General features: G+C 37.3%; 2 protein-coding genes across 2 annotated transcripts; both read right to left on the reverse strand.

The window, feature by feature from the left end:
- Positions 1-468: 468 nt before the first annotated feature.
- LOC140145724 (uncharacterized) lies at positions 469-16639 on the reverse strand. Its single transcript, XM_072167409.1, has 4 exons — positions 16495-16639; positions 12900-13084; positions 12202-12347; positions 469-4107 (listed from the first exon to the last, which is right to left on the reverse strand). Exons 2-4 carry the CDS (start codon positions 13049-13051, stop codon positions 4046-4048), a joined length of 360 nt encoding a protein of 119 aa, XP_072023510.1. The 5' UTR covers positions 13052-13084; positions 16495-16639; the 3' UTR covers positions 469-4045.
- An 18276-nt stretch (positions 16640-34915) lies between these two features.
- Positions 34916-39892, reverse strand: LOC140172563 (uncharacterized). Its single transcript, XM_072195709.1, has 3 exons — positions 39727-39892; positions 38626-38786; positions 34916-35135 (listed from the first exon to the last, which is right to left on the reverse strand). Exons 1-3 carry the CDS (start codon positions 39888-39890, stop codon positions 35062-35064), a joined length of 399 nt encoding a protein of 132 aa, XP_072051810.1. The 5' UTR covers positions 39891-39892; the 3' UTR covers positions 34916-35061.
- Positions 39893-72089: the final 32197 nt, after the last annotated feature.

The raw sequence follows: 72089 nt of genomic DNA on the forward strand, positions 1-72089 counted from the left end.
TTTCGCTCTGAGTTTTAAAATATTGGACTCGACTACGTCGACTCGTCCAATATTTTAAAACTCATAGCTCGATCAATAATTATCAAATTTGCCAATTGGAACACTAGTAGGCCTACCAGTCTATTGCATTATACCCGTAGTTGGGTAAGTTTTCTGAATTTCTGGTAATTTGCATTAAATACACGGCTCCATGTCATTTGCTAAAATGTCCAAACGTGGCCAAAACGGTGGAAAAGACAAAAAAAAGTTACGCAAAATTATGGCAACTTGGACAAAATTGACACACAACGTTGCCAGATTGTATACAACTTTGTGCAAGACTCGGAATACTTGTCTTTGCGCAACTTTGTGCACAGTTATGCAAGTTTGCGCAACTTTGGTGGTCAGTTTCGCCATGCATGGCCATGTTTGACAAATTTTGGACATGTTGGGCCCAGGAAACAAGCAAATTAAGTAAGCTGTAAACACTTTTGATCTGCAAGCGACATCAATTTTATTGCAATATATACCAGCCATCATTATTTAACAGAACACTATAGAGATCTCAAGATATGTGTTATACACACTACTGTACGATATTTTTAATGAATACATAATTTCGGCTTAAAATGACCAGAACAACTTACTGATATTTTTCTTACTAAATAATTATTTAATAAGTTTTGGCAAGGAAAGGAAAATTAATATTTAAACATGCGAACACACAGGTCTACATGTGATCAAACCAAGTATAGGCCTACATAATTATGATGACCGTACCCAAGTACGGTAGGCCTAATTAATGTTTATAAACACGTGCTATAAAATAGAACAAGGATTTGGTCATATTAAAGGTGCGTGATCAGATTGTGATCCGATTGTACCACATTGTATTTCCTACCTCACATTGAGGCCATTCACCCAAACATTATTATTCCAAGTTGTTTTGAGTTGAATGTAAATGCTCCAGGTTTTTTTAAATTTTTTTTATAAATGTCCCAGGGTGGTAACCACCATAATTTCACCTACTCCCTATTTCAGAAAAATACAGAACTAATTTTTTTTGTTTATAAAAATATTATCCTGTTTTGCCAAATGAAACATAGCTAAATCCTAATCATTTAGTTAGTCCTAACTGGCAATAAAAGTCTAATTGTAATATTTTTGCAATTTGAGGGAAAGTCTAAGCATTCAAAATCTTGAGTATAGGGTAAGAGTTAGGTCATAAATTATTATATGTTATTTTTGCTTATTGGTCATGAAAAGGATTGGAAAATGTGTTTTCCAAAAATTAGAACGCATAACTTGAAATTAGTCTTTGTTCAAGTCTTTGGGCTTGATTGTCACAGAATACAAAATAGGTCAAAAACGCCCTAAAAATGCAAAGTTATTTTAAAAATTGAGCAAATATTAAAATTTGACTTTTATTGCCAGTTAGGGCTACCTAAAGGATCAGGATTTAGCTATGTTTCATTTGGCAAAACAGGATGTTTTTAATCCAAAAAAAAATTAGTTCTGTATTTTTCTGAATGGGGTATAATACCAAAATCTGCATTTTGATGAGATTAGGGGCCGTCCAATATTTACGTCAGGGAGCATGGGAGTTTTAAGGGGGTCCGAATTTTGTGGGGGTCTTGAAAGGGGAATTTGAATTTTTTACTTGAACCATGCATGGCATGAGAGGGGAATGTTAAGTTATAAACGGCGATAACGGGAAAACAAGGGGGATCCGACAATTTTGAGCGGACGCCAGGGAGGAACATAAAAATTTGTTGTCGATTTTTAAAAACTCCCACCCCCGCGTAAATATTGAACGGTCCCCTAGAAGTTGTCAATCCGGTCAAGCACCTTCAAGGCCTATACGTTCGAAATACAGCTTGGGAAGTGGGAAATTTTAAATCAGCCCATCAAAATTGGGTAACATCACCTAGAGTTTCCACTAAAAATGCTCTGGCAACGTCGTTTAAATAGTCTATAACCACTTTAGATTTATCGCATAGGCATTTTGGTTTGGCAGTGAATGCCTTATTAAATATCTTGATCATTTTAAAATTTAAGTCCCAAACATCATCGTGTCCATAGTTATTTACTATAATATACACACCACCTTATAGATGTTAACGTTCCGGGGGTACTCACTTGTTAAGGCATTCGGGATGTGCCGCCCAAATGGGTTACTTTTTCACCAAAAATCCTCAGATAAGGGTCCAATTTTGTTTAAAAAATCCTTAGAAGAGGGTCCCATTTACAAAATTGTGAAAAAAAATCTGCCGTTTGTGAGGTAGAAAAACCCTTAGAAATGGGTCCCGATTTGCAAATATTTCGTCAAATTAGTCGTTTTTTGAGGGAGAAAAATCCTTAGATATGGGTAGAGGTTTCGGACCTCTGGCTGCACACCCCGTCAAAAATTAATTTGAGTACCCCCGGGGGTTAACGTGTTTCGATCACTGTTGCAAAATATTATTCAAAATTGCACTACAGAACAGCAAGGGCTAATTGCATTCAATCAATCAATTCGGTTTTGCAATGAATGCCAAAGCTGTCTTGAATATCATTATTATTTTTAAACTTGTAACTTTATTTAAAGTCTTAAGGAATCAGATATTAACGTCTGCACAGTATTTTTTGTGGGAGCTGAGAATGCATCAAACATATCGAATTGCATTATGAATACGAGGAATGTCTTTCTAATATCAAATAATTTTGATTTTTTTTTGAAATTGGCAATATAATACAATTTATAACAAATTATTACAATTTGATATTTTTTAATTTTTGATATTTGATAATAAAAACAGTCCTCGAAGTAAATGATATGTACTTAAAGTGTATGTAGCTGGGGGGGGGCGACGATCAGTTGAAAATTTTGACCTTTCATATTGAAGATATACATTTTTCCCCAAAAGACCTATTTTTGTGTGTTTTGGAAAACAAAATTCCATATCTTCAATACGGTGTCAAAATTTTCAATTGATCGGCGACTTTTCATCCCAGCTACAAACACTTTAAGTAGGCCTACATATCAAACGCGAATTTTAAAAAATCTGAATTATTTGATATCAGAAGGACATTCTTCGTATTAAAAATGCAATTCGATATGTCTGATGTGCTCTAATGTCCCACAAAAATACTGTCCAAACGTTGCTACCAGAGCCCTTAAACATCAACGTGTCAATAGTTAATTATAAACCAGGATTACCAGCTATTACCACCACCTTTATCATGTTTATCATATATATATATATATATGTTAACGTGTTTAGATCACTGTTGCATGTTCTTATATTCAATATTGAAACAACTCATAAAACAGAAATAATGACATGCACGTGATTCAATCAAACTTATTCTGACTTAACCAAAGCAACACATTTTCTTTTCATGAACATGGTGAACGATTTTGTATCTGCAATATAGCTACATGTCTTATTTATACAGTTGTTTGTTTATGGGGAAGGACACTCAACTCTAGAAATGACGAGGATATAGGCCTAATCATGATAATACGAAACATTTTCGATGAGAGATTTTGCATCCAAAGCGGTGAGTCATTTGGTGAGAATTTTAGAAGAGCCCTGAAAGGCTGAAACCGGATATACTCGTGGCTTATTATTAAATCATGTTAATGACACAGTTTTTTTATGAAGAAACGCAGGAATTAAATTCTTTAGATGGATTAAATAAAAATGTGTTACTTTATAATAAATTTTGTTTGATTGGATCATGTTTTTAAGTATTATAAGTTAAGTAATTTAAATTATAAAGTAAAGTACAGGTTGACCATCCCATTTTTAAAGAAAAGTATAATAAAGTATATGTTTTAAACATATCCTTGTATTTGCATGATCTGTCACCCTAAAAACAGAAGATCTTGCTGCTTTTGTTGTTATCCTAAGTAGAGAACCTGTTTGTTGAGTGAACATTGAGATCACCAAATACAGAGACAAAATCTTAAATAATACACTATTTCCTTTTATTACTTTATTAGGCTTATTAATTCGTCGGTATCGTAATTATATTGATAATATAATGATTACCGCGGTCAGTGCTTATATCAGTTTGAATTCTATCCAATAACGACGTACACGTCCATACCGGCAAATTCACCCCGGGAAATTCGGCCATCACCTGTACAAGACAACAAACGAGCGAAAATCATGACAATATAACACTCCATATTACTGTATAACTTATACCCTGAATCAAATTCAGCGGCGGGCTTTTATTTCTTAATCACTGTCTACCAATCATCATTTCATTACATGTTGAATATTACACACACTCCCGTCCCCACTCCCACACAACAAACAAAATAACATCCATTTCACTGGCAGTTTTCCACAACACAAACACAAATATATCTACCACCATAACACAGCGACATCTACATGCATTGCATTCAACAATCATGTAGGCATACTACGACAACACAAGGTTCTGAATAGTCCGTCCAAAACAACGCTCGCCAATCCGCCCAACCGAGCACATAAGGCATGGCCGGATTTACCATGCAGGACTAGATTGATCCGGGCCCGAATTTGGGAGGAGAACAAATAAAAACTAGAATTTCGCGGTTCTTGGGTTACGCGGTTCTCGTTTGTTGCGATAATCATATTCACAGAATATATGGGTCGCACTACATGACATTTGACGTAGAATGGCCTAGCTTGATTTTTATCATGTTTCTGTTCTCATCAGGTTCATTTCCACCAACTTTGAGTCCAAGCAGAGCAATTTTAAAATTGGACCCCTGATGACCTTAGACCTAAAATGACGTTTGCTCTTGAAGGATGGTGCGCCGTTGTCAGTTACGTCTCCGACTACTCCATCTGGTAGGCTACTCCAAACGTGAACTGCAGTGTGGATGAAGGTCCTGCCAGTAGATATGGTTCTAGAAACTGGTACTTTGAGAGCATGGCAAGGCATGAACAAGCTGGAGCGGCGCGGGTAGCTCTTCTGACTACAATTGGCTTTGGTATGAGTGCCTTCAGATCTGGTTGGCACAAGCTGGTGTGCATTTTGTAGAGAACTGTTGCTGCAGCAACTTGACGTCTTTGATGGAGAGATGTGATGTTCAGCTCTGTAATCGCTTCCTCTTCGCTCACACCTATGGTTCGAAGGGCCTCCCTCTGGATAGAGTCTAATAATCCTAGAGTGGTGGCGCTGGCACTCATCCAACACAGTGAGGCGTATTCCATCACACTGCGAACTTGGGCATTGTAAACGGTTGCCCTGCCTCTCACATCAAGTTTGTTTGCAACACTCCTCAGAGCGCCCAGCTTCAGTACTGCTCTGGATGAGACGTTGGAGATGTGTTTTGTCCAGGTCAGCTTGCTGTCAACTGTGACTCCCAGTATCCCCAGCTCCTCCATCTCAGCCAGTTTGGTGGTACCAAACAGATGATCTAGCTTGGTTGGATTCCGCTTTCTTGATATTGACATTGCCTTACATTTTGATGGCTCGAAGGTCGCCTTCCATCTGTCTGCCCAGATCCTCATTTTCTCCAGGTCTCTGTTTAGGCTAACAGTAAGGCTTCAGGGTTGTCTCTAGATGTAATCTCGCAAAACAAGCTGGAATCATCTGCGTAGAGGTATAGCTGGTTTTTACACTCATCACCCAGGTCATCAATGAAAACAGAGAATAAAAGTGGGCCCAATATTGACCCATTGGGAACTGATGCATTGATGGAGGAAGTATTTGATGACTGGCCAGATAGGACAACTGTGATGGAACGATCTGTCAGGTAGCTCCTAATCCAGGTGAGCAGCTTGCCGGATACTCCTTTTGCCATGAGTTTCGAGCAAAGGCCATTATGTCAGACCTTGTCAGCCTCTTGTCAAATGCTCCTGTGATGTTCAGGGCAATCAGACGCACTTCGTTGCCTCTGTCCAGGGAGTTGGACCACCAGTGCGTCAGAATGTTGAGGATGTCAGCTGTGCTGTGGTGTGGCCTAAATCCAAACTGTCTATCTGAAATCAGATGGTTTCCAAGCAGGTACTTCTGAAGTTGGTTCTGTACAACAGCCTCCATGACCTTGCTGGTGATGCAGAGCAGAGAGATGGGGCGGTACATAGATGGATTAGACTTCGAATCTCTCTTGTGAATAGGGATGACAGATGTAGTCTTCCATTGGCTTGGGAAAACTCCCTTGGAGAAGCAAAGCTCAAACAGCAGGCTGGGTGGTCTTGCAAGTTCGGCGCTGCATTCCTCCAGGACTCTTGCAGGGATTTCGTCCTTGAAGGCTATCTTTCCCATTGAGCACGTTGCTGAATGCTGAACTTCAGGAGCAGATTCTTCTGCGCTGGCAAGCTGACATTTAGCGGCAAAGGTTTGGCAGAATTTGTCAGCTTTGTCTTTTGATGTAATGTAGACTTGACGGCAATCCTTAAGCACTGGTATATCAACTCTGGTGGACTTACCAGCTAGTGTGTTAACAGTGTTCCACCATTTCTGGCTGCTGAGGCTGCCATCTAAGAGTTCTTTCCTTAACTTGCTGTTATAGCTCTTTCTAGCTACCTTCTCTGCACGATTATACTCTTTTCTAGCTTTTGTAAACTTATCGTTGTATTCCTTGGTGTTATTCTTTTTCAGCTTCCTGAATAATCGGTGCTTCTTAGTTGCTGCTCGTTTGTAGTGGTCCAAACCATACCTTGTCTCCAGTCTTCTTGATAACGAGCTTTGCTGGTAAGAAAATCTCAATAACATCACTGATGATAGTGGTGATGTTGCTGCAAGCTTCTTCTGGGTCATCAGATTGGAGCGCAAGAGACAGAGTCTGCAGATGCAAGAAAACCTCTCATTCCCCAGTAGTCAGCCTTGTCGTACTGCTACACTTGGCGCTTGTAAAGGTTTATCTCTGTACAGTGGCACGTTCAGTTTAAAATGAACTGGACCGTGGTCTGAAGTACCTAGTCCCCATTCCAGGAAAATACAGCACTAATTTGTTGTGATTAAAAATATTATCAAGTTCTGCCAAATGAAACACAGCTCATCAATCCTAATCATTCATTTAGTCCTAACTGGAGATAAAAGAAAAAGTTCACTATTTTACTGATTTCTTGAAAAAAGAGCCAAAAACATGCATTTCGGCATGTTTTCTGACAATCGAGTCACAAAAATCACATTCAAAATCTTGAGTATATGCAGAAAGTTTGCTCTAATTTTCACATTTTTTGTGTTACTTTAATTAAATGGTTGGTTATAAGAATAAAACAGGTCTTTTCCAAAATTTAGAATGCATTAAACTGAAATTAGTCTTAGTACAAGTCAGTGGTCTTGATTGTCACTACATACGAAAAACACCCTAAAAACGCATGTTTTTGGCCCTTATTTCCAAAAATTGGCTAAATATTAAAATTTGACTTTTATTGCTAGTTAGGACTAACTAAAGGATTAGGATTTAGCTATGATTCATTTGGCAAAACAGGATAATATTTTTTTATTTCAAAAAAATTAATTCTGTATTTTTCTGGAATATGGAGTAGTTTTGCATGTACTGTGCATGTGGTACTGGATGACCAAGTCAAGAATCTGGTCTTCCCGGGTAGGTTCTTTGACAAATTGTGTTAGACCAAGTGCATTACACATCTCAAGTGTGCGACGTCCAGCAGCATCTGTTGTATGGCTGCCAAGTCATTCTTCGTGGTGGATATTGAAGTCACCAAGAAGAACTGCTGACTGTGTATTGAATTCAGAAAGATTTGACAAGGTGGTGGAGTTCAGATAGCTGATGATATCAATGTTAGCACTTGATGGTCTATAGACAGCAGCAAAGAGTATTTTCTGTGACTTCATTGTTACTGTTAAAACAATCCTAAAAAACTTTGGCAGCAACTAAAAGAACTTGGTTATAGCTCCAAAAGAAAAAAGGGTATTAAAATTGTTTTAGATATTGATGATGTTACTTGCTACGATCCCCACAAAATAGCCCATTCTTTTAATGAATTCTTCACCAGTGTTGCTTCGATCTTAGTTGAGAAATTGACTTCTCCAAAGAATCTGTATACACTACCAACTCTGCAGTTTTTCAGAATTTTTATCATGACAAATCTGTCGGCTCATTCTCCTTGAAGTGTGTTGGTGAAGAGTTTATTGAAAGGGAGCTGCTCAATCTCAACCCAAATAAAAGCACTGGGCTTGATAACATTCCATCAAGATTTTAAAGAGATGGTGCCTCAGTTTTTAAAGTTCGTATAACTCATTATTGTTAATTTATCGATTATGACCAATTCTGTCCATACAGAGCTAAAATTGGCTAAGGTTACTCCTCTTTATAAAAAGAACAAAAATACAGATGTAACTTATTACAGACCAGTAAGTGTTTTGAGTGCAATATTAAAAATTCTTGAAAAATCAGTTTATGTTCAATTGGAAGATTTTTTGACATCAAACAACATTCTGTATGAGCACCAATCAGGTTTTAGCAGCAAGTTTTCAACAGATTCTTGTCTCATTCATTTGATGGACCATATCAAAACTCAATCTTCCAATACAGGCATGATCACGATTAATCTCCAAAAAGCTTTTGACACGGTCAACCATCAAATCTTATGTGAGAAATTAAATGCAATGGGAGTTGAATCTGTTGACTGGTTTCATTCATATCTTTGAGATAGGCAGCAAATAGTTTAAATTAACAATGCTGATCATGGGCTATTTTAACGTGCCTCCTGGCACGTTCATGCAGTGAGAATAGAAATCCGTGCAGTGAGATATTAAAAATCCGTGCTTAAAATATACTATATATACGTCGTATATCTATACTAGTTTCAGTCCGAAAAAGTTCCTCCGCAAAGTGAGACTGATCTAGTCGGGAAATCCTGTATCAAATTTTGTATAGTTTATGGTGATCAGTCAAACATTCAATTGGCAGGGGAAATCAAGCAAATATTGCCTCACAACGCCTCTGGTAATTTTGGGTATCGCTGTAAAATGTCTCATAACAACAGAACGGTATAGGTGAGTGCTAATTAGTTCTTTTTTTTTTTCCACACAAGGCCACTAATGAATATATCATGTGTTTTAAATCCTAAAAGTTCAATCTGGTTATGAAATAAAGACGGATTCTTTGCACTATTGCACTTTTATTTTTACTCACCCTGTATATTGCTTGTAGAAAATAAACACCCTGTTTATGGACTGAACATCTTAGTGTTTTAAGTTGAGCAATATAGACATTTAGTTCATGAAGAGTGTGTTTAATCGTTTGTAATGAAATTGTATGCAACTTTTTTATGCAATTTGCCGACAACTTATGCACCTTTGCATCACTTAAGTTGCAGAAATCTTATTGCATTTTGAGAACTTGACATTACCGTGCGACAGGTTAAGAGATGGTAGGGATACGTGTGCATTCATTTTTGTAATAATAATCAATATTTAATAAAGAGGTTCTGTGTACTTTTATGAGTCTTTTTTTATTATTATTACATTTTACAGATATTAATTTCGTGCAATTGTAGGCACCTGTGTGCATTTTATGCATTTTTGCAGAGTCTGTATTAGTTTTTGTTTATCAATACCATCAATGCCATAACCTTAATGACATTAATGATCCTAGTGTGTACTTTCATGGAGTTGTAGATAATTAAAAATAATGACAAGTCAATTAAATTAATTAGTGAAATACATTAGGTAACCAGACATGTATCAATTTTCAACTTCAAGTGCATATCATTAGATTGATAAACTTTACTTCGAGGACTGTTAAATGTCAAAAATATCATTTTTGATGCAATTCGGTATGTCTGAGTGATGTGCTCTCAGCTCTCAGCCCTTAACGTCAAACTGTCTTTCTTTACATCTCGGCAAGACTGAATGTATTATCTTTGGCTCCAAAAGGAAAATAAAACATGTTGAAAATTTTTCTGTTGAATGCTCTGGCCAGATTATCAAAGGCCAGGAGTCGGTGAAATATCTGGGTATTAACATTGACCAATCTGTGTCTGGGGAAGCAATTGCAAACAATATTATTCAAAAGGCAAATTCCAGGATGAAATTTATGTATCGCAATGGCAGCTGTCTCAACCAAAACTGTCACAAAATTCTGTGTTCGGCTTTAATTCAATGCCACTTTGATTATTCATCTTCTTCATGGTATTCCGGACTCAGTCAACGGCTCAAAAACAAACTTCAAATCACTCAAAATAAAATGGTGCGCTATATTTTAAACCTAGAACCCCGGTCACATATTGGTCAAACCAAACTTGACAGTCTGATTTTTTTGAATGTAGAGTGTCGAGTAAAATTTTTAAAATTATGTCATGTGCACAAAATCTATTACGGGTCAAGTGCCCCCTACCTGTGCCAGTTTTTTACTAAAACCTCTGAAATTCACAATTACAATATTAGAAGACAGCTTTTTAATTTCACTGTGCCTAAAATCGAAAGTTCAGCTCCACTTTCTATTAGAGTGCAATACGGGATTGGAACATGCTTCCAAATGATATCAAAAACATCCCCAATCTTAATCAATTCAAGGGTGCAATAAGAATCATCTCAGTAACGGCTAAATTCCAGTGGGGTCTGTTGTCCAATGTGTGCTTTCTTTCTCTTTTTTGTTGTTTATGCTCTGCCTTTTTGCCAAAATCTTTCTATTAAGGACCCATTGGAAATAAGCCTGAAACATTGACTTTATGGGTTATCCTGGTTCCTAGTGTATTTTTACCTTCACTTTATATATCTTTTTATTTTTTATTTTGTCAAGTTTCATATGTAATGTATTTTAAACTTGTAATACTATAATATTTATGTATATTGTATTTTTATAATGCTGTTTTATATGGAACCAAATAAAATCAATCAATCAATCAATCAATCAATCAATCAATCAATCAATCAATCAATCAATCAATCAATCAATCAATCAACTGAGAACCACATCAGCTCCGAGTCCTCTGGATCGCACCATCCTTCTTTGTTTTTGTTTGTTTGTTTAGTGTGTTGTGTTCTGATTTTTGTTTTTGTTTGGTTTGAGTTTGTGTTTTTGTGTCCCTTGTTTTGTCTTGTTTGTGTAGGTGTGGGTGGATTTGGTTGGGTGGGTTTGGGTTTATTTTCTTTCCCTGATATTAGAGTTTCAATTCCTTCTTACAACTACTGTGTACAATCATTATGTGTTGTTTTCTTATAAATAATGATTCCTCTTCATGATTTTGTTGTTTATTATGTCATTGCAACTATAGGGTTGATCTGTGTCTGTCATTTCCCAGCTTTTTGGCTGCCCGTGCTTCTTGCCATGTGCATTCACTTTCTTCTGGACACAGATCATCTCCATGTATTTTAATTTTAAACAACTTCCATGATGTGTGATTTGATTGTGTGAAGAGTACTTGATTAAGAGCAGGGGGCTGGTGGTTATTATCTTTGTACCAGAGATATAAGTTTTCCAGAAATTTCCTGGGTTTAGGTTTTTGTTTTTGTTTTTTGTAATTTTACCATCAATTTCATTTTGTCAGGAATTGTCTTCGTGTTCGGTCGTTCGGATTTGGTACTTTTTCGGGGCATTTTCAAGCATTTCACAGGAATTTTTTTCGTGGCTTACATCTCTGTCGTGTGTTTTCCCCCCACCAGTCCCAAGTACAGGGAATAAAAAGAAAAAGAAAAAAAGAGCACTGTCATGATATATGGCGATACACTCCAGGCAATAGATGGCGACCCCTGTTGGATGTAGGTCTGTCTCTACGACAGCGAGTATCCTGGTATAGTTATGCAGTCAGCACCATCATTCACAGCAGCATCCAAGGATTCCACGATGACAATAATGGATGGCTTTAGTTTATGGCACAGATTGGACAGCTGACCGATGTTTGAACGTAGTCCTCTGATGTTCCTTCTAGTAAAGTCAGGTCCGCTTCACGTAGTCGTTGGGCAGGCATGGGTCGTTTCCGTTTTGATCCGTCCATTTGAGGCTTCTTTAGCTTACTTGTAGCGAGAGAAGTTGGAGAGTGGGGGTTGCTGGCCCCCTCATCCCAGAAACACACCTAAGCGGTGCGGTGGGGGTGTGCACTATACATGACCTAAACTGAAAGCATCCTGAGATTCAGAACAGTTCGGGTATCCAGATGGCAGACGATACCTCTCGGTCAAGGATGGGGTGGTCAGTGCTTTAGGTTACACCCCTCACTACCCCCATAACAATCTTAAATTATGGGGATATATTTTTCAATAGATTGCCGGCGAAGCTAAGTACATGTTTAGGTTCAAATTTGAAATAACGTTTCTCACCATTTTTGTCGCGGTCGCTTAGTAGAAGATCGAATCCTTGTCCATTCCACTCCACAGAGTCAATGTAGCCATCATCATTAACATCCAGAGAGTTGAACTCGTCAGTTGGATTCAAACGGGCAGGATCGAACGATGGGCTTCTCTCTCTTTCATGTGTAAAACAAAAGGAAAAATATTGGCGTTATAATATCGTTTTCGGAGTGGTATAGCAGTGACACTGGTCATTGGGCACTAGTATGTTGAGGCGGATATATTAGGTTGCGATGTTCCCTTATCAGATATTAAAATGTCACATTGTTTTATCAAACACTATTTATATTGGTCAAATATAGTGATCGATCCTTTATGTAATATTTCGTGGAAGAAAGCCTAAGCTAACCCTAATCCTAACCATAATCCTATCCTAACGTCTATAATTACATCAAGGAATAACCAATGAAGTTTGCAATTTTTCAATCAATTTGAGACCTACATTGCAAAACCCGTGTTTAACAATTTAAACACTTTTGTAGTACATTGTTGCTATCACTTTGTAAACATGTTTAATAACAATAATTGCTAAACATAGTTATTGGAGTGTATTTCTTTCGAATTTGAACCGATTTAGATACCTCAAATAAACATCAGATAACCCCTGCAGATAATAATGTAAAATAGGCTACTTATATAATAATTAGGCCTACACAATATTTACTTACTCAATTATTAGACACGGGTTTGTATATACCACGACCCAATCACCATTGTAATTTAAGATTACAACTAAACATCCTTCAGGCATCCTCCAACCCTTCGCGATTGATGTCATTGCCAACATGATGATAAGAGTCGCAAAGATAACCAGCTTCATTTTTGGTCGTGGAATTTTATACACGGATAGTACCTTTGAAAGAAAGAACACAAACGTCAAATAACATTTTTGGCTTTACTTAAGGGATGGGGTATGAGCGTTTGGACAGTATTTATTGTGGGACATTAGAGCACATCAGACATATCGAATTGCATTCTGAATACGAAGAATGTCCTGATGATATCAAATAATTTTGATTTTTGGAAATTCGCAATGTAAGTTAACTTGATAAATCTGATGATTTATACTTAAAGTGTATGTAAGTGGGATGAAAAGCCGACGATCAATTGAAAATTTTGACCTTTCGTATTGAAGATATGGATTTTTTCTCCCGAAAAAAAAAATTAGGTCTTTTTGAGAAAAATTTTCAATTGATCAATTTCAATTTTTCATCCCACCTACATACACTTTAAGAATATATCATTAGATTTATAAAATTTACGTCGAGGACTGTTATATCAAAAATGTGAAAAATATCAAATTTTAATAATTTGTCATAAAATTTGTGTTATATCGTGAATTTCAAAAAATGAAAACTATTTGATATCAGAAAGACGTTCTTCGTTTTCAGAATGCAATTCGATATGTCTGATGTGCTCTCATGTCCCACAAAAAATACTGTCGAAACGCTCAAAACGCTCATTCCAGATCTCTTAAGGAATTGGATATCAACGTTTGCACAGTATTTATTGTGGGACATGAGAGCATATCAGACATATCGAATTGAATTCTGAATACGAGGAATGATTTTTGTTTAAATTCGCGATATAATACAAATTTATGGCAAATTATCAAAATTTGATATTTTAATTTTTGATAGATACCAGTCCTCGAAGTAAATTGTATAAATCTAATGATATGTACTTAAAGTGTATGTAGTTGTTATTAAAAAAATAATTATGCTAAAACTCATGGAAAATCATGCGGGTTTGTTTGTTTTTTATTTATTTAATTTTTAATTTTTTAATTTTTTAATTATTATTTTTTATTAATATTGGTTTTTACTAACTGAATATTTTTGAAAATACTTTCAAAATATGTTTGCCTAAAGCAAATCATATTTTGTCACCAGAATTTTCCAGCTTTCGGGAATAATTTATGATATTTAGCGTATCTGGCCGTTCGTTTGTTTAGCAATAAATTGTTGTGCACCTTGCTCAAACATTTAACAGTTTTTGACTAACTTAAATGATTTCAGCAGTTAGGCAATTTACTGCAATTTTGCTTAAAAGTTGGACAATTTACTGCAATTTTGCTGTAACTAACACACACATGTCCAAAAGTTCAAATAGACAAACACCTTCAGTGATTGATAATTGTTTCAATCAAAAACACACCATTTCGTGAAATAATCGGTTGTTATGTCACTTGTCTCCACGCCATATTTCTCATCTGCATCGACAATCTGCTATGGTAACGTGACGTCAGTGGCATAGCCAGGGGGAAGGCACCCCCGCTTGTCACCCCTGTTGCATGCTGGCCGCCCTGATTGTTAGCCCTTTTTGTACATTTGGCCCCATTTTGACCATTTTCGTCAAAGTTTGCACCATTAAAATTTGACTTGCCCCCCTTGCCCTCTGTTTGCCCACCCTCTAAAATAGTGCTGGCAATTTTTGTTCCTCTGATCATAAAGATTCAGAAAACGTATAGTTTGAACCACCTCCGACTTATCGTTTCGGAGTTATAAGCCCAAAGGTCAAAGGTTAACTTGCCGCCGACAAGGGGGGTGACCGGGTGCGTTACCCCGGGGCCCGGGGTCCTAGAGGGCCCGTGTGTGTGTGCAGCAGCCTCATCAACTTTATAAGAATCATTGAGACTGCTATTCAATTTCCTCCATCTTTCTCTTGATTGTGGGGATTTGCTTAGAGTAAATTTCTTCTTAGCCTTATCCCTCTCGATTTTCAGGTTGATGGTCTCATCAGATACCCAGCTTGGCAGGCCACAGGGCTCTTTCTTACCAACCACTTTCTCTGCAACTTCTCTTACCGTTGTTTCAAAGGACTCATATCTATCCGTGATGTTTATAGTAGAATCATCATCCATCATGCTCAGTGCTTGGAATCGATTTGACAGCTCTAATTGAAACTCTTCTCTTGTGCCTGGGTCCTGCAGCTTCCTCCAATTGGGTCTCTTGCATGGCTTTCCTTGCTTGTTCTCAAGCTAATGACTAAGAGAATGCTGACAATGCGATGGTCAGAGTCCAGTTCTACTGAATTGTAGGCACGGCAGTTCAGAAGTTGACTTGCCCCCCTTGCCCTCTGTTTGCCCACCCTCTAAAATAGTGCTGGCAATTTTTGTTCCTCTGATCATAAAGATTCAGAAAACGTATAGTTTGAACCACCTCCGACTTATCGTTTCGGAGTTATAAGCCCAAAGGTCAAAGGTTAACTTGCCGCCGACAAGGGGGGTGACTGGGTGCGTTACCCTGGGGCCCGGGGTCCTAGAGGGCCGTGTGTGTGTGCAGCAGCCTCATCAACTTTATAAGAATCATTGAGACTGCTATTCAATTTCCTCCATCTTTCTCTTGATTGTGGGGATTTGCTTAGAGTAAATTTCTTCTTAGCCTTATCCCTCTCGATTTTCAGGTTGATGGTCTCATCAGATACCCAGCTTGGCAGGCCACAGGGCTCTTTCTTACCAACCACTTTCTCTGCAACTTCTCTTACCGTTGTTTCAAAGGACTCATATCTATCCGTGATGTTTATAGTAGAATCATCATCCATCATGCTCAGTGCTTGGAATCGATTTGACAGCTCTAATTGAAACTCTTCTCTTGTGCCTGGGTCCTGCAGCTTCCTCCAATTGGGTCTCTTGCATGGCTTTCCTTGCTTGTTCTCAAGCTAATGACTAAGAGAATGCTGACAATGCGATGGTCAGAGTCCAGTTCTACTGAATTGTAGGCACGGCAGTTCCGAAGAGAATTGACCCACTTGCAGTTGATCAATATGTGGTCCAGTTGATAGTTTGTTCCACCTGGGTGCATCCAAGTCCACTGGCGGCAATGAGGGAATCTTGGTTGTGCAAGTCGAAGGTTGTATTCCTGCTTAAGTTCACTAGCCGTTCACCATTGTCATACATATGTGGAATCATGGAAACAGTGCCTACCAACAATCAGGGGGTGAGTAGCATGGCTATCAATTCCAACTCTGGCATTAAAGTTCCCAAGAACTATATGGATGTTATGTTTCTTTACTTGGTCCAGATGGTCTAAGAGAGAGGTAGAAGTCTTCCTTTGCTGCAGATAATGAACATTCAGTAGGAGCATATACGATGGTGATGCTTACCTGAGGATATCCATGAAATGTTGCATAATAGAATTTTCATGTTAAATTTCCACTAGTCATGCTAGTGTGACACGGCAGTCACGCGATGTGAAAAATATATTATTCAGCAATAGCAGCATGCCAGCAGCAAACTTATATTATACGTCAAGAAAATCTTACCTAATTTGAGAAAGATTCACCGCTTATACTAACAAGCTTGTGTTTCACACGAAGGTTTCGCTCTTCGTCTGTTTGATGTCGTAGTTCTGAACGTCTTGATGTGAATAGGACACTTTTATACTTGAGCGTGAGAATGCAACATTTGTTTTTATATACGACGTAGTATGAGAGACCATAGTCAGGACATTGTTGCAATAAAAATAGAAATATGCGCATGCGTTGATGGTATGCGTGATAAAAAGTATGAAAAAAAAGAAGAAAATTTCATCAAAAAATCGCTAAAAATATGACTAAATGCAAGGTTTGTGGACAGGGGCTATTTTAGGAGAAAAAAGTCACTGCACGTTAGAAAAAGGTAAAATCTTTTCATTTCATTCATTTCATTTCATATATAGTTATTTCACATTCGTGGCCAAGGGCCAAAATACTGAGAAATATGACAAAAAATACGTCTATAGGTCCATGCAACAACTGTGTCCCAACTACATCTCGGACTATTTTACCGTTTATGTTCCTCCTCGTACCTTGCGATCGTCTTCTGACACTAACCGGCTTGCTATTCCAAGACGCAGCCACAGAATGACTGGCGAAAACAGATTTCACATTCCAGCCGCTACGGCATGGAATTCACTACCCGTGGACATAAAATCTGCTGCGACCACATCCGCGTTCAAGTCTATGCTAAAGACTCATTAATGTTTTCTTGAACTGTTCTCTTGTTATTTGACTTTGTGTGTATATTTTTGTAAGCGCCATGGTATCTTGGTGAATGGCGCCATAAATGCCTGTAAATGTAAATGTAAATGTGTGTCTCATACGAAAAGATAATATTATCTATTCAAGTTGCATACTTGTAGACCCTCCTCGGGTCCATGGAGAACGACTGGTAATGTAGATTATATAACATTAAATAAACCCGATACATGGACCCTTCCAATCTGTAGGCAAATTGGCTTCCAATTCCCAGCATTTTGTGGGAATTCACTTTTACATCCTGGGTCAGACGAGTTTTCTATATATATATCACGTCCGTGATCTCACTGTCTTGCCGTTTGTGTAAGACTTGTGTAAGCGGCTACTCAGCCTGACCAATCAATGTAGAGCTCTCAGCAAGCAAGGCGATATTTGAAATGAGTTTTCATTGATAGTCTATTGATCATAACCAACATGACAATAGAACTGGGTCATGCATGTTATGTACCTACCATATTTGAATTAACTATGGGGCGGGGCTATCATTATTGACGCCACAGTCACGTTACATAGCTTGATAATTATTTGGAAGTCAGTTTACTATCAAAGCGGAACAGTCTCGGATTAGGAGAGCTATTATTATAAAAAAAAAACAAGTTGGTTTGTAGATTAATTGAGTTTTCGTCGACGCACAGTGCTCCAGGAGCACTATAACTTTGTTGCCATTAGGCCCCAAAAAAAGGTGTTTGTTTGCCCAGACACGACCGACCCAAAAAATCAAAAAACATCATACACTTTTTTTTAATTTTTTTTACAATGATATAAAAATAAAGAAAAGGATGTTTTTTTTCCTATAAATAAATGCCAAATGACACTTGAAAGTTAATATTCCAGGCAATCACAGCTTTCATTCTTCCCATTTAGCCCTCCCCAACAACATTTTACCATCAATCAGCATCAATATAGAGAACCAAGGATGTCAAGTATGGTCTGGGGTTTTGTATTACAGGCTTCAGCCCATCACCCTTGCAACAGACATGCAATTATACTGAATTTATGCTGAATCTTTATCACGATTTTGTTGCCAAAGAGATTAAACTTTATATGAAAACGTTGAAATACATTAAAGTTTACATTATATGCACACAAGTACAAAATGTACGGCTGAATGTGGTATACACCAATCAGACTAAGCCATTAAGGTGTCCCCGACGTAAAACTACGGTGTTCCAAGGTCGGGGCAAGGGGGTGACACTAGATTCACGGTTGTTCTATTATCAACGCAAACCTATGACATATCCCGCTGGCTTGCTACTTAGAAAATGAGGCCAGTTATCGATCGGTTATGAATAATTAATTTCGATCCCTTGATCATGTTAATTAGGGTTGGCAAATAACGACGCCGTTGGTTTTGAGAACTCTGCCTGTTGAATGCGAGTAGCAAGCTTAAAGAGCGCCAGCTAGCAGAGCTGAGAGCAATCCGGTGATGGCGTACTAGTATTTCCCATCAGGCACCTATGATTTGTTTTTTACAGAAAGTCTACTAATTTGATAATGGAATAACCTTTCGCAATAGTAATGTCGAAATTAGAAATTGGTGTCAATAATACGACGGTAGTGTATCACTTGAATTTGATACGATATCCAGCCAGCGATTTTGCGATAAAAAACCTTTGACCACTGACCTGACCTACCGTCACGTGAAGCGCCATATTCGTTTGTTTTTATTTCCTCGTGTGATAATAAATATCATTCAAACTATAGTTGTCGGCCGTAAACGTAGTTTATTACTGGCCTAAGAAGTTTATTTTTAAAAACAAGTAAATAATCATTACTCACCGTTCTATTTGATCTTGTGGATTTCTAAACAAGTAATAAATTGAAACGCCGCCACCGGATTGCTCTCAGGTAGTAAAGCGGGCGCACTTTCAAGCTTTGAAGCTTGCTGTTCACTACCGGTAGTAATATTAATTAAGTGATGTCACTGATGTGCAGAGTTTCTGGAATACCACTTGTATCGTGCATGTATATATTTGAATGCAGCTTGCTGTATTTAATATGTGTAGGCCTATTACAAGAGTTTAGGCCCATCGAAAAAAGCAATTGAATAGTTTTGGAGATTATCAGGGGCTATGTTTTGAGTCCTGGGGAGGGTAAAATGGGGGGCGATGTAAAACGCTTTATAAAAGGCTTAGGATAACCGGGGGGTACTTGGATTTTTTTTCGCCGGGGATGTGCGGCCCGAGCTTCCGAACCCATAACCATTTCTAAGGGTCACGATTTTACCGAAAATAGGTACCCATATCTAAGGATTGTCAGGAAAGTAAGGACCCATATCTAAGGATTTGAGCTTGAAAATAGTAAAAGCAACATGTTTTTCCCGCATGTTTTTCCTTTTCACACATAGCACGGGAAAAGGGAGACCCATGTCTAAGGATTTTTTCTTCAGTAGACCCATTTTTTAGGATTTTTCGTGGGAAACCTTGTACGTGAGTACCCCGGGGAGGATAACAGTAAATGTCCGGAAACGCTTATGATATGGAAATTTTATTTTGAACAAAAATTCTTTAATCACTATTGATGATTTCGCCTACCATGGTCAATAATGAGTAAAATATCGGTTTAGTTTTTTTTAAAGTTTTCTTATTGCAGGCCTACATCTACAAATCTGATGTATTTAATCATTATTTGGAATCCCAATAATTTGAATGTCCAACAGGGGGGTGGTCACAATATTTTTGGCAGGCTGAGAGGGGGGAAAGCGATTGATTTATTTATTTATTTATTTATTGATTTATTTATTTATTTATTTATTTATTTATTTATTTATTTATTATAATTATTAAGGCTTGTTCAAGTAACTCGCCTCTACGCACTCACTTGCACCGGCTCAACAAATCAATCAATCAGTTAATCAATCAATCAATTAATCAATTCACAAACAATGAATATGAATAAATTATATGATATTCAATTTCGATCAACAGACGTATCACAACCATCAAACAATGAATATTGAACTGATCGACCAAGAGCCCTCTTTGAGTGTGAGTGAGTGATTAAACAAAATAAATACATAATTATTTACATTAAAAAAAATAAACAAATAAACAAATAAATAAATAAATAAATAAATAAATAAATAAAAATTTTGAACAAATGGTATCGTAACATTGCATTCACACAAAAATAAACATTGCTGACAGGACTCGAACCAACAATCTTGGCATCATCAGTCTGATGCTCTACCACTGACCTACGACGGCGAGTAGTGGTGAGGATCTAGTTTTTAGCCTATACAGTGTTCGTCTGTGATAATGCCACCTCGTGAAATAAATATAAAATAGACAAGTTATTTTGAAATCAATCTTTTTTTTTCAATAGAGCCGTAACATTTTGTTTAAAGATCTCAAATTTTATTTTCTTTGGAGCAGGGAAAAACATTTCCCCTTTTCTACAATTTGAGCCCAAAATAAGAATCTACTTCTTTTATTACTGATTTAATGTTACACGTCTCACAACAGATATTTAGCTTGTTTAGTGGTCTTGCACTGTGCTTTTTAACCGGGAGGTACCGAGATCGATTCCCACCTCTGCCTACAATGTTTTTTCAAGCCTGGGAAATAATAAGTTTATTTGGCTTCACAACGCTAAATTATTCATGACTTGCCCGATCTGGTGGTGTAAAGTGCTCTCCATAACATATGAATATTAAGCAATAACATAGTGGCTAATTTAAATAAGAATGCGGCACATGCAAATGAGGGATTGCCCTCTCCAGGAATTGCTTCATGGTCGGGGTTCTATCAATTAGGCCTACTTGTGCGCTATTCAGAATTGTCCACAACACGGTGAGTTTCAATGTACACAATCATGAATTGATTGAACAAATTAAATATATCCCGCACTGGTACATCGGTGGATCCAAGGAGTTTATATAGGAAGGAGAAGAAATAGATTATGTAACGCTTATTGTTCCTTTGTGCCAATTGGAGTTCCCGACACGCTATTCATCGAGAGGTACCTTTTGTTCGAGATAAAGGGCTTCCGCCATTAAATCGGTAACTGACCTGACCAGCGTATGAACGCTATAATAGGCAGGCTACTGTCAATAAGTGATGAAACGAAAGTCACGTAAAAGCGCCTATACGTACGAGAGGTACCTTTTGTACTAGTCCATCCCAAGGGTGTGCGTGAGTTGTCGCATGCACACAAAACAGAGGTTCACCTACAATAAAACCTATTGCAGCGCCCAAATTGGTTTGGGCGCTCATTTGATTATACTCAGTGAACACGCTTTGCTCTACCATTTCGCTACGGACAGTTCAGCAGCATAGGCAAAGTGTGCGCTCTGTATGGCGGATATAAGAATCTACACAAGTATGTTGTCTACATTGCTTGCCAATAGGTCTACATAAGGATTTGAAGTAATTATGATATCACTCCTACTGTAGTATTTTTAAAGACATTAGCTGCGGTCCACATCGTGTTTTATTATGTATAGGCCTACCATAGTATTTTACATGAGCATCGCGTATATAGGAGTCTACCCTGGACCTCAAATGTGATATATTTGCTGAAGCATATAGCCATACTATTTCTGAATCAATCAATAAAGCAAAGCAAATCATACTTGTAGCAGGGGGATGACACTCACCTCATTTGCATGGCAAAATTACCCGTCTCCTCTGCAGCCAATTTGTTTTCGCTCCATCGAAATCAAGCTGGTCACGGAGGAGACTACCTTCCTTTGTGTTTGTTCATTTGTGTATGGAGAGCCTTTCTTGGAGTCCATGACTTAGGCTACTACGCTCTCAGCTAGAGTCCGACGCTGCATTGTACTAGAAATACCTTTTCTGTGAAATCGCTATAGAGCCAATCGGGAACACGTATTCAATTTATAAATATAGCATTAAATTAGTATCACATAGTGGCCTCCGTGCAGTGGAAAACCTTAATTCTTTCATCAAAAAGAAATGAAAATGACCAAAAAACCGGATCCACCTGTACGCCTATAAAATGGGCACAGAAATTTGTCTCAAATATGAATGAATTTTAAGAAACATACGGGATATGATGAACCAATGACCTGACGCCATGATAGCAGGATCTATTAGTTGTTTTATATACAATGCATATACCGTGTTGTCATAATACCAATATTTGGCATAATATATAACGACTAATATTTAGTATTGTAAATATGCAGTTCATATGCACAAACGAACACTGATCTTTATGATATTCAGGTTGTTGTACATCTCATATAACATGTCATATAGGAGGTCATATGTGTTGACCTTCTCCTATTGTATTTGTTCATCTGTGTATGGAGAGGATTAGCGCCATTAAAAGCCATTAAAACTCCATCAGTATTAGGGCGTAGTTCAGTGAACTCACCAGATTGCTATTCCAAGTACTTTGATAAATACAGATAATATGTATTGATGGGTCGAGGCGATTGCATTGAAAACCTAATACATTATTCATAACAGTTACGTAATCAATCGATAGTGCGGACACTTTTCATTTGCAAACCACCAAAATTCGTGATCTTTTAGCGTTGGAAAAGAAACCACGTGAATAGAGTGCCCTCTCAAGAATATCAACTCTCTGCTTGTAGGCCTATAATACTATATTAAATATAATTGCGGATCAACCGATGCAGCTCGATACGCCCAATGTATGAATAAAAGCACCTGACAATAAAGTCGCCCAATTGAACAGCTGTAGGTGTTGATCGTACGACTTCATGAATATTGATTGGCAACATTTTCCAATATGTCAGCGCTCAAATCGGAAACAATAGAACAATAGACCCTTCAGTGCGTTGGGTGGATCCGTCAATAGAGGCCAAATAAAGTAAGTGCTTCTCGGACTGGTGTATATATTTTCTCTTACCCCACTTGCTGCAACACGTGTAGGCCTACAGATCTAAAAAAAAAAAAAAAGAAAAGAAAAGGGAAATCGACCTACCTACTCCTTTGTACCCCATGTCTGGGCAAACAAACACTTTTTTTTTTTTTGGCCTTAGTTAGGGCTTAGTGGTGTGTTGGTTTTAATCTTTGGAGTGAAGGAGAAGGTGGTTTTAGCTCTAATTAATAATAAATAATAATAATAAATAATTACAATAATAATTATTTACCCAGAGATGGAACCGAGACTGTTTGACAGTCTACATACTTGCAGCTTTACAAACTGTACTTAGTCAGGCACGCGAAATTTACTCTTCCATAATGGCCTATTCCAGAAAATAGATGCACACCCCTATAGAGGAGTTCGGATTTCCGGACTTTTTGTCCTGTCGGGATTATTGGAAATCCAGACTTTTAAAGTGCCCAAAGGTGAAAATATCCAGCAGAAAAATGGTTCAAAATCGGAAATCCTCAATTTGAGAACTCATTTCAGACAATTCTGTGATTTTTTTATATACTTTATTGCATTCCAAGCTTTTTTCAGTAAAATTGGCAACTGGAATTCCAGTCGTTTTCAGGAAGCAAGCCTGGAAATCCGGACATTTTTTTGATTGAAAATGTACTCCTCTATAGGGGGTGTGTACTTATTTTCTGGAATAGCCCAATGGATGGTAGCAACTTTAATAATGTAGTTTCTATTATAAATTTGGAAAACATAGGTCAGGTTATAGGTCACCTGGTTGAGTTAAAATTTAGGCATCCTGATCCCATAATGAGGCATCAATTTTGATATTTTGTCTAGTTTGTCTTTTACTGGATACATTATATAATAATATAAATTGGGATGTAAATGGAGAGTATAATAAGTTGCCTAGTTGAAATGGATTGGACAAACAAAGGTAAAATATGTACCAAAATTACATGTGAAGCTTATGAAAAACTACCTACTCTGATGGTAGGTGACAAGAAATACAATTATTTTCAATATTACTGTAGTTTGGTTGTGGGAACTTTATACTTATGGCTTAATAAGGTTTCAGTGAAATAATGTCAGTAGCTCAAAATACAAAATATAGCTCAACATTGAAAATATAAGCCTTTTAACTGATTTGTTTATTGATATGTGTGGGTCACTAAAAATCACCAAGTTCATTAAATCAAAAAAGACATCAGGAACCACTTATTTCCATTTCACATGTTTTATATATCAACATTATTTCTCTAATGTGTTAGCAACGCGTATCCAAAATTTTCAACGAAATCCGTTGCTAATAGTAATAAGCGTTCCAAAATAAAGTGAATTAAAAAAAGGTACGGTGCTTGAATGTAGTAAACAATTCATATCCTATTAACAAAGATTTCCATTTGGCTCAGAATAAACGGATTACTAAAATAAGAACCCTTGGACTTTACCTTTAAGGGTACACGATGTATTGTTGGTCGAAGCAGCCAAAAAAAAATGTTCATTATCAAAATCAATATATTATTGAAAAATAATACTTTGATGTTTTGCAAAAGTTCATTCTACAAATCATATACTTTGAAAACTTGCTTGATTTATTGTTTTAAATGAGTTATGTACGTTTTACAAAAGTGTTGTTGTTTCAGCCCTCTTTACAACATAATTCAAGAATCAAAGGGCCTACAAAAGTATATACGTGATATATGAATTCTTCTACACACTCGCTATGAAATGATCAATTCAAATTTTGCCAAAGCTCACTACCATTTGCAAGATGCTGTGAACTACCAAATCGCAACAGTTTAAAATAGTTGCTAACCTTAAGATACATTTCATCATATGATTTTTTCAGAAATGCTGTGAACTACCAAATCGCAACAGTTTAAAATAGTTGCTAAACTTAAGATGCATTTCATCATACGATTTTTTCAGAATCCCCCCAAAAAAAAATTGAATGTGCCTACCTGAACCATGTGAACCTGAATCAAATTTGATTTTGTCAAAACATTGCGTAACCTTAAGTTACATGATTGGACACTTGACACTCTTGAATTATAAAGCAATACTAAATCTGCAAACAAGCATACAAAATACTATGTTTACTTTTACTTTGTTACGAATGAGTACACAAAAATCTCAAACTTTCACTAACCAAATCACCCTCAAATGGAATGAAAAAAAAACCCAACTTGACCAAAAGGCCTGAACAAAATGATTTTAGGGCGAAAACACTGCATTCAAACGCTTTATTTACTTGTCATGCTTGAGGCATTGTATGCAATGTTGCTTCCCCAGCACTCATGATTTATAACATAGATATGGAATCAGGGAATCAAATCAAATGAATTTCCAAAGGGATCAGACTTGCAAAGTCTCGCAGACCTACTATCAAAATGTCTTTACTGAGACAAATGCGCACAAGAAAAATTCGCATTTTATTGTTAAAAATGGGCAAAAATTGGGTTTTTCAGGTCAAAAACAGACTAAAGATAAAAGCTAATCGCAAAATTGTAAATTGTGTCTCGGTATTTCGAGCCGGGGACGCATCTTCCCCCTTCCCACCGTAGGCCTATGATTGTTACAGTAGGTCACTGACGCTAATGATTGGTGCGTTGCGTGTTGTGGTGTTGACAATTTTGCATAAGCATTTAGCTCTTTGTTGATTTCATACAACCATGATATAAAATGTCAATCAACTTGTTGAAAGTACACATACACGCCTGGTTCACTAATGTCCGGTTAGGCGACGAAAAAAGAAAACCCTGTTCTACGGGCCCGACCGACCCAGATTTGAACAAATTGGGGAAATTTTTTTTTCCTGTACAAATGAATGCCGACCCAATTGGTAAATGTACGGCTCTTGCAGGGCCCCTAGGAAGATCAGTGTTTTCATTGATGGGATTACCCTGCTTAAAGAAAGTATAAATAATAATAAATAATAATAATAAATAAATGATATAGCGCCCAACGCAAACAGCCTCTGGTCCCTTTACAAAACATATGAACCTAGGGTACAAAAAATTAAAATCTAAAAGCAACACTTAGCCTAACTTAAACATACTATTACACATACACGATATCGCAAGAAGTTGACCGGGTACATTGTACAAAATAGGAATGACACAGCAACTCATAGGTGGGGAACCAAGCCGGGAGAAGAAACAAAGCAAAAACAAGGAACCGACAAACGCAGACCACTCCACCACCCTGAGTCACTATGCAAGTCAATCATGGATAATAACGGCAAAACGACAACGCATTAATATTATTCAAACAAGAATCAAATCAAAATCGAAATAATCCAAAAGTCAGATTATGCAGCGCTCCGCATAAAATGCACACAGGTGCATACAATTGCACGAAATTATGTTCTGTAAAATATAATAATAATAATATATATATAAATAAAAATTCCCTTTAAAAGGGAAAGCCAGCCTCAATGTAGAAGAGGTCTTGTAATTAGTTTTGGTCAATGTGAAAGGCATTTTTAGGATCACGCTTACATCTACATGACAGTCCACCAAACCATCAACGATGAGAACATGCACACTGAAACAGCAGAAAACATTAATTCCTAATCTCATGTCAACTCTTTTAATTCATTACATGTACTCCAAATTGTTCTGGTCTGTTTGTTTTGTTGTTGTTTTTGTTGTTGTTGTCGTTGGTTTTTTTTGTCTTTTCAGCTTTTTACCCACGATATCTCAATTTCCAATTTTGTAATACCAGAACTTACGAACTCAATATCTTCGCTTAGGAATGTCCGATTTCACTGCTTTCGATATATACACTGCCGGTTTGAGTTAACTTACATGTACATTTTATTTTAAAATAACTTAATTAATCCGCAATGTATAGTTTAAGCCTACTATATTATAATAGATAGTGGCCAGCACATTTATAAAGGACTGGTTACTCACTACAATCTTCACTCTTAAACTGTGTTTTTCTGAATGTGCTGATCATGTTGATTGCTAGTCGGAAACTCCTGCGAAGCTATGGACATGGCATCTTACATACTCCATTCTATAACAGTCTGCCTACTAGTGCCTTGTGTGTTTTCTCTTCAATCATTTTGTTGAATGTAATTTTATGAATCAAATAGTTATGTGTCATTTTATTTATAATAAAGAAGTTATTAAATTAATAAAGTAAGACAATTTATTTATCTATAAGTGCATGTCAAATGGGGTACATTGTTCAATACTATATGCATAAATTATGCCCATATTATAGCTAGGCCCTAAAAACTTTATTTTGCATCGGATTTTTCCCGTTGAAAAGACAAAACTGATGTTTATGATAGCAACCATTTCATCAATAACATTTTGAGTCATTTTATCCATAAAACGACACAGGATATGATAGATAACTACTTTCACATCAATATGGTCCATATGATCACAGATTGTTGAGAATCTGTGATATGATCCGGGGATATGATGAAGATTTTGATTCTATAGGTCTGTTATCAACATGATATCACGCTGTTCAGTGGTCAAGGAGTAAGGACCCCGGTCAAGGACACTGATATGACATCATAGGTGATGTCAGATTTTCTTCTGCTGACCATATGATGCTATATATATTAACTATTATTGTTACATTTAGGCCTTTAAACTTTTAAAGTCATAATTAATTAGTTCAAACATAACTTTGGTAATACTCACTCGTTTTCGTTCGTTGAAACGGCAAAACATAATAACTTTTCCTAACAAATCGAATTAAAATATTAAAAAAAAAATTTAACCACAAAAAGTAAAAAAAAAAATCATTCCAATACCACTAAAATATAATCTCTTGAGTAAACTGACCCCAAACCTGAAACAGGTACCAGCCCCGAATGGGCTGGCGAAAAGATTTATTTAGAAGGGTAGGTTTTTAATTCAAATGCCAATCCATTTAATTGAATTGTAATTTTTTGACAACTCGATGAAAGTACAGAGCTGGTTTTCTGATATCAAGTCAAACGGTATAATGTTTAAATAAAAATTCCCTCTAAAAGGGAAAGCCAGCCTCAATGTAGAAGAGGTCTTGTAATTAGTTTTGGTCAATGTGAAAGGCATTTTTAGGATCACGGCTTACTACATCCATGTTACATGACAGTCCACCAAACCATCAACGGTGAGAAGATGTACACTGAAACTGCAGAAAACATTAACTCCTAATCTCCTGTCAACTCTTTAATTCATTATTGTTCATTATTATTAATTCATTATTGTTCTCTAAATTGTTCTGTTCTGGTTTTATTTGTCTTTTCAGCTTTTTACCCACGATATTTCAATTTCCAATTTTTAATACCATAACTTACGAACTCAATATCTTCGCTTAGGAATGTCCGATTTTATTGGGGAAAACGGCGTTGTGGAGCAAAATAGCTCTTTATGTGAAAGCCTCCAAATTTATAAGCTGTCCAAAAGATGTCTGTTTTTGACATGATACACCATATTTCTTAAAGACCCATTCAGTGATCCCAGTGCAAGAGTAAAAAGTTAAAATTGTTTATAAATTGCTTAAAAGAGAAGGATAGGCCTAAGTCATTCAAATTGTCATTTGGTATTTTTGAAATGCCAAATTTGGCAAAAAATGAAGAAAACAGCAGTTCTGACGAAGTTCAAGCCCCGCCATTCAAATACTTGTAGCTAATTTTAGATACTGTCAGTATCTAAAAATACAGATTCGTGTAAAATGTCTTATTTTGTCTTAAATAGGCCTACACGGCTTTTGGCTGAACCATTCACAGACTTAGCACATCTATGTAATAACAAAGGTACGGTACCAAAATTTTGATGATTTTTACGATCGTCCGGATGAGCAAATCACTGAATGGGCATTTAATATTAATAATAGATAAGCTGCCTTTAAAAATATTATTGACAATGTTGAGAGTAGGAATTACCTTGAAAAATGTCTCAAAAATACAACATGCCAGTTATATTCCGGTCAGACGATATTTTAAACATTAATAACATCATAAACCCAAATCGTGAAAAAATCACCCCGGGTAGATTTTTGGCTATTTCTCCATTTACGATCCTGCCCAAAAGTGTCTGCTTTCGATATACCACGTCACAAATACTACACTGCACTGACTGCAGGTTTTAGTTAAAAGGGCATTTCGTGATCCACAGCATCATCCCTAACTTTTCTCAAAAAAGTTGAGATTTTTATATCACTGGAAACCTCTGGCTACATAATGTTTATGTACAAAATATTTCTTGCAGATTAATTCGTTAGCAAAGTAATCGTGAAATTTGAATTTCGTTCTGGTATACCAGAACAAAATTGCAACACATTGTGTACACATAACCATGCATAACTCGTAAAAGCAAAATCGGAATCAACTGAAATTTTTTAGAATAAGCTTTTTTGTGGATATCTACTGAAAAATGTCATAAAAAGAGGATGCTAGGATCACGAAATACTCCTTAAATTCGCCATATAACATAATATAAACTCACCTTACATGTACATTTTTTATTTTAAAATAATTTGATATTAATTCGCAATGTATAGTTTACTATATGATAGATGGTGGCAAGAACATTTATAAAGGACTGATTACTCACTGCAATCTTCACTCTTGTGTGTCTTGACTGTAAGTTTATGAATCAAATAAAAAAGATAGAAAGTAGCTTCACTTACGTTATGTGTCATTTTATTTATAACATAGAAGTTATTAAATTAATAAAGTAAGACAATTTATTTATATATAAGTGCATGTCAAATGGGTACATTGTTCAATACTATAGGCCTACATGCATAAATTATGCCCATATTATAGCTAGGCCCTAAAAACTTTATTTTGCATCGGATTTTTCCCGTTGAAAAGGCAAAACTGATGTTCGTGATAGCAACTATTTCATCAATAGCATTTTGAGTCATTTTTATCCATAAAACGACACAGGATATGATAGATAATTACTTTGACATCAATATGGTCCATATGATGAAGATTTTGATTCTTAGATCTGTTATCAACATGATATCACGCTGTTCAGTGGTCAAGGACCCCGGGTCAAAGACACTGAAATGACATACTTTTCTTCTGCTGACCATATGATGCTGTATATTAACTATTATTGTTACATTTTAGGCCTATACCTAAAACTTTTAAAGTCATATTAATTCAAACATAACTTTGGTAATACTCACTCGTTTTCATTCGTTGAACGGCAAAACATACTTACTTTTCCTTACACATCGAATTAAAATATTTAAAAAAAAATTCAACCACAAAAAGTTTTAACAAAAAGTCATTCCAATACCAATAAAAATTAATCTCTTGAGCAAACTGACCCCATCCCAGAAACAGGTACCAGCCCGATGGGCTGGCGAAAATGTTAATCATGAAAATGAAACACGCAAACAAAAGTCTGTGTTAAATGTTGCCTGAAATGCACACGTGTCCCAACCATCTCTTAAAATGTCGCACAGCGGGGTAAAAGTCTCAAACTGTGATAAGATTTCTGCAACTTAAGGTGGTACTACACCCCTTGATAAATTTGTGACTATTTTTGCATTTTTTTCAAAAAATAATAACACACTGGTAAAAAAAGTTATGTATATTATAGGGGCAAGGAATCCAGTTACTACACTGGAATTTCAGTGACTCAAGAGTACGTTATTTATGATAAGAATAGAGGTACCGCTAGAATATACCTCATTTCTGAACATATATAATGAACCACTTATCTTGAATCACTGAAATTGCAGTGAATTAATTGGATTCCTTGCCCCTATAATATAGATAACTTTTGTCACCAGTGTGTAGTTATTTTTTGAGAAAAATGCAAAATTAGTTTATCAGGGGGTGTAGTACCACCATCATCTGTATAGAAAACTATTCAGCAAGCTACAATAGGCGATTTACTTCAGAAAACGTTCACAAAACGAAGTCCATTCTCTGTAGATAATTGAATATTTATTGGCTCTTGTAATAACCCTACAGCAATGTGTGTATAAACATGTATAATGTATTTCATTACGAGTGGGTTTTGTAAAGAACCTTCTGTTAAATCATGCCTATTCATCTAACTACTCAATTACAAATCTCTAAATCCCTTTCTTCTTGTCTATTGATATTTTGAATAGTGTTTATCTTTCCCTAATAGATTATGATACTAAATGAACAATCAGCTCGAGCAGTTCGCACTACATCTCATAGGACAATAAAGCTAGCGCCCTGATCGATTATTTCTGAATATCAACAGTTAAGATTAATAGATAAATTTTCACGGGAAATAAGGGCTTAGAGAACTAAAATGGGGGCCTAAAGAACTGATTTTGCCTCAACTTAATTTTAGCCGTGATTTGCACTCTGAACTGACGTTGAACCAAATGTGAGACTTATTGCCCCCCTGGGCTAAGCCATATAATAAACATTAAACCAATATTGGGACTGTATTGGCATTTAATAGCAAAAATATTTTCAAATTATTGTTATTTACAATAAAGTAAAATAGGCCTAAATTAACTAAATACTGAGCTGGTCAAATACTTTGTTTTTCCAATGAAGCTGGTACCGTATAATATGATCTAATATCACTAAAATAATGTGTTCTGTTTAATACAATCATCTAGAAGTTAAAGTGTATTTTTATGTAATTCAGTGTTTTCTCACCCTGCTATTTTAAAGCACTCTATTAGTTATATGCCTATGCCAATATTGGGCTAATAGTATCCCTATTCCAAGTTCCACGTGACGCCATAATCAAAATGCCATGGAAAGCCAAGATTGGCCCAACCAACATAATTGTTTTTTGGCAAATTTTGGATATGTTGATTTGGGGGTATTGTGGATAATATTCCAGTACAAATCATTGGTGTTGCAACTACTTCCCTACTTCCAGTACAAATCATTGGTGTTGCAACTACTTCCCAACTCAACCGTAGATTTACTAGCTACTTGTAAAGTAGGCTTCTCTTCTGTCATGATTACTAAACAGATTCACGAAGTAAATCAAACACTTGAAACTCATAATAGTCTGGTTAATGATAGTATTTAATACCGGTGGTAATAATACATTCGTTTTTATTCCATGCACTCGTCAGTGCAGACGTCAGTACAAAACGTAACAATGCCTCATTTCAAATATATAGTTTTAGTTTTGGTTTTGGTTTTGGTCACGTGGTTTCCTATTGTCCTGCCTAACCACTTGAATCATAAGATATCGAACTCATTGTTTCTACCTTTTGTTTAAAACCGAACATTTGTGTCAGTCAGTTTCGGTTTTGGTTTCAGTTTCCTATAAGTGGTGTGGATCGTAAAATTATTTGATTTGAAGTTACCTACTCTAAGTATACAAAAGAAATGTTTAAATTTCGCAGTGCAATATTCACGAGCAGAGAAGTCGAACAAAGCAGTCTACATTTGAAAGCATTGATTTAGTTTGAAAGCATTGACTTGAGACTACGAATTAGCCTAAGCTGATGTCACTGTGAAAATATATAGACCATCGAAATATTTCCACAGACATTACAATAGGCACTTCACAGATTATGACTTCAGTGTTATAAACACTATTATACACAACTCTATTTATGTGCATGTCGCATGACGGAAGATCAATATCATAGAAAGCTGGTCTAAACTAACTTTTATTCAATTTATTTATTGGAGAATAGAGAGAGAGAAAGATAGAAGAGATCGCCAGGGAAAGAGGGTATGTGTGTGTGAGGGGGAGGGGGTAAGGGTAAGGGAGAAAGAGAAACAGAGGGAGAGAGAATTGGAAGTGGGAAGGGAAGGAGGGGGAGAGGGGGCTCAAGAGTGGAGTGGAATAATAGGGAAGAGTCGATATCGAGTGTGGGGAGGGGGAGGGAGGAGGTTATATATAGGTGGCGGAGGGAACATAGGTAAGAGGTATGGGTTGTGCTTTCCGGGGAATAATCTAATTCATAATCAAATCATCTACATCACCATGCATCGTTTATATTTCAGACAAATAAACAAAACACCCCCACCCCCACCCCTCAATATATGCACATGATGTCTATGCATAACTTATCAAACGAATCTCGGAACTCGGGTGTAATTTTATGGTGTCATGGAAGTGTGCCACATGCGGCAGAGAGCATCAAAAGTCGTCCGCGTTGATAGATATCGATAATGAAAATGTTAGCACAATAGGCTATTATATACGTATGGTTATAGGCCATTATACTTTTGATTATATATACCCTCTTGTGTCCTCCCAGCACAATAGTGTTATGATTGCATACCAGTTCATCTCCACATTTTAATCCCTTGATTTTTGGTTTCTGAACAATAGAGAAACCAAAACTATATATTTGAAATGAGGGAATGACTGTCAAATTGGAACGATTTTGTTCCACACAAATTTTGACCCCGGGATTTTGACCCACTTCCCAATGTCCGACTGAGCTGCAATTTTGACGATAGTTGAATGAATGGTTGAACTTGCTGCATCTACATGGACAGCTATGTTCATTATTTTTGTGGGAATTTTCAAGGTCCTTTGGACATTGCGTGTGCACTACAGGTCTCGAGATTGATTTTGTCGACACTATGCCTATTGGTCTGTGTAGTAGCCATTGAGCAACCCTAATCCAAGCATATCATGCACCGGGATCATGCATGCACTTTGGGTTTACACTTTTCAGGAATCCATGGCCCTGAAGTGTATATGTGTTAGTGTCATTGGTTATTGTTATTGTTAAAAAACCCAGTTCGAAATGTTCTGTTACAAAAAAATAATTGGTGTTCATAAAAGCAGGGATATGAGACTATAGCCCAGAAAAAAGCAAGACCTGAATGCATGTATGTGTAATTTGTTTACTTTAGTGATAAGGCATCTAGCATATACATAGAAAACTATTCAACAAAATTGAGGTATTGCAAACATGCAGTATTCCTGGAGCACATTAGGCGATTTACTTCTAAATAAAACATCTTTTAAAAAGGAATGGAACGTCCAACGGCAATTAGCATCGGGTTGGCTGATAGAGTGGATATTTTGATGTGATTTTCTTCGTAGTAATAGCCAAATTTGTTTCCCGCAGGTGGCTTAAATTTTCCAGATTCAAGACGCAGGTATCATTATGCCTCAAATCACTTAATTTGTCAAATCAGTGCAGAGTAGGTTAGATATGAATATTGAAAGTAGGCCAAAGTTGCTCAAAGTACTATACACCTGATCCGTAAACTTTTGTTGTGTCCTTGAGTCATTATCGACTCGTCGTAACAGTTAATAATAACATTTAATGTAAAGTATTGTTTTAAACATATCCTCGTATTTGCATGCTACGTACCCCGGGATGGTGAATTCTTAAAATGGTCTGCCACAAATCGCTTGCCCACATGCCAAAAAGTCTTTTCCCCCTTAACATATGACAGATTTTGGGGAACCCCAATTTAAAACCTAAACTTGTCTAATCATGTGATGCGAGTGTAGCGAACATAATATTTTGCATATTTGAACGTGTCTTCACATATTTTACACCAATAATTTTAGGGCGTAATATCGAAACGGTGCCCAAATAGCTGAGCCAAAATTTCTTTGCCCCCTTTTGGCCTGCCAAAAAATCTACAGAGGGGCAAGGGGGCATTTGCACCCCAAATATTTTTTTCTTTCCCCCAGTTCGCCCCCCCACTTTTGAGCCAAAACCCCAAATTACGTAAATGTCCACTTTTTGTGGCAATTTTGCGCAAAATTGGTCGATTTTGCTCCCCTGAAATTCCTTTGCCCCCATGCCCCCCGAATAAAATTCCTGGTGCCGCCACTGACCCCACCCCCCTAAAATTCACCACCCGGCCCGGGTACACATAATAGATTGCAACACCCCTTTTAAGGGGTGATTTTAATATCACTAGAGAACTCTTGTAAACAGATATTCGTTGAAGTATCGTGGTAATTTCCTTTTATTACTTTATTAGGCTTATTAATTCGTCGGTATCGTAATTATATATATATATATATATATATATTATAATATAATGATTACGACGCGTCGTAATCGCGACGGTCAGTACTTATATCAGTTTGAATTCGATCCAATAACGACGTACACGTCCATACCGGTAAATTCACCCCGGGAAATTCGGCCATCACCTGTAAAAGACAATAAACGAGTGAAAAGCATGACAATATAACACTCCATATTACTGTATACCTTACACCCTGAATCAAATTCAGCGGCGACCTTTTATTCGTAATCACTGTCTACCAATCATCATTTCATTACATGTTGAATATGCATACACTCCCGCCCCAACTTACACCCCGACAAACAAATAACATCCATTTCACTGGCAGTTTTCCACGACACAAACACATAATACCGTAAAAATCGATAGTTAGCATATGCGCTTACTATCGAGCGCTTTTAAAACATGCAAACATGAAGAGCCCCATCCAAAAGAGTGTAAAGGGTTTTGAGAAAATCATCGATACACATAATACATACGAACAAGTAAACCTGCAAATGTGTGTCTCAACCCCATTAGCTCAGTTGATAAAGCGCCGGACTTTGGTACAATTTCATGTTTTCAAAAGCGCTCGATAGTAAGCACATATGCTAACTATCGAGTTTTTACGGTATACCAGCACAACAAAACCACATCTAACCAATAATATTAAAATGCATTGCATTCAACAATACTCTATCGTACAATATATGCCTACCTACGACAACACAAGGTTCTGAATAGTCCGTCCAGAACAACCCTCGCCAGCCCGCCCAACAGAGCACGCAAGGCATGGCCGGATTTACCACAGAATTTCGTGGTTCTTGCATGGGTTACGTGGTTCCCGGTTGTTGCGATAATTATATTAACAGAATATTGGTGGATCGCACTACAGGACATTTGACGTAGAATGACCTGAGCTTGATTTTTAACATGTTCCTGTCCTTATCAAGTTCATTTCCACCAACTTGAGTCAAATCGGAGCAACTGTAAAATTTGAACCCGAATGACCTTTGACTCCAAATGACATTTGTAGGATTTTAAACATATGTTCCCCTCCTCCTCAGGTTTATGGCCACCATCTTTTTACCCAATTGGAGCGATTTTACAATTTGACCCCTTGTGGGTTAACCCCAGATAACATTTGACCTCAATATCTTCTCTCGCGTGATGTCCCATATCCAGATATTATTATCACCTAGTTAGGTTTACATGGGAGTCTGCCTTTTCAAAGGAGAGTAAGTAATTTCCCCTTTACTTGACCTAAATCAACAATAACCCCTAGATGACCTTTGACCGAAAGATTATTATCACCAGGTTTGATTGGCATAAGTATGTTAGAAGAGACATAACAACTAATATTTTTGGCTTAACATTTTGTCACACATGCATGCATGCAGACACCCAGAATTGATGAGAATTGACGGTTTTGAACTCATTTTCGGAGCTCAGCAGATGAGAAATAACAACAAGGAATTCATGTAGAGTGATACAGGCGGAGTCAAAAAGAAGTAAACTCATGTTTGAGGGGCTGTAACTAGAGATCTGTAAAGAATCTGCTAAAAATGAAAATATCATTGGAAAGAGCAAATTCTACACGTCTAATTAAAAAAAAAAGAATTGTTGGAATTGCTCACGACAAACTCACGTTATACTCATTTGAATACGACCACCCATTAGCTGCACACGGTTTCACTTCCCAAGTACCTATATTATATTGTTTGGCAAGGCGCGATATTCAAATGCAAAAGTGGTTTCGATCAATGATTCGTACATGTTAAAGGGTTCTTTTCAATATGAATCTTACCTCATTGCACTACATTCTAATGAAACGGGCCAAATGACAACATGGCACCACAATTTACCGCGGGAGCGCACGTTTCTGTCGACGAAGTATCATGAAACTAAGAGTCCCACTGAAGTTCAGCGTCTTTTTCGTCTCCAATTTCCTACAGCTAATCAGATTCCATGTAAGGGAGCAGTATATAAGAATGAGAACAAGCACAATGTGCATAGGAAACTAAGGAACAGACACTCGGAAGCTTCATGCAGACCACGAACTGCTAGATCACAAGTGAAGATTGCTAGAGTTAGACATGCGTTACAGCAAGACCCAAAGATCAGCTCAAGACGCAATCCTTTACCCAACATTCCCCACTCAAGCTTCTGCCAGATCGTTCGTAAAGACTTGAATTGGTATCACTACAAACTACAGTACGGTACCGTCATGGACTTCATCTTGGGGACGCCGTTTGTAATTAATTAAAAGCAATAGTTGTCAATTCAACAATAAATCCTGTTACTGTGTTAGTGCTTTGTTGATTCGAAATTGAAATGGATGAAAATCAATCGGCCGTGTGCAGCTACAAAAATGGGTGGTTGTATTCAAATGAGTATAACTTTAGTTTGCTGTGTGCAATTGCAACAATTCTTTTTTTTTTTATTTAGATGTGTAGAATTTTTTTCCAATAATATTTTCATTTTCAGCAGATTCTTTACAGATCTCCTAGTTACAGCCCTTCAAATAAGAGTTTACTTCTTTTTAACTCAGCCTGTAAGTTATTAAAATACCGTACATGTATTTGGGGAGAGGAAATGGGTCCAAATATCGTTCCTTGAAGATTGGATTATTTTAGCGAAATTTCTTCTAAGGAGAATTGGTCCGAGAATGTGGACACATCAACGATATATTTAGATTCTCATTCTTAGTCAGTTAAATATTATTTTAATAATTGTAAACAAATTTTTTAAGCAAAAACTAAGTTACCGTCACAAAAACTCCCCTCATTATAAAATGAACGAAACTTGTTTACAACTTCACGTATTCTGTTGCGCGTATTGCTAGCGCGTTCGCGTATTCCGCACTAGTCTACGCATCCAGCGCGATACATACGCGCACCTCTACAGGCGTGTTACGCATTATCAAGACGCACGACGACTTGTTTGTCTGGGGGGTCGTCTACGACCTGATAGACGGCACCCGAAATCATGCGATTGTCCAATCAGAAATGTGTCTACGAACTAAACCACTCCCACTGACTAAGAATTAGAGAATAAACGATAGGAATTTTTATTTTGCCTATCCTCTACCGTGTGATAGACGACAGGCAGGTCCAATATTTTTAGTAGTGGATCCCGGCGCAGCCGGTATCCACTACGATAAAAATATTGGACCTGCCTGTCGTCTATCATTGGTAGAGGATAGGCAAAATAAAAATTCCTATCGTTTATTCTCATTCTTAATCAGTTAAATAATATTTTAATAACTGTAAACAATTTTTTTAAAGCAAAAACTAAGTTACCGTCATAAAAACTCCCCTCATTATAAAATGAATGAAACTTGTTTACAACTTCACGTCTTCTGTTGCGAGTACTGCTAGCGCGTTCGCGTATTCCGCACTAGTCTACGCACCCAGCGCGATACATACTCGCACCTCTACACGCGTGTTACGCATTATCAAGACGCATGATGACGTGGGGTCGTCTACGGCCTGATAGACGGCACCCGAAATCACGCGATTGTCCAATCAGAAATGTGTCTACGAACTAGACCACTCCCACTGACTAAGAATTTTTCAATAGATTGCCGAAGCTAAGTACATGTTTAGGTTCAAATTTGAAATAACGTTCCTCACCATTTTTGTCGCGGTCGCTTAGTAGAAGATCGAATCCTTGTCCATTCCACTCCGCAGAGTCAATGTAGCCATCATCATTAGCATCCATTAATTTGAACTCGTCAGTTGGATTCAAACGGGCAGGATCCATTGATGGACTCCTCTTCTCTTCTCCTTTAGGCCTTGTAAAACAAAAGTAAAATTGTTGCGATAATAATCTCATTTTCGCAGTAGCATCCCAGCAAATACAAAACGTTTTCAACATCATTCGCAAAAGGTTGTAAAAGGTTGTCAGCAAACGTTTAAATATCAGGTTATATAAAGGGTATATTAAGGGTAAACGTTTTCATAACATTAAAAACATTTTTTGATAATCTACCCAGCAAATACAAAATGTTTTACAGAAAACGTTTAAATATCGGGTTATATAAAAGGGTATAAAACGTTTTAATAACATATTCCAAAAACATTTTTGAAAACTTCATACAAAACATTTGGGTTGAAAAAATATTTTGAGAAAAATGTTTGCCCAAAATATTTGCAATAACGTTTTAAAAACGTTTTCATGACCTCTATATAACGTTTTAAAAACGTTTTCATGACCTCAATATAACGTTTTAAAAACGTTTTCATGACCTCTGTATAACCTGACATTTAAATGTTATTAAAACTTTTTGAAAAAAAATCTTAAGAAGAACATTTCTGTGTTTGCTGGGTGCAAATATTTTAACATAATGTTATTTAAGTGTTTACAACATATTTGGCAAAAATGTTTACAAAAATAGTTAACAATAACATTTTGAAAACATTGTTGAAGTGTGTTTTCATACAAAACGTTTTAAAACGTTTTCATGACCTTTATATAACCCGACATTTTAATGTTATTAAAACGTTTTTACCTAAACATAAACCAAAAGCAAAATATAATTTATTTTAAACGTTTAATAACGTTTCTGTGTTTGCTGGGATAGCAGTGATACTGGTCATTGCGTCTCAGGGGCGTAACCGGGGGGGTAGGGTGGTAAGGGGGCACCTGCAGATAACCATGTAAAATACGGTACTTGTAATAAGAGCCGCCTACAAAACCGTTTGCCAACCTAGGCCTACACAACATTTACTTACTTGCCATATGGACACGGGTTGAAATATTTCGCTTCATACGTCCCATCGTCATGTAAGATTATAATGTTACATCCTGCACCCATCGCGATTGATGTCGTTGCCAACATGATGATGAGAGTCGCAAAGATAACCAGCTTCATTTTTGGTCGTGAAATTTTATACATGGATAGTAGTAGTACCTTTAAAAGAAAGAACAAAAACGTCAAATAACATTTTTGGCTTTACTTACCCGTTTTCAAGTGTGTTTGTTTGTTTCGCGTTTATTTACAAGACAAATATGCGTAAAAAAATCTCAACATGAGTATGGAGAATATTTAATATGATCATTAATTATTTTTTATTTTACGAGAAAATGTGACCGTTCTTAAAGAAAATAATCAACTGGACAATGCTGGAATGAACACAAAGGTTGCAATACATATTGGACTTGTAAACACAGACAAGTAAATCATGAAACACTCAGTACAACATCTTCTATGTTAGCTTCTGTTGTGCATTATCTTGGGTTGAGGGACTACTCGTAATTTTTTGGACTTTTCTTTAATAAAAAGGTGAAATAGGCCTATACGTTAACAAAAACGGTCAGAGTAGGAATCGAACCATGGACATTTATTTTAAAGTTGTAGAATATGTTTTGATGTAGCATAGGCCTACTAGCCCCTAAATGGTGTTTTCATGTCAAGGGAGACAACTTAATTCTGTATGTAGTGCCGCTGAGAGCAACTACGGGCCCCATGCGCGTATATGGGGCTTTGGGAGCGCGAGCCCCCAGGGTAAAAGCAGGGGCGGCAAAAATGAAGTGGCGGCAGAAGAAGAAGGAGCGGCAGAAACAATTTGTAAAGAAAAAAGGCGGACAAATTGTCAAAAATTGTGAAGGAAATGTAATTATACATACATTTTTTTTTTCTAAATTGCCAGCGCCTATTATCTTTCGAAAAACAAATGGGACAACTTTTTCGGACTGTTAGAACAGGGTTCGACAAAATTCACCTTTTCTCCAGCCCCGGCTAGGACCGGCCTGATGGGTACTCCGCGCCACTGGGCCCGTGCCCAATGAACGTACGAGCCCCTTGATCAGCGATGACGTCTACAGGATGTATCAAAATGATTGGTACCCATCAGTTTTTGGTGTTTGCTGACAAGCCTGCTCCTACAATATGCAACATTCGTAAGCGGGGAGCATATAGCATATTATATCTTTATGACAAGGGTGGTGGAGGCAGGGTGGTGGAGACTGGTGTAAGCAGTTGAGCATTTTTTGCTCCCAGATAAACTTTCTTCGAAACAATTCACGGGAAGCACACGAAAAAATGCAATTTTTTTGCCGTAGGGGAGACCAAGGCAGAGTCGACCACAGGCAAAACGAAACACTCTCATTAACTTATGTATATGTAATTATGTATTATATGCTGCCCTCAATCTCCAAGGTTATTATTTAGAACACGGCACGGATCCAGCATCGTTTGAGTGAGTTAGGTATGTGTGTTTTTTACAAAAAATGTCTGTTTTTCATATGTTTAATCCGATATTTTATACAATATTATTATCTGCCGAAGCACTGTGGTTTTGCTGAATTATTTCGATAGCCATATTAATGACAGATGGACTACTCTATGCATGGTAACAGGGCTAGCATACATTAGCGTAGGCCTACATTATAGTGATGCATGTCGGGAGAAATCTCATGTGGTCGGGGCAAAGTGAAACGGGGCAAAGTGGACAATAGTGATAGTGGATATGGGGCAAAGTGGAACGCCAGAAACAGACCCCACTCAGAACTATGCAATAGGAATGTATCCGGCCATGGCATACTGATATACCAGGAGGTAGGCCCGAAGTGGCAATGAAGACACACCTGAAGGGGATGCGTTTCTATAATGCCCTCTCTATGTTTCACTTTACCCCGGCTCAAAAGCAACGGAACGATACCTTAACGGGCCAGTATAAAGAGCAAAGAAAAGGACCTTAGTGGGGCCGTAAAAAGCAAAGCAAAGATATCTTAATGGGTCTGCAAAAAGCAAAGAAAAGATATATTGGTAGGCCCGTTACGGGCCCATTAAGCTATGTTTTCTTTAATTTTTACGGGCCCCCTAAGACCCCGGGGCCGGGGGTACACCCCTTCCCCCTGTCAGCGGCACTGTCTGTATGCATGAACATAAGGAATTGCACTTGCAAATCCATTAGCATGAATATTGGATCCGGATACGATCTAAAAGACGGGCGTAACATGTCAGACGGTGCCATGCTTCAGCGAATCCGACTAGATTTCAAATGCCAGCAACGGTCTCTAGCTTCGAATGTGAATCGGTGAGCAAATTCGTGACTACACTTCTCAAGCAAGCGATACCATTCCCATAATAGAAAGATTGCGATATTTACGTGAAACGTGATACGGGAATTATTAACGCCAACCGCATGCTACATTTAGTCGAAAATCAGTTAGTATGCCCTCTAGAGGGTGAAATCCATTGTGAATTGGTCAATCGTGGAATTCCCGTAAGGCGGTTACGTTGCGGTTGGTAGCAAAAATGAGGTTCCAGAATGAGAAAAAAAGGCATTACAAAGTACTAACATACTAGGCACCGCCATGGTTCGAACCCTACCTCTCGCACCATAGTCGAATGCCTTAACGATTGAGCTAGCTTGACTGCTAAAAATGCAGAAAAATGTTATGTTTGTCGTGTTATGAAGCGAATCAAAGTATCCAAATAAAACAAGTAGAGTCCGACATGTAATAAAATCCATTTTGGGGGTTACAATTTGACCTAGTATATCGACAAGAAGATGTGAATAAATTTAAATATTTTTCGACGCGAATTCGAACGGGCAGATTGCCTGTTCATTTGTGTGTGGAGAATTCCGTCCAAAAATCATCTTGCGAAAAGGCGTTGTAGGCAAGATCGTGTCGTCTTACGGCATAATGCGGTATGATTGTCTGTTTTTGACGGGCAACAGAAGTTCGTGCAACGTTGTTTTTCGCCATTGCTATTTCGTTGCGTTAAACAGCTGTCAAAGTGTTTTGCTTATGGATACTATTCAGCAAACACCAAAATGTTTTCAAAACATGATAATGCATGTGTTTTTGGTTTTAGTTAAAACATTTTGATAACATATCAATATCGGTTTATATGAAAATCATGAAAACTCTTTTTTAAAACGCGTTATTCTGGGGAAAATAATACAACAACATTTTAGAAAAATATCATTTGGCAAACATTTTGTGTACTTAAGTCTATTATGTTAGAATGTTTGCAACAAGTTTTGAACAAAATGTTTTTTGAATGTTATTAAAACCTTTTATACCCTTGACCCTCACATACCCTTTAAACCGACATTTAACGTTTTATTATTTGTGTTTGCTGGGTAGTAATCGAAGTAGGTATATTAAATTATCTTTTTTCATTTTGCTTTAAAAAGTAAACAGTGTACTATTTATATGATAATGGGGTTTGTTTCTTGTTGTTCGAATAATATACACCATGGCGACTTCCGAGGCATCCAACACCAAACTCTGTTTAGGTTAATTAGACAAATAGCATACACGTATGAACAATATCGCTAATCTGGACTGAATGCTTAGAGCAATAGATACAGCCAGTCTTATTTGCATAATTATTAATACCGTGGGTTCGATGAGAGAAGATAAGAATCTATTCTCATCCTTTCTGGTTCGATGCACCGTGAATCAATGGGTGTTTCCTATATCTTTAGATATATTGGATATATTTGTCTCAGCATAGCGCCACCACGAGCTTATTGTAATTGCGTTTAGATGTAGTCTCGGGTCAGACCGTATGCGGCTATCAAGAACATACTAGGAACAACGAGCGTTAGGACCGACACAAACTGACTGTGTAGGAGACTAGTTTGGATGTGAACGGCACTATGACGTTCTACCGCACATGTCGTAATACGTAACCCGTATGGCATTAGCAGTGAACGCCTCTTCGCAATCTCTCTAATATTTCATCCAGGCTGTCCTTTCTATTTATAACCACTCACAAAATCAGTAGCGTATACAGCCCTTTTAAAACAGCTTCCTCCTTTAAAAAAAGAAAAGAAAAGAGAAACGAAGAGTAACGTCTGTGTGCATGTGATTTTGACGAACTTTCTTATTTGAGCATTTCAGCTTTTAATTCCAATTTGTTCCAATTTAAACCACATTCGGCCATTTAAGAGCTTTAAGCGTCAATGTGTTATATATATTTACACGATCTTTTTCAGCTCACCAACATGACCAAGCTATTTGTGCCCCCTGGTGCTAAGTTCTGTGCCTGACTAATCTTAGCAACGCATCTTACTAATTAGTTAAGATAATGTATACCCACACTTTATTACCAAACCTACATGGTCAGTATTAAGTTGTAAACCACAGCTATCACATGATTTTGATCTACTCACCCAAAAGACTCTTTAATAAAGAAACACTCAACCAAGTGCAGTATAGATATACCAAACTATCACGTATGCATGTAAATGACGATCGCTCGCTCAGTATGTCTTTCGGTATAAACACTGTTTATTATGGCTCGTTACTGTTTACGTAATTCAATAGATCATGTTTTGTGTTCTATGCAAGTAGAGGCCACTACTGCATAACTGGTATTTACTCGGGTACAACACCGAGACAATGAGACAACATTTCCAATGTTGACCAACTATAACAGGCCTTTCAAGTTTACGAACTTCCTAGTTATACCAACCACAGCTATTCACCACAGGCATGTACGTCTATGGCAAGTATATTGCACAATAGAACAGAAAAACCTGTTTTTTTGTCGATAAACGCGGTTTTTCGGCAAAACCAGGTTTATAAAAAAACACTATGACAATTGAATTGAAAAACCAAGTTTATCGGCGAAAAACCAGGTTTCTCGGTTGATTTGTCAAAAACTATGACAATCAAATTCGAAAAACCTGTTTTTGCGATTGAAAAACCTGGTTCATCAAATCGAAAAACCAAGTTTATCGATTCGATTGTCACAGTTTTTGATAAACCTTGTTTATCAGCCGAAAAACCAAGTTGATCTAAAAACTTTGGCAATCGAATTTTTAAACCTGGTTTTTCTTTCAAAAAAACCAAGAGAAACTTGGCTTTTCGCCGATAAACTTAGTTTTTCACTGATAAACCTGGTTTTTCAATTCGATTGTCATAGCTTTTTTGAATAACCTGTTTTTTCAATCGAAAAACTAGATTTTTTGAATTTGATTGTCATAGTTTTCAATCAAGAAAATAAAGCCAGACACTACATCTCCTTGCTTCACACCGGTTTTCACCTTCAACCATTCTGACTCCTCCCCTTCATCTAATACTGCGCACTCGTTATCTTCATACAAGATCTGGACCATTCTTATTATCTTTGATGGTATTGTTAACCAGCAATCTTGAAAATGAGAAACATAATGGTTGTAGACTTAACACGGTTTGGAAATAATGTCTTCATATCTTTTGGTGTTATCTGTCGTTTACATATCCTTCCTAAAGCACCAAAGTGCGAATATTTCCAAACACCTAAATTAGCTAAAAATTTAGGACATGTTACAAAACTATATTTTCTAGAATTTCAGAGAGAACTTTTAATATTGGCCGGTTATTTTTCACACAGCGACGTTACCTAGGCAATTACCCATACTTCTAACATACGCTATTTGTAGAGGGTACGCGTCAATGGTAAGAGACAGTAACTGCAGTATGTTTATTACGTTTATCAAAGGATAGATGATCATGTGTATATTTATTATTTCGATTAGAATAAAATCTTTGTAACTAATGGTATAGCGCCATCTATGTTATTGTATAAGTTGCTATTATTCTCTCATATCCCGGTCATGCCGGTAGGGGTTGCCGAGATGTTGTTAAAACATAAAATACAAGATAGGCCTACATATTATTGTTGCATACGCACCAATATGAACCTCGCGCCAATGGGTCCGTGTTCAACGTACCAGAGGAAAAATTTGACATATCGCACGACTCTGTATGATGATTGGTTAAAAAGAAAGAGGGTAAAGTGCACGAAAGTACAAAAAGTGCCTATATTTCTTTAACCAATGATCCTACAGAAATGCAACAACTGTCCGTTTGTTCCTGATAATCAGAGGAAAAGTTTGACATATCACACGACTACACGCGGCTTTCTAGGATCATTGGTTAATGTTTTAATATGCATGTCCCTTATGGTACACCGTAGTACCTCAAACACCCCTATACCATTAATCGAAGAAAAATGTCGATATCAATTTGCCCATGACTACCACTGACGTGTCACTGGCCTCAATGGTCAGAGTACGCATGTGCAATTCAGCCTCTACACAGCAAACAAAAGTCATAGAACGTCTAAAATATACAAAAACTCTGAAAATACTAACATTTCACGTTTATTATATTACACATTATCATCGTTTGAATATTTGTTTTGACGTACGTGTCATAAATATTTAAATGAAGGTAAATGTAATTTACTATATTCAGGCTTTCCCCATGTCCCCACGTTCGATTCAGAAGTAAACACTAATAGCTCGCACCTCCCGGCGCGAGCAATGAAAAGGAGCACAACCGTTAGTGGTTGAATGATATCGATAGCGATCTGAGAAATTTTAACACGAACCCAAATCTTGCCTTTATAAGAGCAGGGTATGAATTGTTACAGCGTTAATAATATCATGATTATCAATATTGGACCTTTGCAATTGTTACACGTGATTTGAGCAAATTGGATGTTCAAATAATGTCCGGGGGGGCACTCCCTATCTGAAATGGCAGGGATGTGCCTCGGCCATGTTAAAAGTAGGGGGCATTCAGGTCAAATGTACAATACAAAAATATGGGGTCATTCAGTACACAACCTGAATAAAAATGGGGTCATTCGGTATGAAACTTCGAAAAAAGGATGGTCATTGGGGTAACAAAAAGTAAAATGGGAGTCATTGAGTACAGGATTGCCAAAAGAGTATCATTAAGTACACATAAATAAGTGCCAAACTGCGTAAAAACAACTTGGCCACCTTGGAAATGTGAAAAATCTCATTATTTCTGGAGGAGAACACAAATACCACCTAAATTTGGGAATTAAAAGGGGGGTCATTGGGTATAGCAGGAAATAGAAAAAGGGGGTCATTGAGTACATGGATTTTTTTTAAAGGGTCATTGAGTAATAGGTAGGACCATAACACAAAAAAGGGGTCATTGGGTACAAGCCGGTTTGAAAAGGGGTCATTCCCGAGGCACATGATGCGTATCCACTATGGAAGTGCCCCCCCCCCCGGGAATAATGTCCGTAAAAATTAAAACGACTGATTTCAAAGTTATACTTGAACCTGTAGACAAAATACAAATGTCACGAATGCCGGTTAGAAAAAACAATATAGCACACAATTAAATGTAGTTCAACGCATCATATATTGTAACAGATGTTAGAAGTCTCATCGATAACCTGGAAACAAGAGCAAAATTCCAGGAAGCACTAACTGTAAAACTGGATGCACTGAGACTGCCAAAGGAAGCTACAATCAATGAACAATGGCAGTCTCTTAGTAAGGCAACCCAAGAGGTTATGGGAGAACAGCTAAGCCCACCACTCCGTCGCAATGCTGATTGGTTTGATGAGAACAATGAACTAATCCAGGCTCTCCTTCATGAGAGGACAGTTGCCAGGAATGAGATGCTCAGGACAGGGCTCCGCTCGAAAAGCAGAAAGTTTAAGGAGTGCAAAAGTAATGTCCAAAGATCATTACGTCAGATGAGGGAGGAATGGTGGAATAAGAAAGCAGAAGCCGTGCAAGAGCTGGCAGAGAGTGGTAACTCTCAAGCTTTCTTCACAGCCCTGAAGGAAGTCTATGGACCTAAGCATTCAATTGCCTCTCCTCTTCTCAATAGCTCAGGTACAACTCTTCTAACTGACAAAGATGACATCAAGATCAGATGGCAGGAAGATTTTCAGGATCTCCTTAACCGACCATCTAGCACTGCACCAAATGTCTTGGATAACCTTGTAAAACCATTAAGCAAAACTGGAATGGAAAAGCCGCCAACCATGCAAGAAATTGAAGATGCTGTCAAGTCTATAAAGAATGGTAAAGCTCATGGAATGGACGGAATTCCCTCTGAGGTGTACAAGTTCGGCGGGCCTTGCATCATCCAAGCTCTGTGCAGTTTTTTCCAAAACTGCTGGGGTGCAGCTGAACTGCCCCAAGAATTTAAGGATGCAATGATTGTCACCATTTTTAAGAAGGGTGACCGCACTCGGTGTGGTAACTATCGAGGGATATCCCTGCTCTCAACTGCTGGTAAAGTTCTTGCAAAGATTCTCCTAGCCAGATTACAACAAGTTGCCAGTAAGATACTACCTGAAAGCCAATGTGGGTTCAGAGCCAGTCGATCCACAATTGATCCAATCTTCACCCTGCGCCAGCTTCAGGAGAAATCAATAGAACAGCAAAGACCACTTTACATGGTCTTCATCGACTTCACCAAAGCATTCGACACCATCGATAGCGAATTACTTTGGAAACTACTGGAGCATTATGGTTGTCCAGACATCTTTGTCAAGATCATTCGTGAATTTCATGATGGAATGCAGGCAACTGTTCTAGTTGATGGTGATACAACTGAGTCCTTCCCGGCCCGGTGTTAAGCAGGGATGTGTGTTGGCACCAACCTTGTTTGGTCTCTACTTGGCAGCTTTTTTGGAAATGTCATCTGACAACCTATCATATGGTCAGCATGGAGTTTTCCTCCGTTCTAGGACAGATGGCAAACTCTTCAATCTAGCCCGTCTACGTGCCAAGACCCGATGTCAAGAAGTCTGCGTGCAAGAGCTTCTATATGCTGCATGACACCGCCCTGGTAGCTCAAACCATTGAAGACCTGCAGAACATGTTGGACTGTTTTGTGACTGCATCAGTTGCATTTGGCCTTACATCAGTAAAACTGAGGTCATTTACCAACCTGCTCCTGGAAGATCCTGATCTCTACATACATGGGGAACCTGTCAAATCGGTCACCAATTTCACCTACCTGGGGAGTGTGATTTCCATGGACAATTCCGTCGATCTGGAGATCAAATTAGACGAATTCAGAGTGCCACCAGTGCCTTTGGATCTCTGGAAAAAAGAATTTGGTCCCAGCGTTGTATAAGACTTGCGACCAAATGTAAACTTTATCGCGTGTTTGTCCTACCCTGTCTCCTGTATTCTACTGAGACCTACACACTCTATCGGAGACACATCAAGAAGTTAACTTCCATTCAACATCGCCACCTTAGATGTATCATGGGAATAACATGGCAGGACCGAGTCCCTAATGGAGTGGAGAGGTGCTTCAGAGAGCCAAAATGGAGAGCGTAGAAGCCATCCTAGTTAAAAGCCAACTGCGCTGGACTGGTCATGTCGTAAGGATGCCTGATGAAAGACTATACCGAAAGCTGTGATGTATGCTGAACTCACAGAAGGAAAGAGAAAACGTGGCCGTGGTGGACAGAAACTTCGGTATAGAGATGTTGTGAAGCGTCATCTGAAGACAGCTGACATGGATGTTGATACATGGGAGACGAAAGCTAGTGACCTGGTCGATTGGAGGAAGAAGATCCACGATGCTGGGAAAACAGTGGAGCGGAAGCGAAAGGAGAAGTACCTTGACGGATGGAGAAAGAGACACCCATCAACTTCGACAACTGTGCCTTCATCGAACTCGATGGGCAGCCGATGATGATGATGATTGTAACAGATGCAGGTCAATAGCCAGTTCCAGACCCCGGGTAACGTACAGTATAGAGGGTATGCAATTATGCGACGTCACTCATGACTGAGTCATCCTCATTTAAATAAAATTCTGTCCTCCGTACGGTAAGGTAGGCCTACTACGAGTCCATTCGCATGATAATAGCTTACAATAAAGCAGGTGATAGGTATGAATGGTTGTGGAATCGATCTATATACTGTAGAATCGATCTATAGAGAGAGAGACTGCCCCTCAGTCATCTGTACTGAAAAGTTACAGACCTATCTCAAACCTGAAGTTTTTGTTCAAAACCATTGAGAGGATAGCGGCCTCCTCTCAACTTCATGCTTACCTAGAAGAACAACCTGCATTCACCGATGAGTCAGCTTATCGTAAATTTCATAGCACTTAGATGGCCTACGTGTGCAGAATGACTTATTTCGGGCAGTAGACAAACATCAAGAAGCTGTGTTGATATTACAGTAAAATTATAACGAAATCGGATACAAGAAAAACCCTGTTATAAAGAAGTATTTTTTTCAGAACCAAGATACAAAATTCTTTTGTTATTTATTGTTTTTACAACCCTGATATAACGAAATTTGGATATTAAGAACTAATTTCTCTGTCCCTGACAATTTCGTTATAATGAGTTTCCACTGTACTCGATTACTCAGCTGCGTTTGACACAATCGATCATAAGATTCTTATTCGGCGCTTGTGTCAACGCTACGGCATCACGGATACTGCCCTGAAGTTGTTTTCTTCATATGTACAAGGCCGTACTCAGTGCATTGATATCAGTGGTATTTATCTGACGAATACGCGCTTGATGTTCCACAGGGCTCAGTATGTGCCCCCTTATTTTACCATGTAGGCCTATACGGCACCTATAGGTGATATAATTGCAGCCCACGGTTTGAGTCACATGATCTATTCGGACGATACACAACTGTATCTGGTTTTAGATCCATCGAAACGTCTCGATGGTATAAATAAGCTTGAGAAATGTGTGTCTGATATCAAAGCATGGGCTGTATGCAATAAGTTAATAAATACATCTTCTTTGCCACCTCTTGCCATTGGAGACTCGGACATTAGTGCATCAAAAGCAGCGCGTGATCTTGGTGTGGTCATTGATGGGAGACTTGATATGAAAATAATGAAAGATCACCTTAAAAATGTGTCTAAGGCTGCCTGCTTCGCCATTTATAGAATCAGTAAGATATGCAAATATCTTGACCAAAACGCAACATAACGGTTATATCATGCTTTTGTGTCTTCGCGATTGGATTGCTGCAATAGTCTTTTATTTGGTCTTCATCAGTGTGACATTGCTAAGCTGCAGCGAATACAAAATTTAGCGCCTAGATTGGTGTCAATGGCCAACTATCGGATTCGCGATCACATTACGCCCACGTGATGCCGTGACGCAATCATCCTAAGTCCTCTATACGCACGGAAACCCCACATTTTTACTCTCTCTTTTTTTTTTTTATCACACAATGGCCCTGAAAATATTATTTCAGTGTACTACATGTAGCAGTCCTTTAATTCATGTTGACATTTTACCTAGTTGGCCTAGGTTGCGATATCATTATTCATGAAATAGGGCAATTCCCTTTTCGGCGTGTCATTTTCAGTCAACCGTGTTTTGGGATCAAGCACGTGCTCAAACTATTCCATTTTGTGTTATTTATGTTACCTTTATACAGACTATCGTAATGAAAACCATTAAAAACTAAATAAATGACGTACGGGCACCGTTTGGGGCATAATGTAAAAAATTCACCATAACTGGCTCTTATGGAATGTTAATAACGTATATTGTACTTTTTTTGGGTTGTAAAATCTGGAAATTGCCCGTCAAAGCAAGCAAATTACTGACCCCTTTACAGAAGATCGATATTTTTTCTTCAGTTTTTAATGCCAAATGGACCAAATACTGGGTAGTATTGAGCTTTTTCTGACAAAATATCAGACCCCCTTCCTTTTGACTCTTGCAGTTTTTTCATTTCCTTTTAAATATTTCAGACTCCACCAAAATATTTATGAACACTTCCTTACTCATTAATTTAAACTTTCTGTAATGATTCCGTTTGAAAGACCCGTAATTACACGTTAAAAGGGCATTCCGTGATCCACAGCCTCACCCCCCCCCCACTTTTCTCAAAAAAAGTTGAGATTTTTATATTACTGGAAACCTCTGGCTACATAATGATTATGTACAAAATCTATCTTGCAGATTAATTCGTTTAGCAAAGATATCGTGAAATTTGAATTTCGTTCTGGTGCACCAGAACGAAATTACAACGCATTGTCTATGGAGCAGTGTAATACACATCATTCACAACTCGCAAACTCAAAATCGGATTCCACTGAAATTTTGGGAACAGGTTTTTTTCCGTGAATATGTACTAAAAATGTCATAAAAAGAGGATGCTAGGATCACGAAATACTCCTTTAAGTGCCATAGAAAATAAATACTACGGTACGCGTTTATTATGATCCTTTAATATTTGCCCGATGGTGGGGACATCATCTAGTACCATGTTTCCTGACCATATTAAGACCTTCAATGGTTCTTTAGGTTCCTTTAAAACAGTGGCGTAACTAACAGGGGGGGGGGCAGAGGGGGAAACGTGCCCTGGCGCCACCCTTAGGGGGCGCCAAATTGACCAATTCAGCATCGATTCTGCGCCCCTCCAAGCGATGAAAATCAACATTTTCCCGCAATTGTTCAAAGAATTGCCCGCGTCTATATTCTCGGGGTGGGGGGGGGGGGCGCCAATTTTGTTTCTTGCCCCGGGCGCTACCAACCCTAGTTACGCCACTGCTTTAAAGGGGTACTACACCCCTACCCAATTTTGTGCCTATTCATGATGCAGTCATGTCTACAGTAGAATTCACCACGACCTTTGCAGCCGACTTAAACCCCATTAAAAGCTATTAAACCAAGATAACACTCATTGAAAACAGCTCAACTGATTAAATCATATCTTCTCTGGTTAAATACACACAACATATGTTTCTGCTTTACACGTACAATGGAGCAATGAGCTGGTATTATAGTTTCAGTTGGGTGAACGATTATAAAGCGAACGCTAGAGAACAATTCTGTGTGGGCTTTTGTTTACGAAATGAGACAATACGTGCTTATTGTTAACCAGCGTTCTTGAAAATGAGAAGCATGGTTGTTTGTCGACTTAACACGGTTTGGAAATAATTTCTTCATATTTTTTGGTGTTATCTGTCGTTTACATATCCTTCCTAAAACACCAAAGTACGAATATTTCCAAACATCTAAATTCGCTAAAAATTTAGGACATGTTACAAAACTATATTTTCTAGAATTTTAGAAAAGTACTTTTATATTGGCCGGTTATTTTTCACACAGTGATGTTAACTAGGCAATGTCATATTACCTATAACATACACTAAAACACAAAAGTGCGAATATTTCCAAACACCTAAATTAGCTAAAAATTTAGGACATGTTACAAAACTATATTTTCTAGAATTTCAGAGAATACTTTAAATATTGGCAGGTTATTTTTCACACAGTGACGTTAACTAGGCAATTGCCTATACTTCTAACATACACTACTTGTAGAGGTCACGCGTCAATTGTGAGAGCCCTGTGTATTGTGTATATAGGAAAACGGACAGTAACTGCAGTATGTCGTAGCACAAAATGTTGATGGGACGTTAATACTAGCTATGTTATTTTTTTACGATAGTAATAAAGAATTAATTATAATGGATAAAGAACAATGAGGCTATCTATAATAATGAGGATTATACCACAGTGTTACCATTGATCTTTCCATTCAGTCACCTTACAGCACGCGTCACCGTTGGGACATGCCCTTACCCAGTAGTCACTCTGGCTCCCTCCCGACTTCCTAGAATCAAAGAATGGTGTTCAGTCAAAGCAAGCCTTTGTATGCACGTGATTGATTGAATTGTGCCAACAAGTTCAATAATCTTATTTGGTCCAATTGTTTCAAGCTAATTTGTTAAAACAGGTGTTAAACAAAACAAGACGATTTGTTCAAGCATTAATTTACTGAATTATTGAAAAGACATTATTTTTACTCATCCACATTATAAATGGCTGTATTTCTCAACGAAGATGATAAAAGGTAGCAAACTTTAAGACAAGATTAGGCCTTTTGATCAAGTAATTTTTGATTATGCCAAAATGTGGTAGGGGTGAGGGGACTTATGAACCCCGTACTCTAAGATCAGATGTGTCACCCGGGGCACACATAATACGTATACACTCTTAAAACGATTTACTCATTTTGGAATAGAAACTTGTTAAATTTGACAAAATAAAACTATTCAGACGCAGGGCCGGATTTACATTTTGTGGGGCCCTGGGCCAGGCCAAAAATTGGAGGCCCCAAACGCACTGTGAGGAAGGCATGTGCGGGGGCATGTACGTGCACTCAAGTGGCCAAGTTTTTAGACTCTACTTGGACTTTTCCGTGAAGCGCGCGAAAAACATTCAATGTTAGACTATTTTAGCCCAAATTGAAGCTGAATTTTGCTATATAACAGCCAGTGCGCGCGAACCGCGCAAAATTTGGCTATTTATTTTTTCGGCTAAAATGGGAGATGCACACTGCACAGGGCAATTTTTTTTTAGGGGGGCCTGGGTCCGGGCCCATCTGGCCCTATGGTCACTCCGGCCCTGTAATCAGGCACGCATATCAGATTGCTCTTCAAAATGAATCGGATAACATGAAGAAGAAAAAGTGATCCCGCTAGGGAATCAAATGATGTCATTAAAGTATATATCATTTGAAAATTTTGACCTTTCGAAACCCTAAAATTTGTAGGTCTTTTAGCAAAAAACAGTTTTAATTTGTAAAAATATTTTTACCGACTGAAATTTAATTGTTGATACTACAGGGTGAGTAAAAAAAAACTGCAATAGAGCAAAGAATCGATATTTATGTAAGAACCCAATGGAAATTTCCCAATATTGAAAGATTCTATGAATGCTAAACTCAATGGCCACCTTCTGTGAAAATATGAAGTGAATCGTAATTACCGTTTAATTTTGATGAGTCCTTTTGTTGCGGTACCAAAGTCCGTTATTTGTCTACGAGGTACCATGTATTTTGAATGAGAGCACACAGTGCGCGGTAAAGGCACCATATCCGAAACTGACTTTAACTTAAATAAGTTTGATTTTTGCGTTATTTTAATTTCTCTTTTTTCTGTTCAAACAAACTTTCTAACATTACTTTAAGTCCTTCATACCTCACTCGACTCCAACTCCATTTTTTTAAATTCCAATATGTCCAACTTACTGGATATTTTGTAATTCACTCCATTTCAATTTGCGCGCATTTCATTTTGACATTTGAAAAACCCGCCTGCAAATTTGTATGTTTTTGATAGAGAATGAACATCTTTAAAGTAAAGGTAAAATGAAAATAACAACAAATAATGTTTCTTCTCCTTAAACAAGACCAAGGGCAATAACACTTTGGGTGCTCCATTTTATTTCAATGCCAATAAGGTTAAGGAAAATGTAAATGCATTTTTTGCAAATAATAGTACCCAACTCAGATTCTACATGTATGTTGTGATCCTTTCCATAGTGTTTCTAGAATGTCCATGGTATTCCTTTTGTTTAGCTCGCTGCCCGAGACCGTTATCTTGAGCTATTGTATTGATAACGGTTTCTGGGCAGCTAGCTACCTCCATTACTCTAGGACCTCAAACAAAAGGAATACAATGGATAATCTGTGAATAGAAAAGGGCTAGACGTATAGACCACTTGGCATGTGACGTCAGTATGCGCACGCATTATGGCAATTTCCATTGTTCGTTGCCCTGCAGTGTGCGTACGCATCGTAGTCTGCTAAGGGCACGTGCATTTTAAATCGCCCGCCACATTTCATATAGTACATGAAAGCCATTGAACAGTGTAGCGGCTTATTCGAGCATATCGATAGACGAGTCCCTCGCCTTTGTTGATAAACAGAACAATGGTCACGGGGTGGATACACTCCATCGGATTAATTATGCAGCTGAATAACCTACCAAACCACTTCAAATACAGGTTTCAATTGAAATCAATTCTGTATTGATTTGATTAAATCACTTGCATTTGTCATTAAATAGACTCGTAGACTCGCACGCAGGACAAATGGGACGAATATTAAACCATGGAGGTATATAAATATATAAATATATATTTATATACCTCCATGATTAAACTATCTCGGGGTGTTTTTATTTTTGGAAAAACCACAACTTTTACAAAAAAATACATCAGTATTTTCCATTTTGTTTTTTGGAAAATGAATACACTATCACAACAAATTCGTTTATTTTGGCTCGCCGTATATGTAAGATAAACGGTTCAAAACAGACCATTACCATAGATAATCGGTGCCTTGTTGAGGTATGGTTCGCATGTTAGTCGCTCGGAAGGCTCGACAATGAGAAGCCTGGTGTCCTGGGCAGAGCGTAATCCACTTCTACTGGGAATGTAAGGCTGAATGAGTTCAGTGATGTATGATGGAGATGTTGTTGAGTCCATGAAACATTTGTAGACAATGGTTAACAGCTTGAAATTGATCCCAATTTTGTTTGCCCAGGGTGTTCGAGAATCATTATATCAGTACAAAAAACAATTTCGCAACACATAGTGGCGTAGAGTGTTTTTCCAAATTTTCCGTTTCACATAGTGGCGTATAAGTTTAGAGCTAGCTAAGACAGCAATTCGCCCCCCCGACCGCGCCCAGGGCATGTGTCCCTTGCCCTCCCCATCCAGTACACTACTGCAGAGTGGTCATTGGGGATATGTTGTGTTTTATGGAAGGTCATAGGAGGGATGAATTATTTATCTAAAGGTGTAGCTCTGCAAGTGACTCATTTAACATCCCTACACTGTAAAAGTAATTCAGTCCGATTAATTAGTCAAAACGACCAATTTGGCTTTGTCAAACGTTTTGACAACTCAGTCGTCCGACTCAGTGAGTGACTCATGAGACTCGTATAGCGTTAAGCAGTATTCAGACTTTTTATTGTACGTAAAATACTGTATGCAACATATGTTTAATCTATTGCCATTCTGTTTCCAGTAATGTTTAAGTTCTAACGAATGTTTAATAAGGTAAAATCGATAATATAGTTCTACTAGATATTATATGTAACATATTATCGATTTTTCGTCATCAAACATTCGTTAGAACTTAAACTGGAAATAGAATGGTAATAGATTAAATAACGTAGATATGTTGCATACAATATTGTACGTGTAATACTCGAGAGTCTGTGGAGCGCTTTACTCTTAACTTGAGAGGAGACAGACTATATTGCCATTGTAAATAAGAACTATGTCCATAGTGTTTATTTGTAATAACCCTGTCTAGCCCAACTGGTCATCGTCTGGCCAAAGGGTCACTGTTTGGTCATCATGGTCATCGACCGGCGAAATGAACATATAATTTGGAAGGCACGTAAATATTTTAAGCATAAAGTAAGTGAGTAGGCTATGTAAGTAAGTTAGTTAGTAGGCTAAGTAAGTTAGTTAGTTAGTTAGTTAGTTAGTTTAGTTAGTTAGTTAGTTAGTTAGTTAGTTAGTTAGTTAGTTAGTTAGTTAGTTAGTTAGTTAGTTAGTTAGTTAGTTAGTTAGTTAGTTAGTTAGTTAGTTAGTTAGTTAGTTAGTTAGTTAGTTAGTTAGTTAGTTAGTTAGTTAGTTAGTTAGTTAGTTAGTTAGTTAGTTAGTTAGTTTAGTTTTAGTTTAGTTAGTTAGTTAGTTAGTTAGTTAGTTAGTTAGTTAGTTAGTTAGTTAGTTAGTTAGTTAGTTAGTTAGTTAGTTAGTCATGTGGTAAATTCACCGGGTAATGCGGGTTGGTTAACAACACTGTTAAGGGGGGGGGTATGAGCGTTTGGAAAGTATTTTTTGTGGGAGATAAGAGCACACCAGAGATAGGGGCCTATCGAATTGCATTCTGAATACGAAGAATGCCCTTCTGATATCAAATTTTTTGTTGTTGAAATTTACAATGTAATATAGGCCTACATTTTATAGTAAATCATCAAAAATTGATATTTTTGATATTTAACAATCCTCGATTTTATAAATATGATATGTACTATATGTACTGTATATAGCTGGGATGAAAAGCCGACATTCAATTGAAAATTTTGACCTTTCGTATTGAAGATATGGATTTTTTTCCCAAAAGCAAAAAAAAAATCAGGTCTTTATGGAAAAAAAGTTAATATGAAAGGTCAAAATTTTCAATTGATCGTCGGCTTTTCCTCCCACTACATAGGCCTACGCTTTAAGTTCATATCATTAGATTTTTACATTAGAAGTTTACTTCGAGGACTGTTATAATTATATCAAAATATTTTTAAATATCAAATTTTAATAATTTGTCATAAAATTTGTGTTGTATCGCGAATTTCGAAAAATGAAATTATTTGATATCAGAAGGATTTTCTTCGTATTCAGAATGCAGTTCGATATGTCTGATGTGCTCTCATGCCCCACAAAAAATATTGTCGAAACTCGAAACGCTCATTCCACATCCCTTAAGGCCATGAAAACGTTTTTTTCTCTGGTATATCTGCCTATGCATGTTATGTTTCCATTTGTAAATTCATGTTTAAATATGCTAGTGTGCGATGCGTAATTCTTCTTTCCCCTGTATGTTTTTAAAACGTTTTAGGCCCGTATATAAAAAATATTTTTAGACAACATTTTTTGGATTATCCCACAGTACGCCAGTTCTTATATAATCCCGTACTAAAAATTGCACTTTCGACAAGTGACGGGATTTTTTATAATCGAGATTGATATTATTCTCATTTTTGTTTTACCTGATATAGAAAAGTGGGTATATTCCATTCATGAAGAAGTAAAGTGTTAAAAGATCTACCAACTGTCCAGAACATCACACACAAACAATAGCAGTGTGAGTTTATGTTGCTATTAAACTTTTCATAAAAGTTCAAGTTCGTCTTGCACAATATATTTACAGGGGGTGTTGATTTATAATAGTCGTGATATGGCACAGTTCCCCTCATGCGCTTGTCTCAAATAGCTGTAGGGGGCCTACATATTTGACGATCTTCAAAATACTTGTAGCCTGATACAAATCAATCAGTGTTAGTCAGGGCCAGATTTACCATAGGCCAGATGGGCCTGGGCCCAGGGCCCTCAGATTTTGGGGGCCCCCAAATTCAAATTTGTCCTGTGCAGTGTGCATCTTCCATTTGAGCCAAAAACGCCATGTTTTGGGCCAAAATAGGGCACAAAATTGCAAAATTTTGCACGCTTCGCGCGCCCTGGCCTGTTGTATAACAAAATTCAGCTTAAATTTGAGCTAAAATAGCCTAAAATTGATATCTTTTCGTGTGCAAGTATATCCAAGTAAAATCTTAAAACTTAGCCACTTGACTGCACATGCTTTTCTCACGGTGCGTTTGGGGCCTCCAAATTTTGGCCTGGCCCAGGGCCCCAAAAAGGTAAATCCGGCCCTGGTGTTATAGGCCTGATTTATAGGCATTAATACTTCCTCTCAGTATAAGAATTCATATATAAATATTTTATGACACCCTAATATTAAAGTTTGGTGTGTGTGGGCTAAATAGGCCTACCATAGCATGGGGGTTCAAAGGTGTATGTGCCACCGTTTTGGGGGTACCTTTTCAGCGATTTTGATATATCGAAAATTATGAATTTTACTCTAAAATTATGAATTGTACCCTAAAATTGTGACTTTTACCTTAAATTATTGGGCCCTATAGCCAGTGGCGTAGCGTGGGTCATCCGATTGGGGGGCACCAGGTCTGATTGGGGGGCACAAGCCGTTTTTCGGCCATTTTCCTATAGGATTTTTTAAAATTTCAGATCGATGGGGCACGTGCCCCTGTGCCCCTATGACGCTACGCCACTGCTATAGCTAGGGTACTTGGCCCCACCAAAATTATTTCCCCCCTTCCCATCCCCGGTTCCGGAGTCACTGAATATATCTGCCCTTCGTTTTGGCTGCCCCTGCTTTTACCCTGGGGCTCACGCCCCAAAGCCCCCCCCCCAAAAAAAAATACACGCATGCACACATCTATTTGTCTCTCTGTAAAGTTTATTCCCACTTCAGAATGTTGAACGTTGGTATAGATATCGAAAAGACGCTATAGACGGGGGCGGTGGCAGGGCGGGATTACTCCATGGAATAAACCAATCAAAAACGTTGCCAAACTAATTCAAGGAATAATACTGAAATCTTTGAACATGAAATAAAAATGACCCACGTGGTTTCACTTTTTATATGACCTCTTTGGAACTCATTCAATTTACAAAATGAGAAATGTATCTAAGTGCCTTTTGGGTAATCATTGGTTCCACTACAGCATAACGGGCCGCCAGGTAGGTATAATTTATACCACACTCATTGACTGGGGCCAGAGCTTCTTCGATAGCACTCTTTCAACTCGTGCGTACTTTTAACACAAAAAATGGGACCATTTTGATGCAGCGCAGAGGTCTTCCTTTTTAAGGTTTGGAGGGCTTGGCGTCTCGAACTTCAGTATTTCTCGTTGTAGCTTTCTTTCTTGTGCAATATTATAGTGAGCTGATTGTCAAATATTACTACAGGATATAAAAAAGAGTCATAATTATTCTTTCTTCTTCAATTTAGTTATTTTTCTGCTGATCGGGTTCAGTATATCAGTATATCATTTTGGAAGAAACGCGTGCCCCCATTTCCTTCATCAGCAGGCCTGCAGAGAACATTTTAGTCACGGGAACACTTCATGACTTGAAGAACTTGACAAAATGAAGACTTCTCATCAATTAACTATCTTGTGCGTTACGCTCGTCGTATCATGTGCGTACGCAACGCGTCTCAGGGATATTATCAGTGCTATACGTGGTTCACTTCTCGATGGCGATGGTAAGTTAGATATTCATTTAATCACTTTATACTTTTTTTAAAAGAAAAACATGGAAATATCGTAACTCTAAAATGATATTTGGCTATTTGGCTAATTGATGAGTTTTTTCAAGGAAAGGGAAAAATAATGAGCAAAAACTGACGTTCAAAAATGGCGTTAAGTTTATTTATATTGACCTGCTAATTTACTTTTGTTATTCTTAAGTCTAGTTTATGACTATTTGTTTTTAAATCAAATCCACAAAGAAGCAAAAACATGTATCATACTATTATAAAATGGTAGTGTTGTAGTATAATCATGGGGGATTTGAAGATTAGTCTATGCGCCTCAAATAATTATATTGGATTTCTTCCGATACCAATATATTTTGCCATGGGGTAAAGTGGGGGTGTTGAGGCCATCAATCGCAACACCTAAAGACTTTAGACCAAAAAATAGACCAAAATCTTCTTTTGAGCTTTAGATATAATTTGGCATTAGATGAAATGTAAGATAACATCGAAGGAACATTATTATTTTATTTGTATAGCGCATTTTTGAGAAGGAATCATGTAAATGATGAGGCCAACTAAATAATTGTTTATTAAGATGCTAGTATAATACGTCCTTTGTACATGTGATTTTTAAAATAAATTTTAACTATTTCACCTCGCTTTGACTTAAAGGGTAACCATGGTGTTTTAGTTGAATGAATCTGAATTATACAATACCGAATAATGTTTGACCAATGGTATGGATCGTTCTTTCGAAATTGACTAGAAACAGCTCATTTCATTGGTGGGATTTTCATTACTATCGCTTGCTGATGTTCAGTGTAAAATTCAACTCTGCGTCTCGAGAGCAATATATAAGGTCAGACTCAAATTAACCCTAAAACTAGTTTTATTGGTCTATAGAGACATTTTTAAGTGCGTTATGAACGCATCAGTGAAATAATAGGTGCCCTACTATAAAATTGTACCAATTGTGAATAAACATGCAGTTACCTGCTTTAATAGCATTCTGTCTTCCGAAGTTAAACGCATTCTCTATTTTGAATAAAAAAAGAAATTCGATAGCTACATGTATAACTTCGTTAACCAATGGGTATTGTTACTCTCTGAAATTTTCCGCTTGAAAATGCCATCGAAATGATTTTTCAATCTCTCTGCCGACTGCAATTAAGGATGGAATGGTTTTTGACTGGATGATTTAAGTTTGTTATCATTTTAATCAATCGAAAGGGTGGTTCTCAATTTGAGATTGAAATTAAGGAACATTGAATCTATACCGATTGAATATTTAGTCGAAAGCATTGATATTCATTGTTTTACAATCTTTTGCTGATTGCAATTAGGAACAAATCCTTTCCAATTGAAAAACAAAATTGAAAATCTTATTCCAACCACGTAACGTATGTCATTTGGCAGTACATTGGGAGCAATACCTGATTGGGTGGTAAAACTGAAACCATGTATACCAGTCTATATTCAAGGAGTTAAAGGGGCATTTCGTGATCCATAGCCTCACCCCCCCCACTTTTCCCAAAAAAGTTGAGATTTTTACACCACTGGATACCTCTGGCTACATAATGTTTATGTACCAAATATTTCTTGCAGATTAATTCGTTTAGCAAAAATATCGCCAAATTTGAATTTCGTTCTGGTGCACCAGAACGAAATTACAACACATTGTCTATGGAGCAATGTAATACACATAATCATGCATAACTCGCAAACGCAAAATCGGAACTCAACTGAAATTTTGGAAATAAGCTTTTTTCGTGGATATCTACTGAAAAATGTCATAAAAAGAGGATGCTAGGATCACGAAATCCTCCTTTAAGAGTCAAACCAAAATTTATTTTCAATCCATTTAGATTGATTCCTATCATCAACCGGTACATGAAAATTTTGACTATTTCAATCGGTTAATTTCATGGAGTATACGTTGTTACGAGTCGCTTAATGACTCCAGACCAAACCCACCTTTTTCCCAAATTCAGAATGGCTTCAGAATGCACAACAAAACACACTGATTAATTAAGTTTAAGTTACCAATATCTAAGTCTTTTAATCAAAAGAAACGTATGGTTTAACAATAATTAAAGTCAGCATAAACACGTGTAATCAACCATAATTATACACTCTTTAGCAAAGTTATTCAGCCTTTTTCTTGTTGTTGATAGTAATGCTCTATTTCTAATGTTCTTGGTGTATATCCTGCTTCACTATATTGCGAAGATCACTGCACTGTTCAGCGAAGTTCACTGACGACTTTTATATCCTTTGCATAAAATCCTCGCACGGTCGACTATCTCCAGAATGATGCTGATTTCACCTTTCACACAATTCCTTCTGGAAAACAGGACTGTGTTGCAGTTGTCCCCCTGTTTCCACTTATATTGACAGATGTTTCATAAACCAGACTCCAGCAAGTCGATAGAAGAATTGAATATTAAATCTTGTACCGTCCCGAATTAGGGACAAATCGTTTTCGATTCAGTCGAATGATTTGAATCAAAAGGAGTGATTCTCCCACTTGTAGGGATTAAAGTGAGGGGAAATCATTGTTGAATGAATTTTCAGCAGATAGGACTATTGATACCAAAACATGCTTGATACGTGATGCCCATGCACAATAACCCAATATAATCACTCTTTTAACATGTTTAACTAATTACTATAGCCGGCAGTCTTCTTGTTGCTGGTCATAGAGTTCTCTTTCAATGTTCTGGACGGCTGATGTATATAGGCCTATCCTTATTCATTTGTTCTGCGAAAATCACTGTTCAGCGAAGTCTACTGTACTTTTGCATATATAATCCTTTGTGTATGAAATCCTCGCACAGAAATGGTGCTGTTTTCTCCAAATACTTAACTCCTTGCACAGATGACGATCTCCAAAAAAGATGCTTCTTTCACCAATTACTCTCTTTCTCCAAGAAACAGGGCTCTTTCTGCACTGCTCCACTTTATTGACAGATGTGTTGTTTTATAAACCAGACTCCAGCAAATCTCTCAAAATCTCCTTCGTTGCTGTATAAAATAGCACCGTACAAACTAGTTCAAATGTACCTCCTTTTGAAGCACGACAACCATGCATACATAGATAGAGAACCTGCAATCTCTCTTCATATTCCCCAAATAGCGAACTAAATTGCTTTCGGGTCAGTCCATATCAAAACAGATTGAGTGTACACCCACCCTCTTGGATTTTGCTCTCCTTTGGCTCAGGGGTACCTTTCATGGACCCCTAGGTGAGGTCACAAGAAAAAAATTCAAATTCAATTTCGTTTCCGAATGGCGGGCCATCTAAGTTTGGCGACCTTGACCAAAATTGGGAATTTAAGGTGTCCAAATGACAAAGCGCTCTCTTTGAGAGGCATTTTCTTCTTAATTAAATCAGTTGTGACCCTCTTTTTTAATGTAGTCACTCACTGGCTGGGTCTGAAATGCCTAATGCCAAAAAAGATTGATTTCGGAATTTCGTTGGGATTTCAGAGGGGGTCAAAATCAGCACTTCGTACTGTTCAATCAAATTATCTTTGAAGGACCCATGATAATGTCACAGTGCACTTATAGGTCCTAATTATGTTCAGAATGGATTAACCATGTGCCAATGTCTATGAGCACTTCAAAAAAAGAGAAATTTCTTGACCCCCTACAGAATTTTAGGCCCCCTAAAGTGGTTCAGCCACAAATGGCGCTTAAAATCGGCAAATTTTGACACCTAATAACTTTAGGTGTACACCAGATATGAATTTCTAGTCTTTTGCATCTGAAAGAATGTAGTCTAATGTTACTAGGAACATAAGATTTGTTTTGTATTTTTGTGTTTTGATACTAAGTTGATGGTCCCAAAAATCCCAATTTTTGACTAATAATGTACAGGTTATGGGTACAAAATGTCAATTTCAACATACCCTTTTTTCTATTTTTGATCACTTTATAGCAAATTGTCTTATTTATCCTGTTATTACATAGTTAACAACGTCCGATTTTGGTGATTTTGGTGTCTAATTATGTTTTCTTGCATGAGATATACAACTACGCAACTTAAAGAACTGTACAAGGAACCAATGACTTCCTTATTACAATATGGATGCTTTTGGCAGCCATGTTGCATGCAAAAGAGGGTCATCGGTTCCTTGTATAGTTTATTTATTTGCTTAGTTGTATTTCTCATGCAAGAAAACATATATAATTAGACACCAAAATTACCAAAATCAGACGTTGTTAACTATGGTCAGAATTCAAAAAGGTCGTTGACCTATGAAAATTTTTCGTCATAGCACCCTCCTGAAAGGTCTGACACATAACAAACTATACATTTTTGGAATCCTCATGACCACGAGTAATTTGATATATTACTTGACATAATTGGGAGCATTCTGAACATTTGACCCCCATAACCTGTACTTTGCATGTGCATCGTTGCCAGGAAGTGCATTTTGACCCCTTAAAAATCCATACAGAGGATTAGAAAGTAGTTTTTCTTATTACTTGACTCAAAAGCAACTTGAAATATCAGGATAAATAATACAAATGGCTATAAAGTGATCAAAAATATAAAAAATATCATACTAAAATTGGCATTTTGTACCGTATCCTGTATGCATGGTATGTTAGGCAAAAATGACTATTTTTGAAAGCGTCAACTTAATACTAAAACACAAAAATAAAAACAAATCTTATGTTCCTAGTAACATTAAACTACATTCTTTCAGATGCAAAAGACTAGAAATTCATATCTGGTGTACACCTAAAGTTATTAGGGGTCAAAATTTGCCGATTTTAAGCGCCATTTGTGGCTGAACCACTTTAGGGGTGGCCTAAAATTCTGTAGGGTCTAGAAATTTCTCTTTTTTGAATTGCTCATAGACATTGGCATATGGTTAATCCATTCTGAACATAATTAGGACCTATAAGTGCACTGTGACATTATCATGGGTCCTTCAAAATCAAGATAATTTGATTGAACAGTACGAAGTGCTGATTTTGACCCCCTCTGAAATCCCAACGAAATTCCGAAATCTATCTTTTTTGGCATTAGGTATTTCAGACACAGCCAGTGAGTGACCACATTTAAAAAGAGGATCACAACTGATTCAATTAAGAAGAAAGTGCCCCTCAAAGAGAGCACTTTGTCATTTGGACCCCTTAAATTCCCAATTTTGGTCGAGGTCGCCAAACTTTGATTGCCCGCCATTCGCAAACGAAATGAAATTTGAATTTTTTTCTTGTGACCTCACCTAGGGATCCATGAAAGGTACCCCTGAGCCAAAGGAGAGCAAAATCCAAGAGGGTGGGTGTACACTCAATCTGTTTTGATATGGACTGACCCTTTCACCTTTATACTCACAATCCATTAATAGACCATTCTGTCACATTCAGCTTATTTTAGAAATGGGAATTTCCAACTAGCATTAGGTCATAACACATCAAAAGAACCGACGTCAGTCACGTTCGACGAAGTGGTTCGCATTGCCGAAAAACTTCATCTTAATTAAAGATTTCATTATAGAACAAAACCAAAACTTACGGTTATGCACTTAGATGAGCAATCTGGAAATTCCCAATATTAATTTATAAACATTAACCTTTCTCATTATACAATACTTCCTTGGGTTTTCCCAACATGATGTCATATCCACTTTACAATATCGGGGATTCCCCTAACAATCCAAAATTAGATATGAATCAATTTGTTTTGATCAACTTGATGAATGAGAGGGAATTCCCTAAAGTGTCATCACTCATAAAATATATCTTAATTTTGTAAACAAAGATAAATAATCAAATTAACTTACTCAGGGCACATCACAATATCCACGAAAAAAGCTTATTCCCAAAATGTCAGTTCATTCCGATTTTGCGTTTGGGAGTTATGTAATATTAACTTAAGGCCGTATAAAATTAATACTTTGGTTCTCGTCCAGAGGATTTTCATGAATTGATGAGGGAGGGAGGTGGTTTTTTTTTTTTTTTTTTTTTTTTTTTTTTTTCAGTGTAAAATCAGCATTGTCTGTAGTTTTCGGTCTTTTCCAACAGTGCTCGAGGAAACGATGAGGCACTTTTTTTTTTTTTTTTTTCAAATGTGAGATTCTGAGGGATAAACCCCCTAGAGTACCACAAAAAGACTTGGAAGTGGTCCTTGTTCTCTAATAAACTTATTTATATGTATGAAAATTCATAAATCATTCCAAAGTCTAAAATAATTGAAAAATCTAAAAAATCAAAAAAAATCTGACAAATCACAGAAATTGAGGAGGAAAGGGGACGAGGACCAAAACATTAATTTTATACGGCCTAAAGGTTAACCGAGCTAACTCTTCTTCCATTAAGTTTTAGAAGGGAATATGTTGATCTCAATATATTTTTCAAGTGCAATCTGGGATTATATGACACCAATCTAGATGATTATGTAGTTTTTAATGGTATTAACAAAGACCGTCCCACCACCAGATTTTTCTCTGATCCTTTGTTGCTGGTAAATCAGCTTTCTAAAACTGAGTGCCACAGGATGGGCTTTTTTCAGCGTATGGTGCCCATTTGGAACCAGCTCCCTAGTATTATCAGATCTACAAATTCTGTTGCTTCATTTAAGCAACAAGTTTTGGAGTTCTACCAGTCCAAATTTGCTCGCACCTTTGATGCAACTTCTGTTTGCACTTGGACCTCTTTTTGTAATTGTCCAAATTGCAGGCAAATATAACTTAACCTGTATTTTCCCCCTCTAATTTATATTTCCCTTCTTTTTTGGTTTTGGTGGGGCGGTCTTAGAGGTGCCTGGCATCTGTTCGCTCCAGCCATCCACTGGACTTTTTAAATCAAATATTGTTTCTTTCATAATAATTGTGTCATTTTTGATGTAACTTATGTGCAATATTATATATTTTTCGTAATTCTGTGCCAGTGATAAAGTGTAATAAATAAAATAAATAAAATAAATAATGTGTACTGCTCCGTAGTACACTGCACCGTGTTGTAATTTCGTTCTGTTAAGGGGGTACTACACCCCTCGATAAATTTGTGTCTATTTTTGCATTTTTCTCGAAAATAATAACACACTGGTAACAAAAAGTTATGTATATTATAGGGGAATCCAATTACTATACTGGAATTTCAGTGACCAAAGACAAGCGGTTCATTATTTATGATAAGAAATAAGGTACCGCTAGGATGTACCTCGTTTCCTATCATATACTGCGCCAAGAAAGTATCCTTACACTTGGAAAAATAATCACAATTTTAAAACTGAACAATATTGGGGTAACTTTGTTTTTGTAATAGATGCACTATCTAATCCGTGCCGGATTAGATAGTGCGTCTATTAAAAAACAAATTTACCCCAATATGGTTCAGTTTTGAAATTGTGATTATTTTTCCAAGTGTAAGGGTACTTTCTTGGCGCAGTATATTATACTGAACCGCTTGTCTTGAGTCACTGAAATTTCAGTGTAGTAATTGGATTCCTTGCCCCAACAATATACATAACTTTTGTTACCAGTGTGTTATTATTTTTTGGGAAAAATAAAAAAGATAGTCATACATTTACCACAGGGGTGTAGTACCCCCTTAAGGCAGATTAGACACACCAAATTGCATTCTGAATACGAGGAATGTTCTTCTAATATCACATAATTTTGGAATTCACAAATTTTATGGCAAATTAGGAAAAAATGATATTTTTGACATTTAAAGGTACTCGAAGTAAACTTTATAAATCTAATGATATGTACTTATGTGTATGTAGCGGCTGGGAGGAAAAGCCGACCATCATATGAAAATTTTGACCTTTCGTATTGAAGATATCCCAAAGGTCTCCCAATATGTCTTTTATGAAACTGATGTATAAATTTGTATTATATCTGGAATTAAAAAAAAACCAATCTAAATCATTTGATGCCAGAAGGACATTCCCCGTATTCAGAATGCAATTTGGTGTGTCTGATGTGCTCTCAGGTCCCACAAAAATACTGTGCAAAGGTTGGTGACCGTACCCTTAAACCGTAGAAATAAAATCCCTTATTTGTCTGTATTCGGCAATGATGGGCAATGTTTTAAGAGTGTATAATCATTGCAGATATTTTCAAACCAATTTTCGAAGCAACGTTTGTTTTGGGATCCATATTATTTCAACTGTACAAGCAAATATACATTTTATGAGTTTATTTGATCACGGAAAACTGTATCCATGTGTTTATCAATATTTTGTTAACATGTGTGCTAAATGCATCGTTTATTTCTTGAACAGGTTATAGGTCACCCGTTTATAAAGTGATATTTTGATAGTTAAGTGTCAGTTTTACTTTTATAGCCTATTGTCTACGTGCCAGTTTAATGGGGCGAATTACACCACTGTTATTATTATTATTATATAATTTACATGATTTAAGAGCCAACTTGTTTTTGCCAAGTTGACTAAATGAGGCGATTTATGTTGATTTCTCGAATGATCAGCTGATGGTGTCTATCGGATGACTCAACAGTAGAAGTAAACTTCAGGCACTTCTATACATATACTTTTCATAGGCATACTGGCAAATTTCGCAATCACTGTACGCAGGAGGGACCAGCCCGTGGGCTCCCATCTTTTGGTGTAGATATTTGATAGCCTGTAAAATCTTTTGGGCCTTTTTTGAAAAATTTCACTCAATAAAGTGGACCTTATGTGGTATTTTTGGCCCTTTTGAGAAATTTTAACGCCAGAGTGGATCTTTTAGTGGACGTGGGCAACCCCGGGGGATAAGCACTCACTAAAAATGGGTGACGAGGATGTGCGGCACATTATAGACACCCATTTTTCAACCCTCTCACCCAATGACCCCCTTTTCATGCTTTTTGTTTTCCAGTCACCAAAAGACCACCAAAAAGAGTTCTTTTACTGTGACAGTAATAAAAAGGGGGTCATTGGTTGAGAGCGAATCAATGTGGCCACACATCCCGTCATCATTTTTTTGTAACAGGTGTCATCCCAGTGGGCACTAGGTTAGGATTTCGACGTTGAATCAACGTTGATACAACGTCGACGTTTCAATCTAACCTGATTTCAACCCGATTTCAACCTAGAGGTTAGTTGAAATCGGGTTAAAATTTCGACCCAATTTCAACAAACCTCTAGGTTGAAATCGGGTTGAAAACAGGTTGAAGTCCATCAGGTTGAAGTACATTTGCAAATACAACGTGATTTCAACCTGATTTCGACGTCGAAATTGATTTGGGTAATCCAGCGACCGGGGTTCAATCCGCGCTGAGTCCTGATTTTTTCTTTCTCAATATATTAATATTTTGTATCGGTTGTTGTATAAATTGTTGTTGGTGATATGTTGTTATTATTGATTATATTAATTGTTGTTTTAATAATTCCCTTCATCAGAACCAAAATCGGGATCGTGTCCAATACTTGCAGCAGGTGTCATCGGGACATGTGATGAAAGATGCTCAAGTGATGGGGATTGCACAGGGGACGATAAATGCTGTTCCAATGGATGTGGTCATGTATGTACCACTCCCATACCAGGTATACATTTCAATTTGTTACACTTTTTGCATCTGTTAAAGCACGCTATAGACGAATCCAATTTCACGCATTCCTACACCTCAATGGCAGCCATAGCTATGCGGCCTTGAGGGTATTTTAAACTGCATTCTATCACCCGTGTTACACGTAGACAAAAGAATGATGACAGTTTACAACACAAAAGAATCTAACATCGAATTTTAAGCGGCTTTAATCCACTCAATAGAGGTTATCCGTGTTCTATAAGCATAGATATATTCTCCTGTTTTGTCATATACGGTTGTAAATTCAATCCAATGAACATATGACTTTGCTAAAGAGCGCTTACAAATTGATATGCAACGGCGAAATGTGATCTTATTGTGCCCGAGTTTGCTATTCTATACAGACCTTTGAAAGACTCAACCTTCGACAATACAACGACAATAGATTTAGCCTGTTTATCTTGCAAGATTACTCATAGCTGACTATAATTACATCGCTGAACTCTTAGCGACTTGTTTTTAGCCAATGATTGGTTTTTAACCAATCGCTCGCCGAGCGCGGAGTACTTAGTATAAGCTCATAGAAGCTGCTCTCAGCAGCCGGCGGACAGTTTATAAAGACACGTGCTTTGATGCCTATACAAAATAATTCTTTACCTGCCGTGGACGATGTGCAGAGTATGTTACTTTGCTAAAAGTCAGAATTTTGAAAATATTGAAGTGTCCTTCTCAGCAAATGTTACTGGCTTTAAGTTACAAGGAACTGTTGGGCTCCGATGATATCTTTTAATGGATAACTTCAGCATCGTATATTGTAGACAAAGGTATTGTAACACATCTTTCATAACATGGAGTAAAATTAATTTCACCCTTTTATGTCTAAAATTTCCTCTCCCGATTTCTGCGTCATCTACCGTCACGAAAATTTAGAAGCGCCTGGAGAAAAAGACTAATTTTGTAAGGTCATATATTTGACCCACAGAGCACAAGTCAATCTGCAATCAATTCATTTAAACATTTTGGCCTCATGTTGGTGCAATAAATTCAATAAAACTATAATAATTTCTTCACTCATACAGATGGGTACCTTTATTAATCATCATCTCCGAACGCTTCTGATCACTAAAATGTTTGCATTATTTATTTTACTTTTTTCCAAATCACAACAGTTGTAAGTTTATTTCTATTCACCTCCTTTATTGACCATGTGTATGTTATAGTTTTACTGCTAGGGTCGTCAGTTTGTTCAGTCAGTATACCATCACGTCATATCCGTCACAATTTTGTGACGGATATGACGTTCGGAGATGATTTTACTATGAGAAAATCATTTCCGTCACAGCAGTATCCAATTCAGTAGCATCGCAATAGCATAGTTCAACAACCTCAATTAAACACTCGTAGTGCAAAATTTGACCTCAAGTTGCCGAGTATGAGTTTTATGTATCGGGGTTAAAGAACTGTGCCCTGATAGATGAACATTTGTGGATCTTAGTGTCTTGAGTTTTGTTGTTGTTTTGCTTTCAAATGTTCTTTGATAGAAATAAACTAATATACGTGTCTCAAATTTCAGACTCTGCTGCAACCATTGCCAGCACTACAACAGAAAGCATATCAACCACAGGTAAGGCCATAATACTAAAACGAAACATGCGCATTTTATCTCCAAACTTTGTCTGTTTGTTTTTGTGTTTCTTTTTCTTTTTCTGTGTTTTTTGTTTTGTTTTTCCATGAAAAATGAACACCATTTCCTAATTTGAGTTTCTTAATTTTGATCTCAAAAATGCTCGATTTTATACAACGTATTGATTTCTGTATTCGACTGCATCACATCGAACCAACAAAAAGAAGGAAGCGGCATTCAAGTTTTAAAACGATCGACTCATTTTGGAATAGAAACTTATTATTTGACATGCGAACTATTCAAATGGGAATATAACAGATTTCTCTTCAAAATGACAAGAAACCCACCAAATTTAAGATTGCCTTGTCTAATAGAACTCAAGACAACGAGAGCAAATGAGACAACGTTCGTATATTGAATAGACTCTTGTCAAACATGACCCAACAAAATGGTTCACATCCGGGGGCACTCCCACTTTGGAGGGGACGCGTATATTATGGCTGTTAAGAGCCTTTTTCAGCGTCGCTCACACAAAGACCCCATATTTTTACGAACATGCTCTGTCACCGAAGACCCGGCCCTATTTGTCCATTTGATC

The sequence above is a fragment of the Amphiura filiformis genome, chromosome 2, assembly GCF_039555335.1.
Source record: "Amphiura filiformis chromosome 2, Afil_fr2py, whole genome shotgun sequence".
Lineage (NCBI taxonomy): Eukaryota > Metazoa > Echinodermata > Ophiuroidea > Amphilepidida > Amphiuridae > Amphiura > Amphiura filiformis.

Coding starts and splice junctions, on each gene's coding strand:
- LOC140145724 (XM_072167409.1), bottom strand. CDS start 13,051: ATGAAGCTGGTTATCTTTGCGACTCTTATCATCATGTTGGCAATGACA. Junction 12,348..12,899: donor AACCCGTGTCTAATAATTGA/GTAAGTAAATAT, acceptor TACACATGAAAG/AGAGAGAAGCCCATCGTTCG. Junction 4,108..12,201: donor AAGCGACCGCGACAAAAATG/GTGAGAAACGTT, acceptor TGTCTTGTACAG/GTGATGGCCGAATTTCCCGG.
- LOC140172563 (XM_072195709.1), bottom strand. CDS start 39,890: ATGTATAAAATTTCACGACCAAAAATGAAGCTGGTTATCTTTGCGACT. Junction 38,787..39,726: donor AACCCGTGTCCATATGGCAA/GTAAGTAAATGT, acceptor TTGTTTTACAAG/GCCTAAAGGAGAAGAGAAGA. Junction 35,136..38,625: donor AAGCGACCGCGACAAAAATG/GTGAGGAACGTT, acceptor TGTCTTTTACAG/GTGATGGCCGAATTTCCCGG.